General features: G+C 28.6%; 1 protein-coding gene across 2 annotated transcripts; it reads right to left on the bottom strand.

The window, feature by feature from the left end:
* Positions 1-10,167: 10,167 nt before the first annotated feature.
* LOC122534868 (putative fatty acyl-CoA reductase CG5065) lies at positions 10,168-57,833 on the bottom strand. 2 transcript variants are annotated; one of them, XM_043665890.1, is made up of 6 exons: positions 57,650-57,833; positions 13,924-14,698; positions 13,341-13,589; positions 12,237-12,586; positions 11,057-11,653; positions 10,168-10,539 (listed from the first exon to the last, which is right to left on the bottom strand). In XM_043665890.1, exons 2-6 carry the CDS (start codon positions 14,134-14,136, stop codon positions 10,398-10,400), a joined length of 1,551 nt encoding a protein of 516 aa, XP_043521825.1. In that variant the 5' UTR covers positions 14,137-14,698; positions 57,650-57,833; the 3' UTR covers positions 10,168-10,397. The 2 variants fall into 2 exon arrangements, with proteins under 2 accessions (XP_043521825.1, XP_043521827.1); XM_043665892.1 differs by lacking the exon at positions 57,650-57,833 and adding an exon at positions 36,796-36,936.
* Between the last annotated feature and the right edge of the window lie 8,783 nt (positions 57,834-66,616).

Below are 66,616 nucleotides of genomic sequence, written 5' to 3'. Positions count from 1 at the left end.
CAGAGCCGAATGTCAAACTGTCGAATTTAAAAAAAAAAAAAAAAAAAAAAAGTACTCAGAAATGTATTTATAAAGGAATCCTTTTTGAAGGATACGACTGAAAGATCCGAGGAGCTGTTTGCGCGAGACACTCGAGCCCATCTCTAGTCACTGTCGTGTCTAGTCTGCGAGTCGCGTTTCGCGTCACCCTAAATTAGAAACCGATTTATCGACCTTTTTACGTACTTTTCACATCACTTACAAGATTCCGCCGATACCGGCGGGGATACGCCGGTGTGTGTCTCCTATTGAGCCAGCTACCAATAATGTGGTAGTTGCAGCCACGGACCACCGTTCAGGGGGAATTGCTTCCAATAATGTCAGACACACCCGTCTAACTTCCCGATACGTTGAGCCTTGCCAAACCCTCGGGGATGTTTGCGGCCCGATACATTCGTTCTATCTGCACGATTAAAGAAATCGATTCCTCCTTACTCTTGGCACGATGCGAGGGCGTCGCCGTCCGCGGAATTTTCATCGACCGCGGCGGCTAGATTTTTTGATCAATTCCTTCCCCCGGACGGATTTTAATTCGATTGAAAGTTGAATGAAATTTTGGAGAACGTTTGAAGAAGCTGAACGTTTAGTTTAAAGTTTAGTTTGACATCGAGGAGAGTTGTCGGGCAAGAAATATCACGAGGCGCGTGCAATTTTCTAACTATTGATTATTTTTCATTATTATTTCCTGGCTATTGAGATAATTAAATTAAATACTGTGCGACATGTTGGCAAAGTTTTTGACTGTTATTCAAATTTACCGACACTAACTCGTTAAAGTAATATAATAGTATTGTAATACAATAATTCTTGATTCTATGTGTAATATTATAATTTATTTCGACCGAATAAAATCAGCATACCTCATGAATATAGGAATATATTTGTTCACAAGAAACTCACCGTCAAACGAATAAGAAAAATACGAGAGTATCGTGCGCATAAATCCTTGCAGGGCCTTAATTCTATCCTTGAACGTTGATTTGCGAGGGAACGTGTTAGATTCTAAATTCAAGGATTCGGCTAGACTACACACACCTCGCAGTGACAGTGGCAATTTTACAAACTGAGAATTAACGAGCGATCCGCATAGTTGCGCCGGTTGCCTGCGGTAATTACAGAAAGATATATGACGCAGCAAAGGAGTGAAACATCGATTAAAAAGGGAAGACAGAGAGATATAGTTTATATCGGTGGTGGTGCTGCGCACGATCTCTTAATTCACTGGTGAATATGTGCATTTAAAATTTTACAAATGTTATTTCCTATTTGCATATATTTTCCAATATGATCGATTTATTCTACTTGAGAAAGCAAGAAATATTTCCACATTTCTACAGTTAACTGTTCGATAATTTCAATCAAAATAAGCTTCGCCACGTGAACTGCTGAAGCTTTTAAAAAAATCGACTCGAGATATTCGTCCGACAATATTGAGTCCTTACTATCAGAAAAAAAGATTACCGGTTAATTACAACTGTCTGTTCGAATTTAAACTCTTGTTATCTTTGTACGTGAAATACAGTAGCGAAGCAAGAGGAATCAAATTTTCAAAATGTGAATATGAATCGATGCGACGTTAACGAGAACTGTTAAACAAGCCTCAAAGCTGGCCAGATTGCGCAAGAACAAACGATGTAAGACATTCCGAGCGATTGATATGCTTCGTTTCATTTCCTTCGAGCTCTGAAACTAATGCTTGACTTATTTTATCTGGGCTCGTTCGGGCGTGCATCACGCGAATGATAACTGGGACGCGAGTCGTTCCTCTCGTTTTCAGGTAGCACGAGCGATTCCCAAGCAATAGAAACGATAGTGGCGCGCAACACGCGCGCGCTCCTTGCTCGTGACGTATCGGGAAATTGATATATCTTAGAACAGTGAGTGAAACGCGATATTCAGTATTCTCAACGGAATGCCCGGACAAAAGCCATCAAACAGATTAAAATATACATCGTGACAATTAAGCTATTCCGTTGCAACCCGACCGTGTAATGAGCAGCCTCTCGTTGTCGATCGGTCTTCGTGGCGTTCTTCAAGTTCCCTCGCTTGTTCGCGTTCGTGAGAATACGCTGCTTGACAGTTGAATAAGGATTGATATTTAAATTCGTCTTCCATTGAGAAGAGAATTTGGGTTTGCTGCTGTCAATAAAAAGTTGTCAAAGTTGAATCAATTCAGATCAGATTTATTTCCAAGATGGATGAAACAGATGTTCTTTAAATAAAGGAATTATGTTCGAGATGGCTCACAAGATGGTTCTTGAATTTAATCTACTGTGTCAGCGCTGCAATAAAAAAATTTGAACGTTGGAGAAATAATTTCGTTGATGTAATTAATGTAACGAGCAATCGTAATCTTCGTTTGTCGAAGAGATGTAAATCGCAGATACGTACAGAGATGCTTCCGCGCGTTTAATGATTATTAAACAAGTAGGCAAAACACGTAAACGTTGCGATCTAATTATTCTACATTCTCACAAACGAACAGTGGTACAGTGGTGTTGCTCGGCCTGCATAAAGTCTACTTTTCACCGTTGAAGTTTACACTCTGCTGTTTGCTTCGTTAGTTGCATTTGCTCCTATCGTTTGGCTATAGAGACACACGAAATGCCAAGCATATCCATCATTATCCCCTTGCAAAGTTCTACTTCGCGGGATTGGCACTCGTGATCGAGATTCTCGTGTTGTTCTGATGATACATCAAGCTCATGCAAGATAAATCAATCGAGTTTCTATCCCTGCTCCGGTAGGATTATTCGTTGGAATAATTTCAAAGCAAATTGTAGACAGCGAGAAATTTTCAAGAAACTGAGAATCCAAAAGAAATCCAAAAGAAATTAGAGGAATAAAGAAATTAAGAAATTTAGAAATTAGAATCTCCGTTCGTTTCCGTCATTTCCGTAGAAATATGAATTTTGCAAGTGAAAAAATCGATTTTTTTATCGATATCGATATTTATATAGAATAATAGCGTTGAATTCAGTGCATTCCGAGAAATGAAACACGCGATACGAAAATAAACATATATTTTACAAACGTGAAAATTTCAAATCACAATGCCAAATTATTGTCATATTCGTCTTCAGTACACGTGTACTCGAGGATTTATACGAACGAAGTTCGCACTCGATGCAATTTCTAGCAACGATTTATCATTCGTTTTGCATATGAAAAAAAGTGGACGCGGTTATGGTTGACGGATGAGATACAGCGGAGTCACCGAAGTCGGTCAGGTGTCAACATTTACATGTTAGAGGGTCTAGGCGACTGAATTGACAGAAATCTGAAGTAGCGGCGAAGACCTGAGATACATCAGTCAGAAGTGCTCGGCTTTTGATTTAGTTTCTATCGAAAAACGATATTCCTATCGAGAAGTGCAGCGATGCACGTGCAAAATGGGCTGCTTGATGCTTTAATTCGAGACCACGTCGACTGTACACGCTGAACGTGTCGTTTAATGCGATTTTAAATGTGGTTGCGGCGTATCATGCACATTTTTTTTTTTTTTTTTTCATTTTTTATATCGCGTTTTCTCTGCAATGTACTTTTTCAACTCCGCTGTCCGCAGCTTTTAATATTTAAAATATTCCCTTTGTCGTTCTCTTAAACATCACGGTAGCTGAATTTTCTGCATGACAATAAAACAAAAAAAAAAAAAAAATTTAAAATAGAAATTTTGGAACGATGTAAAGTTTTCGAGAGAAATTATTTGAACTTGCAAACGTATTATTTAGTCAACTACTTAAATTCATATGTTATTAAAAATATGATATTTCTCGAATCTTGACGAATTCTTGGCGTCGATTTCGTCAGTATCCGAAAATATGATTGCATTATACACAATTGAAGATGAAAAGAAAGCATGCAGTGGAATCGTTCTCGAATCAATACAGCCTATGGCGCGCATAACGTATTTGCTGGATAGTCATATTGCAGAAATTACCGGCTGTAACGTGATTAATGCTCGCGCGTAATTTCATCCGCGTGTAGACACGTTGCACCCTCAGAGATTAAGATTGATACACGATAAGGAACAGTCGTGTATAAACGAGATACGATCAAGCGATTATGGCATTAAAGGCATGGCAATAAATGATTGCGTTCTCCACAGTCGTCGACTATTGTGGAGAAAACTTAATCGATGGTTCTCAAAGTTTCAAATTTTATCAATCATAGCAATTTCATATTAGAAATACAATCTACGAATTTACATACTTTTAAATTAGAACTCGGTGATATTTTTATAATATTTATTTTTATAATCGACACTCCGACTGAGATTAATAAAAAGTTTAGATAAAGATGCAAAGTAGATAAAGATAAAAAGTAGAAAAACTGCGAATCACTTGACAAATCAATTATTGCTCCGCTTCGAAAGCAAGGGAAATCTTAATGCTGCGTTTCACAAGTCATGCTCAACGTTTCACCCTCGCAGGGTGAATCTCGAATTCCTACAATCATCCACGTACACGTTTCACAACGTGTACGCGATTCAACTTTCGTCGGGAATTATGATTCACTAAATCGTTACTCGCCGATTTGTTCGCGTCGCTTTACCCTGTTAGCATAAATTTGCATTGCTGAAGAAGGCACGTAGAGTACGAGCAGCGACGAAAACTGTGGCCGATGAAAATTTTGTCGAACGTTGATTATCATCTCTCCGTGAGCGCGCAATGAAAATTCTCTGGAAAAATTCGCGTCGTATTTCTGGTAAACCGGGTAATTGAAATTAATTGGATTACATACATTATTCATTCTTATTTTAAAAAAAAGGTGCGACAATTTTTTAATTTGTTAATACACGTAAAAAATTATCTGTGCCTGAGAGATGAAACGAGTTGTACAAAATTCTATATTCTACAAAGATCGTATATTCGTCAAAAATACATTCATCTAACAAATTGGAATCCGAGAATAGACTATTTATAACCTGGCAAATGTTCTGTTAAAATTTCAATTAAAAAAATTGTAATTCTGGACGCTTTGAATTCTCCTACACAAAGAAATATTCACCTAGCCTTCGAAGTAAACCCACGTTTTTGTAGAATCTACAGAATTTTCTACTCTCGTAGCTCGGGTCGAGAAGATACGATAAGAAATTACGTACGTACATGTTAAAGAGGCCGATCGTGTTCAATGTTCCGCTCTCGGAGCGTTGCACGGTAGACGCAATTTTTTGACGAAAAAATGTAGGCGTGCCCGAAAATAGGTCGGGCACCCCGTGGCAAATTAACGAGGGTGAAGTTCATTCGAACTGATTTCTTTGGTCAGGCGGTCTGTTCGCTTTGCTGCCATTTTCCCACGTATTTCCTCCAGTTCTGCGTTTTCTTCTTCCCCGCTCCCCGCTCCCCGCTGCCGCGGCAGTTCGGTGAAATTTTTCGTCCAGCGCGAATCACACTGTGGCGCTGGCACGGTTTCCGGTTCCCCGGTCGGCCGGCCAATTTTTTTTTTCCCCTGGCCCACTTTGAAAACGCTCTTAACAGGTGCTGCGGCCAGACGATTCCCCCGGGAATTTAAGCGTAACGAATTTTCACGGCTGTTTTTGCGCGTTCTGCAACACCCAGGCGTAAACATTCGGCCCGGTATAATTTAAAACGAGCCCTCAACACTGAAAACTGGCGCACGAGACAGTTTGAACGAGTTTGGTACACGGCTCGGCTCGATGCGCTTGTTGTTTGTTATCGGGTATCGGTGGAAAAATTTCCGTGCCGGCGGGATGACAATTTTCTTTCCTCTTTTTTTCTTTTTCTGTTTCAGTTCAGCGATGGAGACACGTCAAGAACATTTATGCGAAATTTATACGAACGGACGTGGAATTTGGAAAAGGTTCGTGTACAGTACAATGAATTTCAAGTGACAAAGTCTTGTCCGTGTAATTTTGGAATTTGTGGAGCATTGTTGCTGGAAATGTCAATTATTCAAGTTGTGAATTTCAATTGATGGTCATGGTTAAGTAAGTCGACTGATCTTTTAACATTGCTATTTTCTCCAGTTGAGCAATACAAAAGTACATATAGTACATATTTCTGGTATTTGTACCTTTAATCACTTGCGCTGGCAACTAATTGCGGACCATAACGAGTGACCAAACCATATAGTACGTATTTTCAAACCACATATACAATAATTCGTCGCTTTCTTTTTGAACTCGTCGGTATATCACTGGATAGAAATTATTGAGAAGTAAAAAAATTTATTATTTGTTTTGCCTATTTTGTCTCACTTAAATATACTTAAAACTGAGAAACTATTACAAGGCACGTCATAATAAAAGGTTATAAAAGAGCCCGTGGTACAAATGTAAGGTTTTGCACGTATATGCATCGCTTTTTGAAAACTGACGGCTCACGTTATTCCGGCCAAAATTTGACTTGTACCTTTTCGCTCGCATTTTTCCATAGAGAAATTCACTTTCTTCTACTTTTATAGTAACACGTGTTCTCGTTTGGGAAGTTTCGTGTTTCCTTTCTGTTTTATTGCTGTCCCATGCGGCTCTTTGGGGCATCGTATTTTTTGTAAGGCGGGGAATATGAAACGACCATTCACCTTAGAAATGGTCCTGGGGATTTGGACCATTTGGATTTTGCCTTTCAGCTTTCCAATGGGTATACGAAACACGGTAAGTAGATATACGTAAACGATATACAAAGCCGGACATATAAATGCAACGCATAAATATTTAAACCCCCTTCAGCTACGATTTATTTGCAACGTATTGCTTCCTTAAGTAAAGCCTGGATTTCTCGAATAAAGAATTTTAAAGACGAAGATATATAAAATTTCTCGAAAGGTAAAGAAAGAAATTGTAAAAGATTCTAAAAATGAAACGTTCGAAAGAAAATTAGAGAGAGAAATTTGGTATGAGAATTTTCATTATTAAGTTATTTTTTCCCCGAATGTTTCTTAATTATTCTTATTTATTTTTTGAATTATTTAAAAGGAAATTCAAGAATTTCAATTTTTATTTTCTCTCAGAATTCTAATTATTTCAATCTCTCATTTATTATTTAGAAAGAGAAATTCTTCTCGATTCCAAACGATCAACTCCAAGTATCAGAGAAACTGAGCATATTTATAGAAAATGGAAAAATTCGTCGTCTCTGACAATATACATATACCGAGAGGAAAAACTGTGAATATTCGAAATGAGGAAAAAGGAGAAACGGCACGTCAGAAGTCACACGTGAGATTGATGAGACCGTTTTGCGGCTTTCCAACGTTCTCAAGTTCGTGTACACATGAGCCACTTCGCCTGGATAGATTTCGGGTTCGTTCAGGAAATATTTAACGCGCGATTGTATCTTCCATTCCTTTTAATCTTACCACCTAACGTCCTCGCTTATCCAATGAAGCTTGAAAAAAAAAAAATGGGAAAGACAAGGGAAGAGAGCGAAAGGTTGGAAAAAGATCATCTTACGAGATATAAAATCTCCTGAAAGAACCTACAAATGGACTGCTCTTCGTTTCTTTTAAATTCCCTCGTTAACTTTGTGAAAATAAACGTTCAGTCGAATACAATTTTAATTAACTGACGTTGCTTGATTTTAGTTTCTGTTCCACACCTCGGGTAATAAATATTCTTGTCGCGTAGAATAAAAGATGCAGATTAAAATAGTTTAGAATTAATCCCTCACGAATTTGTGAAATTTTAGGAAACAGACCGATTTATCGTAGACTGTTTAAAGATCGAACTCTACGCAGTACTTTACGTACGCGTAAAACGACGAAAGAAACGACGTGTGACATGATATGTTGAATTTAACCGCAAAACAGTAAACAAAAAATAAAAAACAAAAAGGCAAAGAAACGAAACAAAAAAAAAAAAAAAAGACCAGAAGAGACATGAAGTGTTCCATCGTTGAGTTCGTCAAACGAAATCAATTCGCCCTCCGTAGTCCATAAAACAAAAACATTTCTCCCCGATTGAATCCGTGTTCGAAGAATCGTCGTGGCGCAGCATCATGATTCACTATTTTACGAGGTGTCCACGAACGTGACAGGATTAAACCTGGCGCCCTCAGCCACGTCCGAATGCCAAACACTTGCACGCCAACCGTAACTCGCTCAAGCGTTCGATATCAATCTAATGAATCAAACGTAACCGTGGATCGTATATCGACGTGATAGCAACGAAGGGTTAAAGCGGGATTTCCTGTAAGCATCAGCGTGCTTCGGAGATTTCTCGATTGAAGGAAACATGTTTCTGTTCTTTATACGTGGACTAGTTTGATATTTATATTCTCACAATTTCTTTCTGGGATTTCCCTCATAATCGCTTCGAGTGTACACTCGTACAGTTTGATCTGACAGTTGACACAGACGACAGAGCTGAGAAACAGGCTTGATTCAAATCACTTCGAATTTGCAGTGTATATTTGACGACAAATTCGTACCTACATAATTCGAAGCTTAAAATCGTTTGAAAATCTTAAAACGGGTCTTTAATCTTCAAACTTTTGGCTGCCTTGCACGTGAAAATCTTCATCGTTTTGGACGCCGTTGTTATTGAGTAAAATGTTAACGAACAAAATATCAATATGTAAAATGTAATGGTTTGGACAGTTCGGGCTGTCATAAATATACTATACGATTTATGTTATTTTATTTTTATTATTATTATTTTTCTTTTACTTAAATACTGACATTCGTATTCCCGATGCAACGCTCACAGTTCAAATTCCACTCTTCGGCGAGGAAATGAAAACCGCGAGAGCAATAGGGAGACACAGAAGCAATGACGGAGGGAGAGAAACTGGTACACAGTGGAGGGTGAAATCGTGGATTCCTTTGATCCGTTGGTCGAATTTGCAGCGGGTGGATCCTCCCGACGTGGCCACGAATCGCGTCAGTCTTGCGCCGACGTGATTTACAGTCAGCGCGGTAAACGTCACCAACGGTTATCCAAAACCGATAAATCGAGCTTACCGGCGTTCCGCTACGCCGCTTGTTGACGATGCGATTTTCCGCCGTCCTCGAGGACGACGGCGGCGGCGACGACGACGACGATGACGACAACAACGACAACGAGGACGACTGGATTCCACCTACTTGAACCGCCACCCGATACCGGGATTAGATGCGCAAGTGCTTGCCAACTGCTTTGAATATTGGACACTCGATCGAATCATCTGTCCGCCAAGCAGCGCTCTTCCTATCGCTCGTCACGCCGTGTTTAGATTTCCAAGTATATTATGTATATACACATATATATTGAATCGTAGTTGGATCGATGGCGAACAAATTATACCGTTGGGGGAGGGTGTGGATTTGCTGGCGCGACGCTCGGAGGTGTTTTCAATTTTGAAACCGCCGTACCCGAGTGAAGATGATCGGATGTTGTAAATTCGATGTAATCTTGGGTTTGAAGTTTCGCCGCGGTCTCCGTGGCCATTGGAATTTTCATTCTTGAGGAAATAGAGTCTGGTACTTTTGTTTCCCTTAGTTTCTTTTTACGATTCCTCCATGGTGTTGGCGAACATCGTTGAACATCATTCTTTAGACACGATTTTATTGAAATTGTTTTATATGGAAATAATCTTTCTAGTTTTTTTTTTCTTCAAGTTTTTTTGGAGAGTTTATTGAGAAGTTTATTGATATTCTTCTCTCATTCTGATCAATGTGAATTAATCAATTTCATGTAGCTTTCTATAATACTGAGAAACATTAATGATTGTGATTAAAGATATTTATTTATATGATTCTGCAACATCGCATAGATTTAATTTCTTATATACGATAAAGATCTATTTGGGAAGAAGGTATAGAGATAGAATGAAATTGCCTTTTTCGTTGATGTTTGTAATTGTACTTTTACGACTCCCTAGCTACGTGTTTCACACGTTATACTCTCGTGTAATTTCTTTGCTTCATTCTCTTTTCGCTTCCTGTTATCTTCATTTGTTCCCCAAGCAATTACTTGCTATTCTCTTATTAAAGAAAATCTTTTCTCACTTTCTCGAATATTTTAACCATAAAATATATCATGAATAAAAATTCGTCCCTTTAATTCTTTTAGTCTTAAAATACACGAATAATTTGATAGAACTATATTTGAAATCGAACAAAAGTCTAAGAGTTCTAATTTTTTCTTTTTTTTTTTTTTTTTTTTTTTTTTTAACCAGTTTCGTAACTCTGACGCTCTCTGTGGAAATTGAATATCTCTAGCAAACGCTAATTTAGTTATGAACAAATAGAAACATCGAAAAGGCCAACCGATGGGATGTTTGAACATAGCAATTGCTCGTTGGAAACAACGAGCAACGAAGTCGGAGAACAACTCGCACCATTAGATTATGCTTCTTTACAATTAGCTGTTGTTTCTTATAACGCTTTTCGTCATCCTCAGCCAGCGTTCTGAGCCGTCAAACAATTATACGGCACATGCGTAACACCAAGGACACTAGTGAATAACATGCGTTTTGGGTCACGGTACTTCGCAACAATAGAAAACGCAGCAGTACTAATAGCACCCCGAATTGCACAGCTTTGTGAATCCAGTATAATCTGAAATACAATCAGATGAGTTAATATTATAATAATATATCATTTTTTGTTACAACAGGAGGATAATTTTCTAGGTATTTGCCAGACTAAATATGAACATTATAAGAGAAAAAACACAATAAATACAATTCTAATTTTAATGTAACATAGTTTAAAAGAGGAACAATCTATTTCGATCTAAAGATATACTGCCTTTTGGCAGTATTTAAAATATGATGATTTGTACTTTTGCAATTAGTTAATAAGGGTATTGGGTATTAAAATTATTCTTACATGAAAAACAAAACATGATATATGATATATTTCTATGGTTATCATATATTTATATTATATTGGATATTTTTGGATCATGATAATAATCAATTTCACAAAGAAAAAGTTTCTGATATTAAGATATTGGAAAAATTAAAGTACATTAAGCATATTTAAACATACGTATACAGTAAAATAGATTACACTGTATCCCTGTATTTTCTAGTTTTTACATTCTTACTTTTCTCATCAGAAGATTACTTACTTCCTAAGATGTACACGAGCAGCTGGCAGTGTGTCCGGGTTCTCCTTGAGAAGGAAATGTCGAATTCCTAAAATGTAGTGTTCCAAGTATAAACTCCAATCAATTTGTCTAACGTCGAATGCAAATATCTGTCGATCCTCGGGACTAAGCTGTTCGTTTAATTCTCGGACATTGTCATCTCTGAAACTCCATTGTTGCATAGTGAAGTATTCCAAGTATTTGGTAGCTTTTTCGAGCTTCGACTGTAATATCACCATATTGGCTGTTTTGCCCTTCAGTCGACGAGTGAAGTCTAAAATGTGCGCCGGTACAATGTGCTGGAGGAGCATGCATATTCTATTTATTATAGTGGAGGTATGGCAATTGCCACCCGGATACCAAATCACATCGTTGTATGGGTGCAATCGACTGTACTTGAACGTTAAATCTACGAACTTCTTCCAGGTTATCGGATTCTGTTGACCTGTGCAACAGTTGTATATGGGAATTGTCTTCGTGCGATTTGTTGCAGTTTTCCAGGCTGCAACTATCATCAAGTTGATCACTATATCGACTGGCACTAAGTCTGCTATCATATCATCACGACACAGCATAGATCTGCAATGGTAAATATTTATTTATTAACAACCAAATCAATCAATCAATCATTTAATTACCATAGTAACACAGGACAAGACGAATTAATTATAGCTTTATTTCATTAATACATTTCTTGTACATTAGATTGAATATACAAGACGTCACTTTCGAAAAAATCAAATTTGAAAATTTATTGAATACACTTGAATCTCGCTAATTCTAAATTGCACAGAAGTGATCAATCGATAAGAGATTATTCTACCTGCAAAAATAATAATGAAAAATGAATAAAATTTTCTAATCTCATTCAAGAAAACGGAATTTGAATATGTTTAGTTAAAAATTGGTTTAATAAACGTGTACTTGATAAATTTTTACATTGAATTCTACGTTTTTGACTTATTTTCATAGATGGAATAATTTCTGCTTATTTATTCCTGGTCAATACAGAATTAGCTAAATTCAAGTAGAGTTGATGAATTTTCAAACTTGATTTTCTCGAAAATGAAAATTTATGTTTGATTTACTTTTTTATGTAGTATCATATCTTCTTTGGTTATACCTCCCATACTTCTTTATATTGCCAACTAGGTAAGCTTACCTGAAGAAACCTTTGCCAGCAGCGGCAATGATTCCAGTCGGTCCATTCCAATTATCTAACCATCCTGCAACCGGTTCTTTATACGATGATAGAACTATAGTAGGTCTCACAATTGCTATTGGCAAATAGTCGGATTCTGTTTCCAACATCCTTTCTGCCAAGGCTTTAGTAAATGTATAAGTATTCGGTCGTTTGCCAATTAAAATTGGTGTTATATCATCAATCATCTTATCGTCCATCACCTTCGTCAAAGCGAAAATTTCCTCTGGTTCTGCTATGAGAGGATAGATTTGTTCAGCAATATCTGTACGGTCACAATTGCAGTATGCTGTTGATACATGGATCAATGCCTTTAAATAAAAATACAAAGATTAACCTCCCTTTTGCTGAAAAAGTGGCATGAATTTCTAATTGTTACATTTTCTAGATTAAACATTGTAGATTTAATACTTGACTTAATATTAACCCTCATTGGTCCTTTGTTTCTCTTATAAAATATTATATTTGTTTGCAGCAAGCAAATGTAGGTACAAAGATAGGATCTGTGACATCTGTTTTTCTAATATATAACACACAATTTTGACATTTTTGATAACATTTGCTTTCAAAGTACTTGTCAGTACAAATTATTATAGCATAATTATGCATTTAATGCATCATCTTTTCAAAAATGCATAGATGTAACAAATGGAAATTCAAAAACAGATGATCACAATATGGAAAATCACAATGTGGAGAAGATCACAATATGAAATTGAACATCTATATATAGAAATAAACAACTGAATAAAAATTTATATCTAATTAAGATTTAATAGAAACACAATTGAATAGAAATTCAATGTATTTATTGTTAATAAAAAAAATGTTAATTTTTATTAGTTTAGATTGTGCCAATTTGACACCAAGAGGTAAATTTAGTTGGAAAAGTGAAGAACGAATGAGAGCTAATCTATATGTATAAGGATATGAATAGATTAAAAAGAACTTGAGACATAGATTTTGTTACAGTTCTTCAAAAGACTTCAAGAAAAAAAGAAAAAAAAAACTTTGTTACACGACTGTTGCCTGCTACAATATATTACAGCGTACATCATTCTTTACCTCTAAATTTTGCATACGATGGCATAAGTTTAAGAGTTGTTTAGTACCGATCATGTTAATAGTGACCGAAATCTTGAGTGCTTCGTCAAACTTCACGGTGGCGGCGGAATGAAAGACGACCGACACGTTTCTTATTAGAATATTCTGATCGGATTCTGAAATACCCAGTTCGTGTTCTGTGATGTCTCCAGGCACGGCGATTACCTTCTGAAGTTCATTCGGTGCGTCCCGGCGTAACTTGTCAAACAGCTGAAAATATTTCAATAAATTAATGTTTTTGTTCATTGGAAAATAAATAAACTGAAACAGCGCATTGTTCGAGAAGTTCTTTGCATTTTTATTGAAACGAACAATGAAGTTCAAATAAACTCTTAATATTAATAATATTAAATTAATTATATATTTATAAATATATTTATGTAATATAATATAAATATGTTAAATTAATTATATATTTACAAATTAATTATTAAATTAATAATATTAAAGAAAAATTAGAAGAAATATTAAAGATAAAACTCCAGTTTTCTCTAGTTTCGAAATAATAAAAATAAACTTCAAGTAGAGAAAAAAATAAACACACCGGCCCATTCAACAGTGCTCGCAACCTTTGATGGGCGTCTTGGCCTTTTTTATTTCTTATAAGAACGTAAATGGTTTTCAACCCTGGACAAGATCTGAGCAACTTCTCGACGAGGACTTTACCCATAAATCCAGTAACACCGGTCACGAAAACGCATCTGTCCCTATAAAAATCCTTCACGGACGTATTCTGAGCGCTACTTATTGTACTCATTTTGATACGTTTTCTCCTTTTCTACTTTCTTCTTCTTTCGTTCGAAAAAATAAAAAATTAATTAAATCCCCGTTCGGATGAATTAAATTCAGAACGTTTTATATTATACGACACGCTTTACTCTGTCTTTTCAATGTTCCTTTCTCTTTTCTTTCTGGAAGCTTTTTACAAATGACGAAGAGCACCACTTCTTTGATTATTATCTTCTTTCTCTCTTTTTCTTTCCTCTCTTCGGTTTTTATCTTTGGTCTTGATACGATCCTTGCTATTTTTTTTTTTTTTCTTTTTCTTTCTTTAATGAGAAATAGATCTATATATACATGTATTTCTCTTTTTCTTTCAACGTTTCTTCCTTCTAACGATTCGTTCGTTTGCGACTATACAAGTTTATAGAAGAAGAAGCGCAGCAGTTCCCCCTTAAAAATGGGACAGAGATTGAGAAAGTTGAAACGATAGCTAGCACAAGTTTACACAGTCCCAGGATTTTCCAAGTGGGTTACAAATGAATTTAATTTCTGGTGAACTCATTTCGTGCCGCCTTACGTCCGCGGTATGTACTTGGCTGAAACAAAAATGAAGAATGCAATATTAGAATAGATGTGCCGGAGAATGTGGAGAAATATTTTAGTACGTTTGTATTATATTTTAGAATACTAGATGTTAATGTTTCTATGCACCTTAAATACATACATATGAATCCCTCAATTGACAGATGATATAAATCCAGAATTAAAAAAAGTAAGCTTATTATAGAAATGAGAAAGTACTAAAGATATTTGTTTCATTTTATTAATTCAATTCACGTGTATTTTAACATAAGAATAAGAGCTAATTTTTACATTGTGAAAATATGAATGACTAACTTGATAGGACAATATTGAATCAATGAGTTAGTAACAGTCCACATAAAAGTGAACTGTGAATAATTAATTATAAGGCCAAGATCCAGTAGTTGGTCATCTATGCTCCTTCCCCTTTCACTTGGAAACGATGATAATCAAATACATATAAGGACATGCTTAGTAGAAGCATAGAGCAATTCTATAAGAGCATTCTAAGTTATTCTATAACAGTATTCTATTCTTTACCTCAAAAGATCTCGTACACGACCACGATTGTAACAAGAAATAAACTCTTTAATATTATAAGCATGTTAATTCCATTACATGGAATCCAACAAATAATAGCACTCGATTTCTGTTAAGTTATGTCATAATTACTATTTTTTTATTTTATTTCCTTACAATGAAACTATATTTTGTTCTTAATCTGTTAAAAAACGTTACATTTCATAATCTTCACAACATTAGAAGAAAAAAAGGAGCTCAATACAATGGCAACATAGCATTCTATAATTCTACCGGTGTGATAGTTTATTTTTTAAAAAATGTTAAAATTATTTTTATATTAATAATTTATAATTTTGTACTCTTAGTAGATTTTATTTATATAACTTTTAGTACATTTATATGAATTTATAATATAATTCACATATTAGTAAGTTAATAAAATATATTTATACTTCAAAGTTTAGATATTATTCCAATATCTTTGTATACATATCTACATTTATTATATGCACATGAAATATCTTTTTTCCAAATAAAATTCCAACTAGCTGTAATTTCAAAAATGTAATAACATTACCATTTAGTTTTATTATTCTAGACTTATAAAAATGTTGAGTTATATTTAATTATGTTGTACAGTACAATACTCTACATATGCACCAATCTTCATTAAGAAGTTTAGAATTTTAGTTAATTCTATATATATATTTTAATGTTCCAACAACTAAATATAGAGTTTTTGGATTTTAATTCTTTAATACATTAGGACTTTAGTATTGTAGGTACAAAGTATACTCAACTATAATTTAATTTATTAAATCATATATTTAAAAATTGAAGGAGTCAAGATCAAGGAGGATCTTGTAAAGTATAATTCTGTAACAAAGAAAATTTTGCTACTAAATTTTACTTTTTTTTCTAATAAAATTACAAAAAGAGTAATTATTTTGGTAAATAGAATTATGTTATACCATATCTCTGTATTTTGTTACTCTATTCTTCTCAATGTGAAACCTTTCTGATTCTTTTCATAAATCTTTTTTATTCAATTATGAAAATACTTGATTAACATTTCATTAATATTTTATAATATATTCTGACTATTCTATATATTCTATAATATTCTAAATAATTAAATGTTGTAATTATTAAATAAATATTTCAAATTTCTGTCTGGCTAACTCATGTTATTTGGTTTTACTGATATACATTGCAACTATGAAAAAAAAAATATCAAGAATTTAGGAATTTGAAAAAATTGAAATGTTTCATATCATTTTATATATATCAATTTACAGTAAATTAAATGTATTAATAAATTATATATATCAATTTGCAGTAAATTAAATGTCACGATCAGCTATATAAAATATGATTGAGAAGCAAGTTATATATTTTGAAATCTATCTTGTAAAGTCCTATATTTCTTCCACTGACTAATATACACTACCATTAGTCATTTCTGCGTAATTGATAATGGATTTACAATCAGATAATTTCAGGATGAAATAAATTCCAAGAAAGTTATTTTTTCACGAATGTTTCGCTGAATTTAATCATAAACTTGGGAGCAAAAATGAGAAATACGAATAAAGCAATATCCTTGATTTGTTATTAGCTTATGAAGTATTTCCCATTCCATAATTTCTTCGAAAAAATTTGCACATTCATAAAAATTGTCGTCATAAAATTGATATAAAAAATTAAGTAATCTATAATTTTTATTGTACATAATTATAATTTCTTAAAATAGAATTTAATTATAATTTCTTACTAATTTTCATTATCATATCAAAAAATAATTGTAAATACAAATCATTTATTTCCAATATTTAATTTTATAGTTTTATGCTAGATTTGTGAAAGTACTTGAATAAATTTGTTTATTTTTCACAGTGAATTCACAACTTGGATATGATTGTATATCTTGTTTGAATATTCAATTTAAAATTCTTTATAACACTCAAGTTGAAATAACACTTGAGAAGAATCTTATTTATTCATTCGATTTCTTATCTTGTATGACATACTGTATAGATATAGTAGGAATTTTATATTTTCCAAAAGAAAAAATATTGAAAAATTCTACATTTCGAGTAATACTAAATCTATTTATAATTTATATATAACAACATTAATTATACTCCATCGAAAAAAATTAATGAATTAATTGAGGCAGAAGTTCTCAATCAGAAGGGAATCTGCGAAAAATTATCAAAAATAATTAGACTCTATTAAAATATATTTATAAATAAAAAAGTCATTTATAAATTTAAATTGAAACTGCAGTATTTAATCAGTATGTATTTAGAAAGATGAAGTTAAAGAAACTTCTTGCAATTTATAAAATTTTAGAGATGTAAATTTTTATGTGTATTTAAAATATAAAATTATATTATCTTCTTTCAATAGTTTCTGTCAAGAGAAAATCCAATAACAAAAGAAAATATCCAAAATCGTTCCTTTATTGTTATTTTTTATTCAAATGAAAATTAATATAAATTATTTTTATTCAAATAAATATATTTTATTGTCATTTCATTCTTCTTCAACAATAAACTTTACTCAACATTGTTTTGTAAAATATCAGTATTAAAGTTTATCTCAAAACACAAGTTTACCAGAAACGTTTTTATTTCTTATTGTTAGAATTCTTCCACTGTAAGTTATGTACATGATATTATAATGCAAAAGATTAATATGCTCAATGACACACTTTTCATTGAAATTTTTAGTATTATGTAATGATGATGTACAACGTATATTATCAATGGTGATTGGGTAATGATGATATTATTGATGATTGGACGACAACAGCTTGTTAGAATAACATAAATATGTATAATGATATTGAATGAACTTGTGTTTCAACTCTTCCTTTTCAATACCACAGTTGATCATTTCCTCGATAACGTTAATAAAAACATAAAACTTTTTGCACGTGTATTTACTAAAAATAAATTAATTTATTAAACAAAAAGTAGAATTTTTAAGTGTTTCGGTATTTGAAATTCACAATTATGTGCTGCATGAATTATATGCCTGTGCAATTTTATAAGTGAAACAAATACAAAAGTATTAGTTCTAAAAAATCTTACAAGTTAATTAAACTATCTCCTAAACCAACAATTTTTACATACATATAATTTTCAACATAGAGAATATTAAATATATATTAAAAAATATATGATTTCATTGTTTTAAAAATAATTAAATTATGTACTTCTTAAAATCATTTTAATTTTCGTTTCGAATATTTTAACTATCCATAGCAAGCAAATATCCGAATAAATCAATTTAAGTGAAACACTTTATAGTTACACTAATTGTAAGTACCAGTCACAGTTCCTAAAATTGCACATAAGGTACATAAGGTACATAGAAATATACGACACAATCCACCTACATAAAGTATTTATTATAAAATTGTACTATTAAAGATATGGGCAAATTTCTAACTGAAATTTATCATAAAATTGTACTTCAGGATTTATTTATTTATTTATTATTATAAAATTATATTATAAATTTATTTATTTATTATAAAATTGTATTATAAATTTATTTATTTATTATAAAACTGTACTTAACTTAAGTATTTATTATAAAATTGTACTATTAAAAATATGGACAAATTTCTAACTTAAGTATTTATCATAAAATTGTACTTAATTTAAGTATTTATTTATTTATTATTATAAAATTGTATTATAAATTTATTTATTTATTATAAAATTTATTTATTATAAAATTGTACTGAAAATATGAGCAAATTTGCAACTTAATTAGCTCTTTGCAATTCTGACTGTCTCGCTGCCAAGATTTTTTTTGAGAAGCTTCATTTCATTCTTAAAATGAAAATCGGAGGAAATCGAAAAAGTAGTACAGTACTGTTTCAAGGGAAATATTATGTTAAAAAAATTTCTTTCTTCGTGTCACGAAGATGTTGTACATTTCAAAAATATCTCATTGTGATAATTCATCAGATGAAATAGAATCAAACGCAACGTAATTTCAATCATATAGATTTTTGCATAAACATTCTGGTGTACTTGTCAAATAGCTGCGCTTATCGTTAACTTGTGAATATTTTTATCTGTAACTTTTTCGACCTTTTTCAATTAATCACTTCACTGATAAAATGAACTTCTTACTAAAGAAATAGCTAAAATTAAGAAATTAGAAATTTACTAAAATATGAATTTAAAGCATAAAAATCTGCAGTTTATTCACGAATCGATCCAACAAACAAATAATTCATTTATTCCACGACGAGTCCACGTGAATGAAATTCGACTGTTCGTATTTAGAAACACGAATTTATATCTTCTCACGAGAGATGCCGCAACAGAAGAAGAAGAAGAACAAGAAGAAGAGACTATTTAGGACTATTGTGTCAAGCGCAAGTTAGAAAATACTAGAAACGTAGATAAAAGCGATTTCGATAGGATTCTAGGTCAGCGTTCCGAGCTCGAAACGGTCACGAGAACCCGCTCGTTCTTTGGCCTCTACGGACGAAGAAACAAGGAAGAAAAGAGAGGAACGTCGCTCGACCCCGTTACATGAAAACCCGTTATGCGACGATCGACGACCGACTGACTGACAAAATCTTCGTTTCCTTTCTGTTTCTCCCCGTATTCACCTAATTGAGTCTGTTTCTCCCTTCTCGGGGGACCCTCTTGTCTCTCCTCCTCTCACCTTTGTTTCTTAAATTCCCTTCCAACTTTTCATTTGCAATACAATGCAAAGGTTGGATTCTGGAATCTATTTTAAATTTATTGATACTTAATTTCATTTTCAGTCTCATTTGGTCTTGTTTACGATACAATTACATTTTTAGTCATTACTTTTTTGAGTAATCTTTTTCAGTTGTATTTTTTTATTTATAATATTTTATATTATAAGTAATAATTACAATTTAGAATTTTTTAGTTATATTTTTTATTTATAATATTTTATATTATAAGTAATAATTATAATTTAATAATATTTTTTAGTTATATTTTTTATTTATAATATTTTGTATTATAAGTAATAATTATAATTTAATAATATTTTTTAGTTATATTTTTTATTTATAATATTTTATATTATAAGTAATAATTACAATTTAATAATATTTTATAGTTATATTTATTTATAATATTTTGTATTATAAGTAATAATTATAATTTATAATTATATATTTTTTATATAATATTTTAATATTATATAATATTATATAATTTTATTTTATATAATTTTATATTATATTTTTTATATAATATTTTAATATTACATTATTATATATTATATAATATTACATTAAAATATAAAATTTATATTATACAATATTATTTATTTTTTAGTTATATTTTTTATTTATAATATTTTATATTATAAGTAATAATTATATTTTAATAATTATATTTAGTAATATTTTTTTTGTAATTATTTTTTAGCTACTATTTTTTGAATAATGCACAGAGGATAAGCCTCGTAACACGAGAACTTTAAACAACTTGTAAGTTCTAAACAAAAATTGCACGGTTGACGGAGCGTGCGGTATTGTAATTGTTACTTTGCTCTTTTATCCAAACCAATCAAAAGCCGGTCAGTGCAAGTCCCTCCTCATTGAAAACAATTTATGTTTGAAGAGATCTTGCAAATATCTCTTTTCATTGTCAAGATCTTCAGTTGGTAGGATATAATCGTTACAATATTATCATTAAACTGTTTCACTGACTGAATATTTTGACGACGAAAGAATGTTTATACAGCACGAGTCATCATTTTTAATGGAAAATGATGCTCGCACTGATTGGCTTCCAAGCCCTACACATATGTAAGTCACCTACAATTTTTTTAAATTGAATGCCTGTTATTTCTTGTCGGATTGGAACAAACCGTCGAATTTTACGTAAGAAAGAGTCTAAAAATAGTAATTGCTCAGAGTCGTCAAAATACTTCGAGGGCCAAAAATATTCGTACACTTAATATTCGTAACAAAAATAAAAAAAATATATTTTTTATATTATGAAGTAAAATATATATATTTAAATATATTTATATAAAATATTTAATTTATATTTAATTTATATAATATATATATATTTGAATATACTTCATAATGTAAAAAATATTGTTTTATTTATTTTGAACCTATGCATGTATATAGGTGTGTATTAGTTTAACAGAAATCGAAAAAGTGAAGAAACTCTTAAATAGGCTCTGTTTGAAACATGGCTAGAATTTTTCCATGTTTGAAAATGTCCTGATGAGGACAGATAAATAAATATTTTAAAAAAATAAAAGTTTCAGACAAAATATAAGTCACAAAACATAAAAGTGAAAATTTTTCTGTCGAAAGAACAGATAATTTGTTTGTCAATTTATTATATTTATTTATTTATCAATTTATTATATTTATTTATTTATCAATTTATTAAAAAAAGTTTCCAATATTTGTAGCAAATTGGATACTATTCAATGAACAGTACTCGAATATAAAAATGGATTTTTAATTAAATGTTTTAAAATAACTTGTTTCTGTGGAACTTTTGTCACACAGAATCTTTTTTTATCTAATCCATGAGAATATTACTCAAAAATAGTGTTCCTAAATGTTCATAAATGTAACATTAGAAATAGATATTTTTTTATGCGAAAAAAAAAACTGCCCATTCCAATTCCTGATCAATACTGTATAATAAAACAAAGTTTTATTTCAAACAATATGATAAACTGTTGTTCGTTACAATATACAGGGTGTAACTACTAATCTAAAGCAGAGGATCACTGATTGAGCCATTGCCACCATTGATGAGGGTATGCTACAGCGAACATGGCAAGAAATGGAGTACCGTTTTGATGTGCTTCGTGCAACTCATGGAGCCCATACAGAGATGTATTAAATGAGGCGCAAAAAAAAAAAAAAACTTAAATATATACGTCTCATTTCGTAATAACTTATCTGTCTTTTCATTTGCCTAATAAATTTTTGAAATTGTAAAGAGACTTTATGGACACCCTGTACTTGCTTAATTGTATTAGAAGTGAATGATGAACTTTTTCTGTGATTATTATTGGCATATGCATTAGTATAATGATATACATACTACATTTTCGATCATAAACTTCATTTTTCAATATTTTCCAAAGAAAATAATCGAGCATAGATAGCATAAAAGAAATACTTAAAATATGATCAGGATACTTGTTTGAGATAATATTCTTATCGTATTATAAACAATTATTATATCATGTTTCTCATTATTCAAACATTATCATCGAACGTGACAAAATATCACTTTCACTTTGAACAACTGAGATGCATCATATTTCATGTTGATGATATTTCTAATAATATTTGTAATAAATAACAAACATAATCGTCATATAAATATATTTCTCTAAAACAAGATGATTAATTTGAAAGTATCTCAGTAATTATCAATAAAAGGATTTCATGTTGATGATATTTCTAATAATATTTGTAATAAATAACAAACATATACAATAACATCGTCATATAAATATATTTCTCTAAAACAAGATGATTAATTTGAAAATATCTCAGTAATTATCAATAAAAGGAGATATGAGCGATATTTCCATGTTTGTATTGTCCTTGTCTTTCATGCAATAAGCTTTACAAAATTAAAGTGAAAATATCTCCTAAACCGATGGTTTCTTGACATAAATAGGTTAATACTTTCTTTTATAAAGAGTACTCGGATCACTGCATTCAAAGTTATACGATTCCATTTAAAAAAAAGAAAAAAAAAAGAAAAGAACTGTGGATTCCTTTTATAGGAAGGATTTTTTTTTATAACTTCAATGCTTTACCAGATATTTCCATTTTGTTTCATCCACGAGATGAGTGAAACAAATTTCTATTCAATTAAAATATGAATCTACATAAACATTGCATGATGCAAGTTCTATAAATTCCCAAAGTTTCCAAATCTTTTTCTTTTTTTTTAACACTCTGTAATTATGAAATTACTTTAAATGACTTCTGACCTAAATTCTGTAAGTCATTTATAATTAAATAGTAGTGATTAAGTAATTCAGTAAATTATTCAGTTATTACCAATTACTATTAAATTTTATTTTTTTATATAATATATTATATAATATAAATTATATTACTATTAATTACTATTAAATTATTTAAAGTTCAAGCAAAGTCAGAAATCTAAGCAGAGCAACAATGAAGGATCTCTTCGGGAAAAAGGCTACATTTACTAATATTTTACTACCAATCTACTTTCTCCGGATATCGTATTTTGTTATAATCTACAAACCTCATTGTACGTGTCTCGCATTTTATAAAATTCATTAAAAATTCAAAATTTAGAATTATTTAGAGCGTAACGAGTATCTTTTATTAAAAATGAAATAATCCTTTTTTTCGGTGTCATTTTATTTCATGTTAAAAACGTATCAGTGCTATAAACAAAAGAAAGTTTCAATTTTGAATCTCTGGAAACACGATTCCGGCAGATACACCCTCAAATAATATAACTGCCCAATTATAGCAATAAATAATGCTACAAGTAAGAATAACGTCATTATAGGTGTCTGTATGTTTTATGCATAGTGATTTAATACGACATGCAGTACGAGGACGAAAAGAGTACGCAATAAAATGATATTGAATACAGCGTGAGGTGATTGCGCAATCGAGGAGCAATTATTGAAAAATATAACTGGGAAAAGTGAAAGTGACTTAAACACTCCAAACAAACGAGGACATCAATGAAAAAAACGTTTGAATGAACGGCCCATTCTAATCTCTTTGACATCATAAATTGTGTGAGAAACAGCCATAAACAGAAAATAGTTCATACACTCAATATTTGTAGATATATTAAACTGTTACAATTTCTTGAGAGAGAAAAAAATCGTACGACAATGATATCATTTTGAGTTGACATCATTTTAAACTTTCTACTATGATTGTGCTAACAATAAGTTCGTTTTTACAGTACGTAACAAAATGCGAATTGTAAATCGCTTGAATGTGATCTTTTGTTTAAGTTTAACCTCTTGCGCTGGAATGACGTGCCACTCACGTCAAGAATTTTTTGTTCCAAAATTGTAATATTTTCTCAATTTTAAATATATTTAAGTAAAACAAAATAGGCAAAACAAATAATAAATTTATTACTTCTCAATAATTTCTATCCAGTGATATCATATCGACGAGTTCAAAAAGAAAGCGACGAATTGTTGTATACGGTTTGGTCACTCGTTATGGTCCGCAATCAGTTGTCAGCGCAAGTGGCTTAGTTAACCTCTTGGAATAACGTGCCACGCACGTCGAGAATTTTTTGTCCCAAAATTGTAATATTTTCTCAGTTTTAAGTATATTTAAGTGAAACAAATAATAAATTTATTACTTCTTAATAATTTCTAACCAATGATATACCGACGAGTTCAAAAAGAAAGCGACGAATTATTGTATACGGTTTAGTCACTCGTTATGGTTCGCAATCAATTGCCAACGCAAGTGGTTAAATTTTAGCCTGAGAATGTAATGATTCTTGAAATACATATCACATTTATAAAATTTTGTAGATATTACCTTAAAATACACATTACATTTTGATACAATGTAAATTCTAATTTATGTGAAGTATAACTGAACATTAATGGAAGAATAAAGTTTAACGACAATTCATGTATGTATATAGAATATAGTTTGAAATACGTTCATTATAACAATCGTTACAATTATGCAAAGTGTGACTGACTATTCACAGATTCACTGATTTCTATTTCCATAATACATATTATAACTTGTTGATAATTGTTTATTAACATAATTTATTGAACTTCAATGATTATATAAAATATTATATAAAATATTGTATATCAATGTTTATATCAATTTTCGTTAAAAATGTTCACTCTTTTTTAATTTAGTTTATCGTGGAATAATTCTCTGATTATTTTAAAAAATATTTGAAATCTCAAATGTTTTTAATCACAGTAGTTTGATTTTTATACTAATATATTTTAAATGCATAACGTTTATGATCATCAATAAAAGCTGTTACATAATGCAAAAGGCCTTTTCAAACCTTGAACGACAAAGACTTGTAGGTACCTAATCTTTATTACATAATGATCAATACTTAAAATCTAATTACTCTGATTCTCACTTACCGATTCATATTCTATATTTAAAAATTGCTAGTATTTTATTACACTTGTCGCTGCACACATTATTTTAACTAGTTGAAGATTGTTCACAGAATGTGTAAATATAAATGTTATGAATTGTTTAAATATTATATTTTCAAACACTTTTACTGCTTGTTAACGCCAGTTGGTACATATTTAAGTAACACAGAAATATATTTAAGTAATATTTACAATTGGAATATATTATTTATTATTTGAATCTTTTAGTATTATATTATTATTACATTTAACCTTTTTAGTCCCAAAAAAGACACATACGTTCCAAAAAAATTATGAAGCATTCTATTGAAATATAAATAATTAAATTCTGTTCAGCTACAGTTTCAGTGGTGTATTGTGCTACTTTTGTCAACAAAAAGTGTATCAACCACATAATTTTGCTTCCTACAATTAACTTTTTCAATCCCAATAGAACACATATGTATATCTTAGACAAAAAAAGGAAAAAAAACAACTTAGAGCTACTTTAGTCATTTATACACATTATTACAGACACGTTTATGATCTCTTGTAGCCAATGTTAAACTTTTTTATCGAATAACATTCACTTCAGCTTTTAAAATATTTTTTGCTATTCTTCTCTCCTTCAAGTGTTTTTTTTTTTTATTCTTTCTTAAAAGTTAACCCTTTGAAAACTTCCATGTTGTGAGTGGATAGTATACAAAAAAGTATACAAAGAAATATTATACAAAATTAAAATTTAATTTGTAAATTTGAAACAATCTTTCCAACTCAAAGAAAATTCATGAAAGCTTAAACTAAAGCAAGACAATTTTTCATAATTTTTTCTTGCTTGTACTTGACAAAGGATGAAATGAAACAGTAGCTATAAAGTTAAAGAAACAGTTATGAGAACGATTGAAGGTTGCCCAATGTAACAGTATAATACGACGATCATTGAAATTCCAAACCATGATTCATTTGAATCATATCAAAGACATATTCTTCCTGCAGATCATTCTCGCATTACAAGTCAAAAGTCAATGACTTGGCGACACACTTCTCATGACTGATTTACACTGGACAAAATATTGATTTATAACAATTTCATTTAAGATAAAAAATAACAATTTGAAACAACAAATCGTTTCCACTAATTTATTACTAATTTATTACTTTTGAAAAATAACTTAGAAAAATATCTAGGAAATGCAACTTTATCTTGGATATAAAGTAAATTTGCAAATTTGGACCTATCGCTGAATTATTGAGGATGAAGAAGATTTATGTAACAAAGTGAGAAATTAGTTGAGAAATTATTTGTAGGAACAAATACAAAATACGAAATGAAGTAAAAAATTATTTACAACGGCATAATTTTTGCTTGTTCAAATAAACTAACGTAGGATTCATTTATTATTAACAAAAAAATTCGCAAATTTAACTATCATTTTATTTCACCATTGTATCAATTTGGTACCCAGACATGCCACTTTTGGAAATTGGAAATTAAGTTGGAAAAATGTGGAACGGATGAATTAAAATAAAAAAAATATAAATATATATATATATATATATCAATGAATTATTACAAATGATACACGTTTAGTGAGTGGGATGATATAACGTAGTCATTACATCTTTCATTTTCAAACAGAATCTTTTTACAAGAATGCGCGCAAAAAGGAACGGAAAAAGGAAATGAGCACATCACATTTTTGTCATATTGAACACAACTTTCGCTTAAATCAAGTCATTAACGCCATTAAGTAGCACAAAAATGATTTATCTACATATAAGAAACTGAAGATTCCAATGTGTGAGGAATTTCGGATGTATATGAACTCGATATGCCTGATTGTTAAATACTGAAAGTCTTCTTTCTAAAATCATTTGTCAGACCACTTTTTGATATGTATATTTTCACTAATATTGTTGGTATTATAGTCAACATATTGCATCTGCAAAAATTGTAATTGGCTTATAATATTATAATATTCTGTATTTTATAATATTATAATACTCTGTATTTTATAATATTATAATACTCTGTATTTTATAATATTATAATACTCTGTATTTTATAATATTATAACACTCTGTATTTTATAATATTATAATACTCGGTATTTTATAATATTATAATATTCTGTATTTTATACTATTATCATATTCTGTATTTTATATTATAATACTCTGTATTTTATAATATTACAATACCCTATTTTATAATATTATAACACCTTGTATTTTATAATATTATAACACCCTGTATTTTATAATATTATCATATTCTGTATTTTAATACTCTGTATTTTAATATTATAACACACTGTATTTTATAATATTATAATACTCTGTATTTTATAATATTATAACACTCTGTATTTTATAATAAAACATAAACAAATCAAGAAATACCAAATCTCATATTCCTCAATATGGAAGATCGGAAAAATATATCCGGAATAAAACGGAAAGAAAGAGAGAGTGTAGAGAAGTAGCTAAAATTGGAAAAAGCTGGTAGAAATTTACCATGTAAACTCCTGTTCAAATGTTTGGACTTTTACTATTTCGAACGAAACAAACGTTCTTCGTGTGTTTTTCCAAGAAATGAGAATATTATAATTAAGGTTTCGATCTTTAAAAAACAATATAAAATATAAATGAAATATTTATTTATAACAAAAGGAATCGTTATTTTATTTCTTAGTATGCTCCAAATTTTTCACGAAAGTATTTGAACACTTGTTACAGAAAGCTTTTAATATACCATGTGTGCGTTGTGAACATATCAAATTATGCTTTATGCAAAATTGCGAAATGTCATTATAACGAGGCACGACGATCATGATATTAGTAAAATTCGAAATTGATCTAAAAATATACGTAAAAGTATAGTTCCTTAGCCAAATTTCACTTTTTATTAATTTTTTACATAAGTGCATGATTAATATTTACTTTTCATAATTAATCATCGTTCATCAATTTCATTTCGCTTATCGCAAAAAAGTAACATAAATGACAGTATCTAAATACTAAATAATAGGTCAAATACTAAATACTAGATTTCTAAATGCTAGATCACAAAATTACTTAGAGCTTTTTTAAAGTTCTTTATAGAATTTTTACTAAATGTATCAAGTAAATATCTTGTAATTTTCAAATTATACTACTTGTGTCTCATTGTAATGCTAATGAAATTTCAAAATGCTTAATTTACTATTAATATTTATATAATTGTTAATATTATTATTATAGCCAAAAAACCAAAAAAAAGTTTTGAAAGTTTCACCAATAGCTTCTAAAAAATTTATCCATCGTGATAATGAAAAAGAAACACGTATTATTAAACTTTTCCACGAGGACTCAGGAAAAAAAAAGGAAAAAAATTTGTTTTCACGATCATAGATTAATGTTTATTCGAAAGACTTTACACAAGGAATCTTCTGGGAAATAGAGACATAATGTTCCGCAAACAGATGAAAAAAAACCAAGTTGAATAATTACAGTATGTTTTCCTCTTGTTATGTTAATATTTCCAATAATTTTTATTTCACACAGTTCGTTTAATGATTTAATGGTTTTGTTTAATGGTTTTTCCAAGTTCATTGACACTTCACTTTTATTTGCCTATCATCACAGTCGACAATTATATTCATATTTCTTTGACGTTTGTGTTCATATTTCTTCGTATTACTTCATTTATAATTATATTTCCTTTAAATCAAGTCTTACCAAGAACTTTCTTTACGTTTTATCGTCAATTTGCACTTTGTCAATGTGCTAATAGGCTTGTTTGACCAGATTATTTTTCCAACTTAAGTTATCCTTTGGTATCAAATTGGCACAATGGTGAAATATTAGTATTTATAGCAAAAAGACAAAAAGTTAAACTTATAAATCCTTTTATAAACAGTGTAACTTCACACATAATTAAATAGAAATCTTAGGTAAAGATGTCTAATTTTATATTGTGATGTTACACTGTGAACATTTTATAAGAAAAATATGACAAATTAAGTTCTCCTTTGGTATCAAATTGACAATGGCAAAATATTAATATTTATAGCAAAATGTCAGACAGTTAAACATATAAATCCTTTTACAAACAGTGTAACTTTACACATAATTAAATAGAAATCTTAGGTAAAGATGTTTGATTTTATATTGTGATATTACACTGTGAACATTTTATAAGAAAAATATGTCAAATTGGCACAAAAAAAATATAAAACTTCTCTGTGGTAAACGTTCAAATACTTTCACGAGTTAATGTATCAAGTGGGCATCGTTGAAAATTCTACTTCTAAAAATTAATTTAAATAAGTAAATTCTTAGTAAAATTATGTAAATAATATTATTTAATATCGTAGTAAAATTATGTAAATAATATTATTGTTTATAACATAATATATATTATAATATATATATAATATATATAATATTGTTTAATATTATTCTAAATGATTCAAACATTACGATAGTATAGACATATGTACAACACACGTGTATCATATAAACGTATATATTATGAAAGAAATCCATCAAACTTGATAACATTTATCGTGTTACACAATTAAACAGTCAATTTACAGTGTCGAGACTCGAGTTCGATTAGATAAGGCTGATATAATTAATTTAACCGTGATTCATTCAGCGATTCTTCCACGACGGCTACACCACATCGCTCCGATTCTAGTTTAGAGCAGGAATGGTATCAATGTCGTGGCCAATGACCCTCGCGAAAGAGGGAGTAAAAGAGAGAGGCCGGTGGCCAGACGTGGAGCTTCCTCGGCGCGCGGCGCGATGAAATTTCCTCTTTAACCAGCGATTAAACGATTCCAACCTCCGGTTACGGGTTTAATTCGAGCGGATTCTTCTTACTCGGCCGAGTGTATCGAGCTTTGTCTGTTTTAGACCACGATCGCGCGAACATTAAAACGAGAAATGTTGGCACTTGCGCTGACAACTGATTGCGGACTATAACGAGTGACCAAATCGTATGCAATAATTCGTCGCTTTCTTTTTGAACTCGTCGGTGATATCACTGGATAGACATTATTGAGAAGTAACAAATTTATTATTTATTTCACTTAAATATACTTAAAACTGAGAAAATATTACAATTTTGAGACAAAATATTCTCGACGTGCGTGGCACGTCATTTCAAGAGGTTAACTAAGGCACTTGCGCTGGCAACTGATTGCGGACCATAACGAGTGACCAAACCGTATACAATGATTCGTCGCTTTCTTTTTGAACTCGTCGGTGATATCACTGGATAGAAATTATTGAGAAGTAATAAATTTATTATTTGTTTTATTTAAATATAGTTAAAACTGAGAAAATTACAATTTTGGGACAAAAAAATTTTCGACGTGCGTGGCACGTCATTCCAGCACAAGAGGTTAAATGCCTTTGTCAAATACTTTTCGCTAAATAATAAATGGCTCGTAGTTTCTATTTCATTTCTATTTAATATATTTCAATTCGTCCTTTACCTTGATCTGACACATTTTTCTCATAAAATATTTGAACATCTATCTGAGAGTATGTTATAGATACGCAATTGAATAAAAATTTAGCCTACCGTTACTAAAAGAATTAAATTTTGTGAAATTTAACTGCTTAGCTTTTTCTTACTACGTGTCAATTTTAATAATTACGTCGAAGAGGAATCTTGTCTAATTAAATTAAATTAAAATAGAATAATTTTTATTTAACAACAAGACAAGATATAATTTTGCTTCTAATTACTAGAATGCGTTATTGTATAAAACATTAAACAATTTGATACAAGTTGTTTCTTTATGGATCTCAATTTTTTATACATGATCTCAATTTTTACTTATGAATATTCTCTACAAGAATTAAATATATTAATAGATATGTCTTTATAATTAAATTAATCTACTTAAATTATTCTACTTCAAGTTGCTTAAATCAAGCAATTTGACCAAAAGTTCATGCAAATAAAATTGACTCAACATTTATCTAATTTTAAATGGACTTTAGTAAAGTAAGCTTAAACTAAAATTTAAGAAATTAATATCAATTATATTATAGTACTTAAGAATCTTAAACAATGTTAGATAATTATATCACTTGTTCCAAGTTGGTTGCATGATTTAAAAATATCAACAATTGTTTTTTCTTTTTTTTATTAATAACTCAAAAATTGCAAATTTTGAATTACGTTATCATTACAGCAAATGAATATGATACATGGAATTTTTCAATCCATGGAACGATTTGCATTATAATAATTATATTATACCGATCATATTATAATGACTAAACTTTTTCGTCAACTGATAATTTTAACACTAAAATGATATCTGTATAGCATAAATTGTTTCTGATGAGAGGCATGTATATGTGTATAAAGACTGTTTCGGACTTTTATTTCAAGTTGTAACTATTCTCAGAACCTTCGAATTGACGTCATTGTACAGGTTTTGATCCTTATTAATTGGCACTTGTTAGTCAGTTTCTTTTCCTTTCTCTCTCTCTCCCCTCACCCTCTCTCATTCACTCACCAACGAAACACACGCACGTATGTACATCTACTTGGTGTCACGGTTTTTACAACGAAATCAGTGACGAAAAAGATAGTCACTCTGCAATGTACAACATAAAAGTAAAAGTATTAAAGCATTCGCTTATTACATTCACTAGAAAATTTAATAAATTTCTACTTGACTTGTATTATAACATATTTTAAAACGTGTTAAATGTTTGCAAACATTTTCAAAGTATAATTTTGTTTATGTATTTCTACTCTTAAAAGTCATACTTGTTCAATTTCATAGCAGAAGTTTTATAAACTTCATTCTTTTATTTTGTTCTTAATCAAGACACATTTCCATAAATTAAAAAAAAAAAGAATAGATTCAATTTTCTGTAATAATAAATAAAAGATTTTATATTATATCATTTATATTATGTTATATTATATATATTATTTTATTTTATTAAAATGTAACTACAAACTGCTGTTTAGAAATTGCATTCAGTAACCCCATAAACTGAAAGTGATGATATTAGGAATACTTATGTCAGTCACAGTGGCAGTCGTTGTGTATTAAAAAGTTGTTTTTAACAAAACAAAAATTTACTCAAAGACACATAACTTTCCAGCATCATTTACATTTAATGGAGAACATTTGATCATTGTTTCTTAGTTATATACAGCTCTTGTTTACTTTTCGTGCTGAAATCCATGCTGTTGACATTTTTTGCAAATAACAGATAGTACAAGACTGATCGCTCTATCGGTCTGTCGCTTTAAATTGAAATTTTAAGAATTTCTGGCCTTGACAACAAAGGACGATGAGTTTAACGATTTTGACGAACGAATGGATACTTTTTTTTTCAAAATAATGACAGACATACTTAAATATCTCAACTAAGCTTTGACATCTAATGACACACAATCTATTATTAATTTCTTAGGTAAACGCATATATTCTGTATAAGTGAATAAATGAATTGAAATAAATAAAACTGTAAGTACTTTGTAAAATTATTCACTCTGATGTACATGCGTTATTATAGAAATATATGTGTATTATAAAATGGAAACATTCCTTCTCCAAACTGAGCATAAGCCAACTCAAATCTAATTTATCCAAAAATGCGTTTGGTTTCGATCAGATAGGGTGATAATGCAGAGGTGGAATCTCTTTTTCGCTCACGTTTCTACTTTATAACACATAAGGGAGAGTCATCAAAATTAGTTCTAACTTTTCCTACGAGATTTTAGCACTTTATTTGACAAAAACAAATAAATGTAACAATTTTATGTTGTATATTCCAGAGCTAAATATAACTATATATATATAATTTATTTATTTATTTATTATTATTATATAGCTTATATTTATATATTATAACAATAGTTTATTCCATTGTTTTCGCTGTTCTCACAAGTGTTAAAAGTTATCTCCCAAAGCTCATATTTTACTTCCATACAGAATAATTCTATTCTGTTATATACACCATATTTAGTTTATCAAGAATGACAAACAGTCCCAGTTTTGCAACTTTTTTTGTATATTATATCATTATTATCTAAAATGTTTCTATCTCACGTTTGTCACCTAGTATCAACTAATCAGCTGATAAGCTAAAAACCAGTTAAGAAGAAATTTAAAAAAAAATGTATCAAATCAAAAGTTAGAATTTAACAAAGAAGTCACCCATTGTATCATTTGTAAAGACTATTGAATGTAGTAATCAAATATGAAGACGTGGAGATTTAAAAAACATCATTTTATTGTGAATAATTATTTTATATAGAAATGAAATTTCAATAAAAGCGTGTATTCTTGTAGGTTGTTTTTAACACTGTTAATCATTTTCACGATTTAAAAGTTTACTAATTTAACAACTGCTCGGCATTGGGCAACAATTCCTGAATTCGCTACGAATCGCGAGTTATCGATTTTTATTATTAAATTTCACAAACAATTATTTCCCTCCGTTCATTAAGTTTCATTTAAACTGCAAACTCCTTTTTTTCGAAATTTTATCAATTCTGAATAGAAATATGATGAAAAAAACTTGGAATAGTTGGCACCGAACGATTTTCATATCTCCATAATGTAACAAGTATTATAACATTGTTCAGAAAATGACGTATCTTTGAGTAAACTTTACGAGCCATCTAAAACCTTCGCTACTCAGGATAATGACCTTGGCAACATATTACAAAACCATCGAAGTAGAAAGTAGTTCCCTTTTCGTAAACAATTACCGTGAAAATCAATAATTATCTTTATACGCGTATGTCAAGAAATATATGGTAAGAAGTTATCCGAATTTAAATAATGAATAAATATTTAAATAAATGTTTAAAGAAATATTTCATGCATTTTTCATTGTGCAATTAACGTGATTTAAATATCATTATTTACACTTGGCAAGCCAAATATAAAACGGAGTTTCACAGAACAAAGAGACTAAAATGAATAAACGAAGTTTCACAGAACAAAGGAACGAAAATGATTAAACGCGATATTTAAATAGCTAAGTATGTATGTATACTAAGTAGCTCGAAGCTCGTCGAATTCTTGCTTAAAATGCTTTAAGAACATCTAAATAGTCGCTTTTCACACAGAAAGATGGAATTTTTCGTGAAGCAATCTTTCTACCGAAATGAAAACTATTCTAAACATAATAAATATTTTAAAGTGTCTAAAAGATTATTTAAAAAACTGATTAAACAAAAATATCTGAAATAAATAAAATTTGATGGAATCTTTGCTTTATTCGTTTCGTGTTGGAAAACTCATTAATGGAAAACGCAACAAAAAAGATCAAATTCATAACGTTTAAACTAAATAAAATAAAACAAGTAAAATTTGTTCATTTGTACATAACAATTCCATTATATATTGTCTTGACAAATGTCGGTAATTTTGTTTAAATTTTTCTGAATAAATAAAATAAAATAAAATATAATGTAATAAAATATTTAAAACAAATAAAATTCGTATTATTGTCTTGACAAATGTTGGTAATTTTTTTTAAATTTTTAAATTGTCTGAATGAAGGAAAGTATACTAATGAATGCAGTGGAACTTCATTTATTCGGACACGCTGAAGAACCAAGAAGGTCGAATAATGAAGGGTCTTTTTTCATATCCCCTCATTTGTTTGGATAATGAGAGATAGTAGACAGGGAAACCTAAACCAGAAATTTATCAATCACGAATTTATATATCTGAGATTCAATTTTAACTTATTGTCCACATGAGCGAAATCCGGACTAGAATTAGACATTAAAACTGAAACTCAGAATTTGTCAGATTATAAATTATAAAAATGGTTCTACTAAGCAACGTTACATTTACTATCATACATTGATTCTTATAATATTGAACAAAACACTGCGTACTTGGTATAAATAATATTTTAAAATCATTTTATTATAGTGTATAATACAAATTTACATTATACATATTATAGCATATAATATATATAATAATATAATAATACTATAATAATATAATGATATAATTATACTATATACATATAACATATATAATAATATATTATATAACATATAACATATAATAATATAATTATACTGTATAATTATATTATATTATAGTATAATTATACTATAAGTTATACAGTATTATATACTATACATAATATTATATACGATATATTATATGTTATATATAGTATTATATACTATGCACTGTATAACTATATACATTATACAATATATATAGTATTATACTATGCACTATATAACTATATACATTATAAAATACGAATACGAATTATTCATTATTTAAAATTAAGACTCGAGCAATCGAATAATTTATCTTGAGGTTACAATGATTTCAAGTTTCATAGAATCTAAATGAAATAATGACAAAAAATGATGCTCACTATTTTAATTCTCTCATTTAGCAAATGTTTCTTTCTAAAAACAAATTATTCTACAAGAATAAATAAAAGACAACTAAACCAGATACGAATGTAATAAAGATAATAAATTTTTTTATGGTAATAGCTTTTCTATTAAGATTTTTAGATTTACTCTTTTACTACGATGGTTTTCTTTGCCACAGTTTTTTCCTTCTATATTCCAAAAGCAATGATCAAAAGAACTTTTACTAATATTGAAAATTACAAAAATAAAAACACCATGTACAAACTATATAATTAAAGTTAAATATAATTATACAACTATATAACTATTATAACTATATAATTAACTTAAAATTCTTGAAAATGTTATTACTTAAATTAATTACAAACTGAAAAACTTTTCTGAAAACTTACTACTATGTAAGTCATTCATATAAATTGTGGATGTGGGAGATTTAAATATGCAAAAGTATACAAAACGCAGGTAATATACAAAATATCCAGAACGGTATTCTAAAAAAAAAAATTTTGGGAGCACTGTAATATTTAAAAAAGTGAAAAACAAGTATATACTTAACACTTGAACTACCGAGTGGTTAAAATGACTAATTCATAATTTTTTTTTTTTGAGATATATTACAGATACAAAATAGTGTATTTTTAGAGGCTTAAATGATTTTTTATAAAATATATGAATAAAAGTTTGTGTATTCTATTGTGTTTCTATTTTTTTCACTTTAATATCACTGATCAAAATTCTATGCTTTAGTCCTTGGTAGTTCTAGTGTTAAATTATACATATTTAAGTCACTCAATTCTAAACGCAAATTTACATGGTTAATACACGAGATTTTAAAAGTGGTCAAATGGTTTAAATTGATCACAAGTTATATTTAAAAAATTTAAATTTAAGCTTCTCGCAAGTTATACGTTATTATATATTATTCCAGGCTAAAGAATCAAATCTCAAGTAATTAAAATGACAAAGACTAGACACAGTAACTCACGCTGTGAGTCTGCAATCTCACACTAAATTCCATAAAATACCATGTTGAAAACTCACCCGGATGATTTGGAAAATGAAGAAATTTGGAAAGAAGGAACGACAAACAGAATGTTGACTTGCGCACGATCGAACACGTATCTTTGTAATCCCTTATGGTGTTCAGTGGTCGATGCGAACGGCAACGCGTGTCGTGGATTACTAAGGCATCGAAATGTGGGCCAGCTACTTTAAAGACGAGTCAACTAACGAAAGGTGAACTGAGCTTACCTGGGACCAATCGGTGTAGCTTATACGTACTTGATTCTGCCTGACAATCCCTCCCCACTTATCTAGCTTCTTTTGACACATTTACACGCGTATAAATTACGAATGGGGATTACTGAAACCAGAAACTATTCTTTTTTTAAGAGATCGTTGCTCGATGTCAAGGTTACAAGTTCATATCAATTGGAACAAGAAAACATCAGAGAATTCGAAGAATTATGTAATTTTGTGGATAAATAGGACGTACATGTATTACATAAATTTTTTTTTTTCCTCGAAATTCGGCAAATTTTCGATTTTGATAACTCATAGATTATAACTCGACGGGGACTATAAGAGATAGAAAAAAAGTTTTATGATAAGAGTTATCTCTCTTAATTAGAACTTAATTAAAAATCTTCTGGCAAAAGGTTTTTCAATCGTTTATATAAATGAAAAAAAATTAGAAATGAAAATATCAATAACTTTTCATGAAATTTATTTTTTTGCGCGAGACTTTAAATAACTATAGCATAATACTTTATTATAATTTTAATTATCTCGAAAGTAAACGATCTAAATATATATATAATTTTTTTTGTAAAACAAAAAAAATAAATATATATTTAGAAATTAAATGTTTGTCGTATTTATTAATATCTAGTTTTTTTTAAACAAATTTAATTTATAACTAACACTTATTACCTAATATATATACTGCCAGCTAGTTATAATATCAACTATTAGTTAATATTATTAATATTAACTAATAGCTATATAATATTATAACTAACTAGCATAATGTTTATTTTTTATAATATTTATAAAATTTTATAATATTTTAATATAATAATATAAAATTTTATAAAATTTTAATATTATAATATTAACTAATAGTTAATATTATAACTAACTAGCATAATACTTATTTTTTATATGCACACTTTGATATATTGATGAATTGCACGCTTCAAAAATCGAAGTACTTATTGTATGTATGTACGTGTACGTGTGTGAACTTTTAAGTTCACGCTGTTTATTTCATTTCTCCCGCAATAATTCTTGTTAGGAAAATTCATTAGAATTTTATTAGAATGATGTTTTAATCGTATCGTTCCTTAATTAGAAATTTTCAACAGTTATAAAATGGCGCTAAAAACAAAATAATTTCAGCTAGATTCGTTTCCAACAAATTATATAAAATTATATAAAAAGATGTGGTAGATATGAAATAGAGAAATCATTCTACGAATGAGAAATTAATACACTTTCCCTGCAAATTAACTCCTTTTACGATTTTTATTGATAATGCTCAAAGACTGCTGACGTAAGATGCGTCACGTTTTCTACTTTTTGACAAGGAAGCAATTTTAAAACTCTACACATTGTAAGTTGTAAATAAACTTTGGCATGTGGCTAAAATTGTCTTTCAGTTGATTTGATTTTACGTTTTCTCCTTTCTTTCTCCCAAATTTTAGAAATATCTGTGAATTGAGTATTTTTTATTTTCAACCTCTTGCGCTGGAATGACGTGCCACGCACGTCGAGAATTTTTTGTCCCAAATTGCAACATTTTCTCAGTTTTAAGTACATTTAAATATAACCCAGGCCAAACAAATGATAAGCTTATTACTTCTCAATAATTTCTACCCAGTGATATCATATCGACGAGTTCAAAAAGAAAGCAACGAATTAATGTATACGGTTTGGCCACTCGTTATGGTCCGCAATCAGTTGCCAGCGCAAGTGACTTAGATAATCTCGTGGAATGACGTGCCACGCACGTCGAGAATTTTTTGTCTCAAAATTGTAATTTCTCAGTTTTAAGTATATTTAAGTGAAACAAATAATAAATTTACTATTTCTCAATAATTTCTACCCAGTGATATCACCGACGAGTTCAAAAAGAAAGCGATGAATTATTGTATACGGTTTGGTCCGCATTAGTTGCCAGCGCAAGTGGCTTGGTTAACCTCTTGGAATGACGTGCCACGTATGTCGAAAATTTTTTGTCCCAAAATTGTAATATTTTCTCAGTTTTAAGTATATTTAAGTGAAACAAATAATAAATTTATTACCTCTCAATAATTTCTGTCCAGTGATATCACTGACGAGTTAAAAAAAAAAAGCGACGAATTATTGTATACGATTTGATCACTCGTTATGGTCCGCAATTATTTGCCAGCGCAAGAGGTTAACTCTTATATTATATCGAATTTTCCCTGTTTACATGTAAAGTGACGTTAAAGTTACAGAGTCAATAAAAATATACGTTTTCGTACGAGAAGATTGGTTTAAATTAGAACGACTCTTGGAAAATACTTGGAAGGAAGAAAACCGAAGATTCAAAAGGCAAAGGCAAGCGTTAAATATAAATCCAAATCTTTATCAGATCGTTGTTGCTGTGCAACATGGGAAATGAGAAAAGGAAAAAGAAATATATGTTTGTCATTTCTGAAGTTTTAGCAAATGATCGATATTAAAATTGAAAGGAAAAGTTCAATGGAAAAAATAACTCGAGAATCGACTACTCTTTGCCAAGGGAAATGATCAAATAGCTTCAGGGACAAGAAACAAGCGAATTCTATGATATATGGTTGAAGTTGATGTAATTTGGTATTAGTAGGATGCTAATTTGAATATGGAAATACTCAAATTACGATGGTCGGGCAATGGATGGCAAAATGCTCAACGGAATGTATGGAAAGTGCTCGGAAATAACGTATGAATGGCGACAATGTTATGTATGGAATAACACTATAGGTTCAAAGGAAAACACATGGATGGTATGAGGATAGAAGAGAGAGTAATGTTTGAAAGGTAAATCGCGAATTATACAGAATAGAGGATATTATAGTGCCAATTATAGGCAAAGTTGGGCGTTAATTAAAATTTTTATTTTGATAAAACTAACAAAATTAATGAAACAAATAATATTAAAGTTAATAGAATGAAACTAATGAAATTAATAGAATTAATAAATGAATAAGATTAATCGTTGAAAAATCGGCGATTGACTTAATCGATTAATAATATTTAATTAATTTAATATTTCTTAAAAAATTATTTTTTTCGATATTTAACAAGAAATTAAATGAAAAAAAATACGCTTCTATGACACTTTTTTGTTCAATTTTTTATTTATTCTATCTAATTGTTGCGATATGAGATTGTTAATTTATTAATATATGAAGTCAAATCCATAGATTCCTTCAGTTGGTGTTTTATTGGCAGAATTGGGCAAAATATTAATCAACAATAAACAATTAAATTTTTCTAACAATCGCAATTAATGATTACACTCTAACTTTAGTTGTTAAATAGCGATTAAATTTCTATTTTAATCGTTAATTTCGATGAACGATTAAATACCTTTTAAATACGTTAATTGCGATTAAGCATTTAATTTCTTACTTTAAGCTACTTTAATTGCTATCAGTTTTAATCGTCAGTTGGATACCTTTTCAACGGTTAACTGTTGAATTAGAAATTCTCTCTGTAGTAAAATTAGCATTTTCTGTCATTCCTAAGTCATTGCAAATATAAATTCCACAGTAAAAAAGAAAAAAAATAAATCTTAATTTAAAATTCAGCAAATTGTATTGTGTTTACAATACAAATTGTATGTAAATTTATGTAAAATAATATGATAAAGTTTACGAATTTTGTTTTTGGCAACAAACAAATCTTGTCTTCCACTGAACTTAAAATAGCCAAGGTGAAAGACATCTAAAATCTTTTAGGACATACAGATTAAAAAATGCAGTGAACCTACGAGAAATTATTGAAAATAATTAGAGTTTGTTAAAAAATACAAATTTAAATAACTATTAAAAAAATTTATTTGCGAATTTAAGTTGCAATATTTAGTTGATATGTATTTTTGTAAATATAAATATTTTTGTAAAACAAAAAAATTTCTTACAATTTTTTATGACAGTATGCAAGTTTTTATATCTAAAAAATAAATATAACATGTATAAATATTTTTAAATATTTTTTCTCAAAAAAAAAAAAAAAAAAAAAACCGACAAATAGAGAAGAGTAATTTTTTTGAAAAATAATTATTGCCATTACAATTATATTAATGATATAAAACTTTCAAATACAATTTTATTAAAAATACCTTTATTCCTTGGAACTCTTCAATCGTGATCTGTGTGAATACTTAGTTCAGTTCTGTGTGTGGGTGTGTGTGTGTCTAAGACTGTGTGGTCATATCTGCAGACAGGACAGAAACTCTTGGTATCAAAGTCGACTTGGTTGCTTTACTCAATATTTATAGCGAGACTAATTTTTTTTAATAAGGTAAGAACAAAAATGCTTACCGAGAGAGCGCGAATCAGGTCAGAATTGGACGTGTTAGCGACGATGCGATTTCGAAATTGTTCACAAAAGCAGTTTTACATCATTGGCTCGAGTTTCCAATAAACCTGGGAAATTTCCAATTAAATCTGTTTAGACAAACGATTGCAGGCAAGCATTGCTTTGTCTTCTAAAATGTTGTAATAAGAGCAATAACAACGAGAAAAGTGATAATCTCACTAAGAGTTTATTTCCTGAAGAAATTCTAATGTGTTAAAGAAGATTAAATTCAAATACTGATGAATAAAAATATATAGAACAACATCGAATGTCGCAATATAAAGCTAACGAATTTTCATTTACATTTCTTATTATATATAATTATTATTAGGAATGTAATATATTTGGAATTATAACGATATATGAACATAATTATTACATGCTATATAATTTTTTTTTTTAGGAAATATCAAGATGGATTTGCATTAAAAATTATGTGAAAATTATGTAAAAAATTATGTAAAAATTATGTTAAAAGTAATAATTTTGTGTATTACATAATTTATGTAATTTTATTTTAAATATGTAAATTTATGTAAAAAATTACGTAAAAATTATGTTACTAAAAAAAAAATAATTCATATCTTCCCTACGCGTTCCTAATCTATCGGAAAGATATGAACATAATTATTATATAATAGATTATGCGTGGTTCGATTGGGAGTATGTTTAGTCTGATACATTTTTCTCTATTACCTATTATTATTTAAACATTCTCCATATATAACATATATCGTGCATAATATAAATGACTGAAACTATTTGTTTCTTTTGCATCGCGACATTAGACTATATCTAAAATTTTTATATATATATATCATAATACTTGAATTTAATCCTCGTGAATTGTGAAAAAAATATTCGTTTCCCTTTGCTATAAGGATCACCAACAGTACAAAAGAAACTGCGTATACTTCGTATTCAGATAAAGTTTGCATTCTTACAAAATTGTGCAATCGATACATATAAGACAGTCTGCATGTTGAAATTGTTTTGTAATGTCTGCCATTGTGCTTGATACCTTGATCTCTTTATGCCCTGGCCATAATACACTGAAAGTTGATCGTGAGTGAAAATATGATTAATTGAAGCAATTTATTTATTGTACATTTGTCACAAATTTATTTATTTATTATTATCATTCGTATCAGTGCAATTAATAAGCTTTGGAATTAAATATTTGACTTCGTATCAAAGAACGAATATATTGTTTCAATGAAGTAACAATTTAATTTTCTGATCGCTACTTTTTTAACAATGAAACTTGATACATTTTTCCTTTCTTTATATTACACGAATTACAGAAAATTATTTGTTTCAGTAATAAACAACTATCCACGAGATGTTTACAATGATTTGATCAGATATGTACATATATAGATATGATATATGAATATTATATATATAATATATAATATGTATAATATATATTATACATATATAGATATGATATATGAATATTATATATAGATATATCAGGTATGTATAATATGTATTATATATTATATACAATTATATTCGCTAAATATAATATAAATAACATAAATAAATATAATATTCACTAAATACATAAACTGTTATTATTTCAGTAAAGTATCGTTAAGACAATAAATTTGAGCTCATTTTATAGTTTGAAGCCCCTGTTGCATCGTTCATTTTAAAATATTTTAAAATATTTTTAAATCACGTAGCGGATAGAAAAGCTAAGACACTTTTCTTCTCGAAAATACTAGAAATTGTCATAGTGCGTAAAAGTGCTGAAAAATTTTCTTCGTGAAGACTGAAACCTGCGTTTTTTACTTGGCAATTTTATCAAGCTTTGAATTTTATCAGGCTTTTTTATTTTTATTTTTTATTTTTGCTTTGAATATCTTTGTTGTTTTTTTGGAAAATATGAAGAAACTTTGTTATTGGGTATCATAAGCCATAGTATGGCAATAATTAATTGAAAATTGTAAATGAAGACGTTTCAGAAATTTTAAGATCCAAATCTCCAGTTTGGAGAGCAATGGAATTTTTTGATCCATCAATCAGTGCAACACACTGTCTTTATAAAAAAAAAAACTACTAATTTATGTATGTCGAAAAATTATCAATTTAGTATAATTGAAGTTAAAATATCTTCTAAACTAATAATTTCTTGACGTACGTAAAATAATATTTTCTTCTTATTAATATTAATTTCGTAAAAATGTAAACATGTGAAAAAACTTTTTTTTTTAAATGTTTCCCCCTTTTTTAATATTTTCTTTTTTCCAGTCTTTTTGCACTATTCTTCTTCTTATCAATGAAATTCCGTTCTGACGTCTCTAAACTTCCTCTTTTACTATTGTAGTAAATATTTATTCTAATAACTTCGGATTTACAATTAACATTATAAAATTTCGTGAACTTATTGTCCAAAAATATCCTCATCTTCAATTCAAGTCAAGCTGATTGTTTCGAATAAAACTCAACTATACAGGTTTTGCCTTTTAGTGAAAAAGAAATTTTCAATAAAAAAGCAGCTTTTCGCTTCTTACAAAAATAAAATAACTTTCTCTGTTTAGTTGAATATGTTCACATGTCCATACGTTTTTTTAAAATGTCAAACGTTTACTGTTGTATAAAATAAAAGGTATTCTCGCATTTGATAAAAAATTATTGACTAACTCTAAACTGTTGTAACTTGTTAACAAAAAAATCGTAGATACTGCGATTTTGTCAATCTTGCGCTCATTTTATGGCACAAAGTTTCTACTTTCATCAGAACTGTGTTTGTTTCCTTCTCAAAGACGTTTTTAACAACATTTTAAAAAAGATTAAGTTTCCTCTCAAACACTTTACAAACTCAAACATCTTCATCGACATTAAAGAAATTAAAAAACTAAATCCACCATTGATTGAAGTCTCTCCCTTAAAATTTTGTTGTACGATTTTCTTTTTTTCTTCACGAAGTTAATAAAAGTTTAAAATGTCGATAACTTTTCATTATGTGCGCAGAAACTTTATTAAACTAGAGTGATTGTACATTAGATTTCAAATTTTATTCAATACCCATCGAAGATCATAGAATATTATATATAATCTATCTATCTATCTATCTATCTATTTATATATATATGCATAGATATATGTCATGTATCTATTAGATATAAACAGATTCTACAATAATTTCGGAAATTCACAGAATTAAAAGTTGATAGAGATAAATCAATTTCAATCAAATAGATTTTAATTGCATATATTATTTTATACCTTAGGAAAATTTCTAAAATGCGGAAAGAGAATAAAAGAATTATCATAGTGGTTATACATAGTCATACATTTCAATTTTATATATAAAGATACTATCAGTAAATATTATAAATGCAATGTATTTATGAATAAATTAAATAAAGTATCCACCAATATGTTGGAGTGTATGCAGTACTTTTTAAACGAGAGACATTGTACCTAAACGATACAGATTTTGCAGGATATTATGAAAGGGCAATTAACATTCCCCGTAACGAGTTTGCAATTCCCACAAGTGTGTATATCCGAGAATATTTAAATATGCTGATTACCTTCAAATAGTTTCTTTCCTGTTTTTCAATTTATTTTTTGCCGATATTCAGTTTAAAAAAAACAAGGTTGTTTGTTGTATAACAAAATGACAATCACGTGTGATCAACGAGTCCAAGTCTCAATTTACATTATAGATTTTTGATGCATATATTTTTGTTTGCTCTCAACTCGTCATCATTGGATACTGGAAGCTACAAAAATTAGAAGCTATATCAACTTAATGTTATTACTAATTCTTCCACTCAGAGAAAATATAAAATACAAGATCTTTAATATAAAAAAATATAATATTTTAATATTTAAATATTATGAGATCATATTATATCATATATTGCATCTTTGCAAAGAAACCAACACACTCAAAAAAAGCAATTTTTGTGCCATCATTTAACCAAAGATAAAAGATTTAACCAATTATAAAAATCTTATTCGCTGACTTTCATAATTGGATGGAAAGGATTATGAAAAAGATTGGTGATTCATGAGACAAATATCCGTGAGATAAATATCCCTGATATTATTACATATGAATCTTAATGAGTCTTGACTATAATCATGGACACATACTGAGAAGTACTTTAAATTGCATTGATTTTTTCAATTAACAGTAGTAAAAAGAATTCTAATTCTTTACAAAACCAGTTTTCCGCTATCCATAGAAAACATACTTTTTATCACTTTTTTTCGTAATGGTCAGCTATATATAAAACATAACCCAAGCGAATATCTTTAATTTAATTGCAACACAATTAATAGAATAGCTAATACCAATTGATATAGATGAAAGAAAAAGTAATAGCAGAAGATGACTGAAGATTTTGCAAAGACATTTTTAGCTGAGTGATTTTAAGCACATGTTTGTCTAATATTACAAAGCAGGTGTTATGTTATATTATATATTGAAATAGCAGGTGTTTTCAGTCGTATACGAAAAATGCATATAAATTTGTTCAAGTATTAGTTACTTATTAGAAGTAAATATAAAACTTGAGAAAACTTGAATTTCTTGTCTCAAAGCATTTGATCTCTCAGTTATAACAAGATGGAAAGAATGAAGGATAGAAAAATGTTCGTCGATTATAACTACAGAATGCCCAATTAACCATTCATATACTATTATATATATATATATATATATATATATGTTTTCTATGAAAGCATATTTTATATACTTTCAGATACATCTATATATTTTGTTTTTGTTAATAAATTGCATTTTTATTATGCATTCTTCATGATTATTTTTAAAATTTATTTTCTTTGTTTTGCCTAATATGTCAATAATATGTCCTCAATATGTCAAATAATCGGAATTCTACTATACCAATCTTTTATTGAAAATGCTACTAGATATCCAATTATTTATCCACAATAATATATATACATCACAGTGTATTAAGAACAGAGATTCTTAATACATAAATATTTCCTACATTTTAAATATATTCTTTATACATATCTCTATTATATACAATTTGCTGTCATCAATATCATTTTGCTGTCTTGCTAGTGTAATTTATGAAAAAATAAAATAAAATAAAATAAAATAAAACTAAAATGTCATGTAACAAAGTGTATCTATAAATGTTTTATTAATACAACACATTTCCCCACATCTATATTTATTATGAATATTTGATTTATTTTCCACATTCTAACTATTATAAATGCACAAGTATAAATCTGATCTATTTCGATTATTGAATCATGTCAATCTTTTTTTCTGTAAAGATTACAGATGTGTATTCTAATTCTAATGTCAAACAAAATTTGTATTCGATTTGCAACGACTTGCTGTGACTGTGAAATTTTTATTTCTCAAATATTCGTTCTAATTTTCAATAAATCTTACTCTCAACAAATGAAAAAAGTATGGTATGCTTCAAGAAAATATTTAATGTGAAATGAAATGAACAATTACGCGTATCAATGTAAATTTTATTGCACGAGTATTTTGCTTTAAACTTGAAATACTCTTTTAATATTAGAAAAGTTTAATTTATCGAAAATGTTTGATAGAATGCGATTAAATACCTCGGTGATTTCTCATAGAAATTTTACAAATTTACGATGATACATTTTTTTAGAATTTGCATGATATTTTTGATTATCTTATACAGTCATGTATAAGCTTCCAGCTGGATAGATTTTTTACTTCATATTCTAAACGAATTTGAATTACGTATTATGTATAAAAACATTGTAAGAAAAAAAAAAATATAAATGAAACATAACATACAAACAGGAAGCAAAACAAACAAATTGTGACAAACTGAAATTATTAAATTCATTGGAGAAACATTTTGTAGCCAGAGAAATTAAAGAAATATCAAAATACTAGTTTTGCCAAAGAAATAATTTTTATAAAGTGTATGAATAATTCTGTAATAAGTGCTGAACCGTGAAATTGTGAAACAACATCTGTTACTTCAGAATCTAAACTAACCATGCATCTCCAGATAAAAGAATGTTGAAAAGTAAACTTATTGGCTCATTATTTATCTACAAATTTACATTGGATATGAAGCAATTTAGACGCGGTAACCGAGCTAAACCCAAAGCCCCAATGTCCACTAGTCGTCACATATGCGACAAAATGATAATTGCTACAGTGTCGCAACCAATGTAAAACAATAGACCATCTTCTACGAGACGTCAACGTCATACTATCGTCGCGACGTACACTCGTCAGTATACGTTGCCAGCGCTGTCTGTACACGTGTTATAGACGTGATTCTGTTATACGTGTCAGAAACGTGATCTCGTGCTAATTCTTTTGCACTAACGAAAATTCTTCATGATCAATATTTTTTTTTACGAGAGGATATATTCAGAATTTTCTGTCTTTCTTCTTCTGCTTTGAACATTATTATATACATAATTAGCATGTCCTTATTGTCACTCAATGTATGAAATGAAAACTTGTTATACGCTCAGTATTTCATACTATGCATACGTGACGCAACACATAGTGTGCAGAAAACGAAATTTCCGTACGCTTACGCGACATATAGAGTCTGAAAGAAATGCACTGTTTGATTGTTGGCCGAATGTGTATTGCTTTATATACAATAGCGATTCAAACCAGTTCGCGGCAAATTGGACGCGTAAACTCGCACGTGTTTTTACGGCAAATCACTCGTGTACATCGAACTTAACCTCTTGTATTGGAATGACGTGCCACGCACGTCGAAAATTTTTTGTCTCAAATTGCAACATTTTCTCAGTTTTAAGTATATTTAAGTAAAACAAAATAGGCAAACCAAATAACAAATTTATTACTTCTCAATAATTTCTATCGAGTGATATCATACCGACGAGTTCAAAAAGAAAGCGACGAATTATTGTATACGGTTTGGCCACTCGTTATGGTCCGCAATCAGTGCCAGCACAAGTTGTTAAGATGAAAGCCCCGAGGAGGAAAAAACTGAGAGCAAACGTCAATATTCAAGATCAAGTCGTAGCAGTCAAATCAAAATTAGGTACAGTCGTTAGCTATCGACTGAATTAAGCTACTGACACATTCTCATACCAGTAAATGGTTCTTTCAGCGGTTGAAGTATCAGATGCAAAAAGCACGCGTTTTGATCAATATTTTTTACAAAAAATACGATTATGAATGTATTTGTAAAAGCAATCTTATGTTTCTCCTTAAACATTTATTTCTAATTTCAATCAGCAAAAAGATATTGCTTGTTTGTTAGTGTTTGTGCAAATTATATTGCATAAAAATGTGATAAATATATGTGAGATAATTTTAATGAAATTCATTTTTGTAGGTACGTTCGTTGATTATTCAATTTTTGTTCTCTTATTTGTTATAAGAATACAGATTTTTACGTTTCGTAAATTATAAACGCAAAATTAGAGTCTAAATAGAAATCTGTTTCATTTACAATTATAATAGTAAAATTGTACTTCAGATATTTCATAGATTCTCATTACTCTCGTCATCAGATTCTAGATACTTCGTATAATTTTGTATATTTTGTATGATGCATTCTTTGCAAACTTAAATTTCGCATAACTTGCGCAAAGATTCCATTATTCCATGAAAAAAAACTTTATACGTATTTGCTTTTCGCATATTTCCGACGAACGGACTTCGGAATTAGTAATAAAAGTAGCACTTGAGAAATTTAAATGACAGCACGCGGCGTTCATTTAAACAAGACTTTTATGAATTTTCATAGATAAATCAACATCACTCGTCGTCTCTCTTTTTTTCTCTTTTTCTCAAAAAATGAATGAAATAATGTTACTCTTGCCTCAAAGTCTCTCGTCATCGAGGCTACGAGATGGAATTTGAAAATTTTTCAAATACGATTAATGTTTGACTAAACGTTAGTTCAAAAATGAAATTTCATTACTGTTATCCCTTTTTTTTTTAAATATATTTTTTTATAGTATATAGTTTCAATTTAAATACTTTTTATAACATATATTTTTAATTTATAACTTATTTATTTAAAATACATTTTTTTGTAATAACATTTTTGAAAATATTCCATGAAACTATGAGATGGAATTTGAAAATCTTTCAAATACGATGATTAATTTTTAACTAAAGTTCGTTAGTTCAAAATGAAATTTCACAGTTGTTGTCTTCGTTTTATTTTTCTTTTTCTTAAATATATTTTTTTATAATGTATATTTTTAATTTACAATATATATATATATATATTTATTTAAATTTATAAATTTAAATTATAATATACATATTTATCTAAATTACAAAATATAAAATATAATAAAATATATAAATATAAATAATTTATAAAATATAATATATATATATATTTATTTATTTAAAATATATTTTTTTTATAATAATATTTTTGAAAATATTCAATTATCGCACGATCTACTGCTCTACGAGTAGCACACTCTATATACAGATCAGCGCGGGTGACGTTTCCATAGACGGTTCATTGATCACTGAAAAGTGCTCCGAAGCAGCTCGTGCACATATTGGTTTACTAGAGCGTGATTGAATACAGGGGCGGATTCTAGGCATAGGAGAATAATCGCACCAACTACTTACTTCCACCCCATTTTATACTTTTCGTCGTAATAATTCATTTTGAATACGATATACATTTAACGTACTGATTCATGAAAATATTGCAATACTTAATACACAAAGCTTCTACATCTATAGGATGCGTCGGAATAACTTGTGCAAACGGATAGGAGATGATTCTCTGCAAAGAAACAAGAAAAAAATAAAAATAAAGTAATATTTCACGATCCGAGGCTGCGTTTTTGAAAAAAATTGCGTTTGAAGATTTATCAAGTATACTTGAATTTAACGAATTTTAGATGCGATGTAAAAGAACAATTAACAGAGAGTTAGTCCTAGATGTGAAAATAGGTAAAACAAAATTGTTTCTCATTTAGAGCTTCATTTTCAAGAAAATAGACATTGAATATGTTTGATTAAAAATTGCCTCGGTATACAATACACTTGATGAATTCTCTCGGGAACAAAGATCTTGCAGAAAAATTTTACTCTACATTTTTCACTTATTTTCGCACGCAAAATAACCTTTTGTTAATTATTCCATTCTGTAGAGTGTCTAGAATTTTAATTAAACTTCAAGTCTGCTCGATTTCCTCGAAAATCAAGTTTCAAATCAAAAAACTTTACCCTATAATCCACTAATGTATCTAATAATCGACTGGGAGATGATTTTATTCATAAAAATGAGAGATTCAAACAGAAAGAATACGATTTTTCCGTCAAGGCCTTTGTTTTTCGAGAAAATCGAGTTTGAAAATTTGTTAAATACACTCGAACTAATTTCGTATTCAGACAGGAATGAATAATCGACACGAGGATAGCCCATGTGCAAAAATAAGTAAAAAATATAGAATAAAATCTTTTAATGCTTCGTTTCTAAGAAGACAGATTTTTAAATATGTTAGATGTTACGTTGGTACACGTGTACATGGTAAATTTTGAAGTTTCATTTTCTCGGAAACGAAACGTTTCATAAAAAAAAAAAAAGTGTATTTTAAAGTGTATTCTTCATTTATTTTCACCACGTCAAGAATTTTTTTTTTTTTTTTTTTTTTTTTTTTTTTTTTTTTTTTTTCTGTCCAGAAATTAATTTAATTCAAGTATAATATTTAAGAAATACTCAAAGTTTTGCGGAAAAAAGAAAATTCTTTTGTTTCTTCTCGACTGACTCTTTTTACACGTGGAATTATTTTGGATTTCCCAGTTCGATTTGTCAGGATATCCTGTATAATCGTTCATTATAACTAGACTGCAGATGCAAATTCATATTTTTATAAGTACAACGAAAAAAGTAAAACGTAAGCAGAATTTTATTTCAGCCATTAATTCTTTATAGAGCAATTAAAGGGAAATTAAAATGTAGAAAATCTATTTCCTTTGAATTCGAGTGTGACGACTTTTCAAAAATTTTGTCATGTTTTTTTTGATTACATGTCTGTTAAGGAGGTATTTCTGGTAATCCGGCTTAAAAAAATCAACTTTTTTCACTTACATTTTCTCAAAGTATATGCTTACGAAAATGTCTATGTAAAAGGATTTGTTTGAATTCGTAAAAATTGGCAATGTTATAGATGTTTAAAGGAAACGGTGTACCGCTCGCAACGTAAGTATGAATATTTTTGTACAACGGGTAACAAAAACTTCAAATGTGTTTTTTTTCTCAAAAAAATATTTTATTTTATAATATTATTATTTATATTATTATTTATTTTTATATTATTATTTTATAATATTTTATTTTTTGTACTGCTCGATTGACTGTAAGTATGAATATTTTTGTACAACGAGTAACAAGAACTTCAAATCGTGTTTTTCTCAAATCCATATTTTTTAAACTGGCTGACGAGATATCTCACGTTTTAGTTGACCGAATTGACTTGAAATTTGGAGAAGATCTTCACCGGATGTACCTTTATCGCATGAACCACGGAAAATCTGATATTTTTTTTCTATTTTTCTAAGCACAAGGAAAATCGATATTTTAACTTCAAAATGCTACCGTTTTTTTAATTTTCGAAATTTCGCGGTTTCCGTGGTTCATGCGATAGCCATATTTATACCAATTCAGATGCATTTTGGTTTTTTAGTTTCAAATAACCAAGTGGACCGGAATCACGTCAGCCATTCGACCCCATTTTTAAAAACATGCTTTACCCAAGGCTATATAATTTCCACAACTTTCATTAATTTCGTTAAAAAAAAAAAAAAAAATTGTAAATACTCTTTAAGTGTGAACTTAAAAAATCTGTTCGTGCAAAAGCTGCATGCCAAAATGTATCATGGTTTCCTTAGAAAAGATCCCCAAAAAGTCGATTTTTTCAAGTCGGATTACCAGAATAACCTCCTTAAGACACAGAAATCATTTGCTGAATTTCAATACCTACAGTTTTTGATAAAAATGAATACCACATTGTATATAAGTAAAAATAATAAAAACAATCACAATGAAAAATAAAATAATATATTTTATGTGTTACGAGTCAGATTCCCAAGAGTTTCAGGACCTCTCGAAAACTTTGAGAATTTTTAATACATACATATATATATATATATATATATATATATATATATATATATAATATTACTATTAATATTAATAAAATATAATTTAAAGTTAAAATTATAATTTATTGTAATTTATATAATTTAATGTAAATTCCAAATTTAAAACACTAACAAGTTAAATTAAAATTATTAACTCTGATCAAAAATTTATAAAATGACAAAAAAAATGTAATTGGAATAAATTTTATAATAGTCGCTAAAAAAAAAATTTGTTGTCATGATGATTTTTCATAACGATAAATTATATATACATGTATGTATATGTATATAATTTTATATAATATAAAAATTATATTTCAACCATTTTGTCAGAAATCATCCTGTGTCCGCTTGTGCATAGCTTTTATTTATAATATTCATATATACGTATAATTAATCATTTAATATCGCGTGAAACGGGCGTGTCACTACTCCGAAGTCGATATCCTTTAAATTATACGTAAGAATGTTATTTTGAAAGTACTTCGTTCACGGATAAGTACTTTGCATAATCAACGACACTATTAGAAAGGAAAAGTCTTGTGAAGTATTTTACTAGCTTGCGATATGTACCTACTTGTACTCATTTTCCTTGAAGCCATCGTGATGATCTAAATTCCTAATTAAAGCTGTGTTCGCATAATGTTATTTCACAATGTAACGAGACAAATGGGTAAAAAAATTATATACTAATATAAAATATAAACATATCAATAGATTTTTTAGTATACTAATGCTGTCCTTGTTTGTCCATACGGCAAATTGTACAAAATTGAAGTTAAAATATCTCCTAAATTAATAGCGTTTTAAGCATATATATATATATATACCTTTCTTTGAAATTTAATAAAAATTTTTTAAATTAAGTGATTTCGAAATTTTCGATTTACTTAAAAAAAAAACTATTATATGTTATATACATTTATATATAATTATATTATAAACCATTATATATTATAGCCTTTGTACTAAAAATAATTTACATTAACAAATTTCTTCGTATCTCCAAAAACAAGAGAAATATTCAAGACAAATATAGGCAAAGTTGATAGATAATAGATAAGACTGATAGATAATAAGCGATTATAAATTCGAAGAAATTAAAAGTAATCAAGGTATGTTGAAGTTTTATCGGTATCTCTCGTCTAAGTTAAACGCAAATCAAACAATCCACACAGGTAAAGTTTTCATTCAACCTCGTCTCACGCATTGGATGCTCAGATAACCGATAACATTTGCATATCTTCGAGTTCCTTTCTCAATATCGATTCTTCGGTAGCAAAACACCATGACGTGTGAAGAAGATCGTGGAAGATTTGAAAATGATGGAAATTTTTTACAATTTTGAAATTATTTTCGCAACTGAAAATATATATATATATATATATATATATATATATATATATATATATAAGCTATAAATGAATGTAGATGTTTGAATCAGAGAACAAATTGACAGAATTAAAATTAAAAAAAAAAAAAATATCGTTGATTGTTAATAAATAAAAAGAAAAGAAGAAAGTGAATACGACACGAGCAAGAGAAAAATGTAAATAAATTTTTTAATTTTTAAAACAGTCAATTTGTCAACATATATTTACGATAATATTTCACTGAAGATTTCAAGCAATTTTTTAAATAGAAAAATTACAGCTGCAAGAATACAAAGATTTTTTTCAATGTTAATACAAAAAATGTATCTACAGACTACGAATATTGCTGGAATATGGAACAAAAAATGAAAAAGATTCTTTTCTGGAGTATACAATGAATAGCTGTCGCGAACATCATACGTGATGTAGACAAACGGGAAAGCAACGCACCTTTTATTGATCATGTTCGATGGATTTACCGACGCCGGGTAACTAAGGCAGAAAATAAAAATCACTCTGATTTCTCTCTCTTCAGATTTTCTTTTTTTTTTGTTTTATTTTTTTACACAACCAGTGCAACAAAATAATCACATAACTGTAATTTAAATTTAAATTATCACGTTTATGATACATGTATGTATTATAAAAAAATTAATATGTTAAATATTAATCTCAAGGTATTACAAAATTCAAATAGAGATCTCAATTTTTATCATTAATTTTAAAAATACGACTAATTTTATTATACCATATAAACTGACTAATTTAAAATATTTCACAGTTGAATAATTTATAAGACCAATTTTTTGTTTGTGATTAGAAATAAAGTGAAATAAAAAATTAACGTTCATTTAAATAGCGATTGTTAAATTTCTGTATTTGGCATTACAGTTGCAATACATTTGAATCTACAAGTTTTTTCGAACCTCTTGAAAGTAAACAGATCTAAGACTGATAATTATTGTATATAGATTAGGTAACCTCGCCGATTTTTACGACTTTAAAATATGTTGTCACAGACATAATTCTAAGAAATTGTTGTCAGAGACATAATTCTTTTCCCTGTACATGTTACTGAAGTTCGACCTTAGTTCTCAAGATATTTGTAAAAATATTTTTGTCATTCTGTTGGGATTAGGTTTGGCAGATTTTTGGGAAGGAGATGCCAAGCTCCACCCTCGCCTTTATTAATATTATATTATAATAATATAACAATAATTATATAATTATATATATTATATTATTATATCACAATAACACAATAACATAACAATCACGTCTGTAAGCAATCGTTATTTCACGAGATTGATCTGCATTTACCTACAGTTACATTCTGGTTGTCATCGTGGCTATGTAGCTATTATTATTATAAAGCATTACATACTTTTATAACATTATAAAAAAATAAAATGAAATTATATGAATTTTTAGACATTTGTAACAGTTACTGTAAACTGTGAAGTTGTATTAACCACAGCAAGAAATTTAAAAAATATTTTTAGCATTTTTAACATGCACAAGGAAAAATTGTTTAGAATATCTGATCTATATATAATTACTTTGAAATTTGCTTTAAAAAAAAAGGCAAAAAGAAATATTCTTTTATTAAAATAAAACATTTATTTAAATGTTCCTACAAAAATATCCAACAGATTTTAGATTTCAATGAACCTCATTTGATTTATCTATCGCCGGAAATTCAATTTAGATATGATTCAAACATTAATTGAAAATATTAAAAGTAGGTTGGTAATAATATCGAAAGAATTAATTGTAGAACCTAATCGATCATTCATAATTCACATTAAAGATTTAAAGAAAAAGATTTACAATAACAATATAATTGGCATATTTATAATTAGCACGTCAGACGACAAAAGAAAAAAATTTGAGAATTATGCCGACAAATTACTCCGATATTTGCCTCAATAAAGAATTTGTCATGAATAGTAATCAATTATTGTCAAGTCACGTAATTTTCACTACACGCGATCAACTAGCCGACGATATAGTGACATCTATATGTCTCTAATTTATTACTTTCAATGTTAGAGACGCGCATAATCTACCTTAAAAATCATGAGAAAGTGTCTTCTATACAAGATTATAAATTAATATAGAAATTTACATTAAAAAGAATTTATTAGAATTTATATTAAAAATATGTCATGATTTTAATTGATAATATCGCAAGATTTTGATAGGTTATTATTTACATGACGTTGATTTTAGTTGTTAAAAGAGCAACTGAAAAAAATTAGATTCTTAAAATGTCATTTTAAAAAAGAATAATAAACAACAAATTTAAAAATAATATTACAATTTAAAATACGGTTGTTTCAACCTTTTTCTTTTACTGTAAGCAACATGCATAAACAATCGTTTATATTTATGAGAAACTGACAAAATAGAAATAAAGAAAAATAATTATTATCAAACGACTGAATAAATATAATTTTATTTGGTCGTCGCATCATAAATTTGTCTTATACAATGTAGTATACATATGTAATATAGATATATAAAACCAATAGTGATGTACATATGAAAAAGAAAAATGTAGTTAACAATTCATTCATAACATTCGAACATAGTTAACAATTTTTTAAACACGATATTATTTAATTCGTGTATTTTAAATATTATTTAATAAGTATATTACGTACAATAAAAATGATTGAAACAACATTTGTGTATATTGAATTATAAAATTATTTTTAAATAAACAATCCTTATTACATCTGTATAATAATCATTAATACAACCACAATTATGATATGATAGATTGATAATTTTTACTCACTTCCCCAACGAACTGGCTACATGTAGTCAAATACTTACATTCGTGTTCGACCCGGCTCTTGTATAAGTACACGCATATACATATAGCTGCCAAATCAGATACTATCGCCGGTATAAAAATTCAGCAACGTTTTTTCATGTTTGTACATCAAGTATACTAGATCCAAGTGTCATAGTGCCAGGTAAATCCAAAGCAATCATTCTCGCATCAACATCTATAGAAGTGACAGCTAACTACAGGAGAAATTATGGGGAATTGTTTTACGCGATAAAGTAGCATGCGGGTTGCGTTGCGCACGCCAAGAAATGCGCGCATATAGCTACATCAAGTTATGCATTCACACATACACACACGAACACACGGAAGAAACTAACACCGATCAAGACGATGCGTCAAAGCAGAGGCGGTAATCATTCGTCATTAATGTAAAATCAAAAACTACCAAGTATATTGTCTACAAGATAATAAAACAATATATATAAATATATATAACGTAATGTAATATATATAAGAAATTGTATGAAAGTTCTCACGATTCAAGAATGGATTCACCAAGAATACGATGGAATTGCATTCACATGCGATGAATTTCTCACAATATCTTTCACGGATACGGCGGGAAAATCATTCGGTCAATATCTCGTAAAGTCGTAAAATTACACTAAGAGAAGTTTGATCATGGTTTCTGTTATCAAACAGAAAACTATCAAGAATTTATAGTAGGAAATCTGAACAAAGTATTCGGCCGTGGCACTTGACTGTTCGATTTTTGCATATCCAACTTCGATGTCTCTTTATCACGAAGTTGTACAGCACAATAACGAACTTTATTGTCACAAAGAGTATTCTTAACAATCCTAACGTCGACGTGAATACGTAGCTGGGCATTTACGAATTTATAAAACAATGTTGTTAGATGTGTATCCACCACAATATCGAGATGCACGATAGTAGGCGCGGCTTTTTACCCCGTGCAGAAAGACGATTTCGTGTGAGTGATTTGCCACGTACCTATATAATCCGAGCGTGTACTCTTCGTCAACGATGCTCGTGCTATCCACAAGTGAAACTCGCGGTACCGATTTAACACAGAATCGCGAACGAATCGTGTTCTCGGCACTTTTCAACTCGTGCTTGTCGCACGCCAACCGAGTCCGCCATCTTGGGGCAACCGCCAAACCCCCCCAGGCAAGACAATACTTCCCTATAAAAAGTTACTAGGAAGCTCTGTATCTTTTCCATCTCTCTCTTGCTCCTTTTCTCTTAACCCTTAGAACGTTGCCGACTATATTTTAAATCGTTCTGCTCTTTTTCAATCACACTTAACTTTAAACATTAACTATCCTTATCGTGACTATTATTAGCGTATTTATCTACACTCGTATTTTTATGAAACAGATGAGAAAAGTGGAACCTAAATAGAAAATTGTACTATATATTTTGAATATTTTATATTCTATATATAATCTATATATACATATATGCATTTTTCCACCTATAAATTCCATTTCCACCCATAAATCTAGTAATTATGCTTAAACCTACATATATTAAGCTTAATTTCGATATCAATAGTAATTTAAAATTTCGTGTTTTCATTTAATGTAATTTAAGAATAATGTAATTACATTTATGTTAATCATCTATATTTGATGTCGTCAATATGTTATTCATTTTCCCGATTATTAGTTTTCTTAGTGGCGAAATAACGTGTAGCTTGAATGTATCCTTGGAAATGTTTATTTTTTGATAAATTCACTAGACTACACCAACAAACTTAAAAGATATCTCTTACTACATTATCGGTCATACGTTTTGATTTAAATAATTCTAATTAGTATAAATAATAGTTTATTAGATATTGATTACCTGTTATTAATTATAACTGACTATATTTAATTCTGTAATTGAAAGTTGATATTTTTTATGATTAAAGCATTTATGATTAGAATTATAAGTTTATACTTAATTTATAATTTATATTTATATATAAAAAAAAATTTTATTAACTTTACATAATATACTAAATATTACTATACTTTATTAATTTATATTACTGAGAGAATACAATCAATTAGCTATATGTTATAAAATCTGTTATATGTTCCTCTAAATTGTTTATGAATAATTTATTAATAATAATAATGAATATACGTTTGTTTAGAGAAAATTTACTATCTAGTTTTTATTTCTTACTTCATATAATGACAGTTAATATTAACTTAATCTCATTTTCATTCACAGATTTCTAATTACTTAATGATGAGCAATTTACAATTCGATTATCTCATTTAGACAGTAATTAGAACATAAACAGACAAATGCATTTATATGTAACTATTTTTAAATTTTTACATGAAAACTAACATTATTGAAATTTCACAGAAACGAGGCCTTTTTAGTTAATCACGATAAACAGAAGAAATATATCAATTTAAAAATCAAACATTGCAGAATCAATCAACACACGAGCTGTATACAATATCAATTGCAAGGGGCTTTCGAGAAAATTGAAGATTAGTTAAAATGCATTACTAATTAAGTCATGTTTTTATGATAATTTTTCTAATGTCAACTTGGAAAGCTACTAAATTCCTAACCTGAATGAAACATCCTAATTTAATAACAACAGAGTGATGTAAACATTATTTTCCTTAATATGTAGTATAAAATGAAATCTAGTCTGACATCTAGCGGTTTAAATTTGAACAATGAAACTTGCGATAGCTTGTATGATAAGTGAATTGCAGATTTATTGATTATTGATAATATCGTGATATTACAATTGAGAAAAGATGGGATAAACTGGACATTAAATAGAACTTGATGTCTCAGAGTCTGAAAATATCTTCCAGCAGCAAAATCACTGGCACTGACTAGCTAGGATAGATCGAAAATCCAATGCTTTCGTCAGACGAGATATATGATACCTCGTCTGTGCTTTCATGTTTTGCTTCTTTTTAGAAGTCGTCTTACCATTTTCGTAATATCACATTCTGCCATATCGACATAACGGAGCTCTTTCGGCGATAGCACAGACGAGGTATATGAATGATATACTTCGTCTGTGATAGAAATTAAGATTAAAAAATAAGGACAGTGCTGCCGAATCCGCACCAATGGATATTGGCCATTTAAAACTACGTGTGAAATATTTTTTGTGTCCTTGTAATAAAAAAAGATGTTTGAGACCATATTTAAATGAGATGCTTTGTACATGGACAGGATTCAATGTATAGATTTTTGCAAACATCTCGGGAACTGAGAGAATCCGACATTTTCGTCAGAGGAAAAAATTGTTTAAAATGTCGTTTTCTATATTTAAAAATCATCAAAATCAAGTGCACTAAATTTGGAAAGGGTAGAAGGAATAAAGCTTGTGCCTTGTTATCTTTGGAGACACTTTTTGATTTGTTTTCGCTTATTGGTAACATTGGACATCCAACACGCATATACATTCAGTTGTTTAATTTTGTTCTACTCAGAACCGAAAAGAATGTTACAATTTAATAAATATTATTAAAATATACATAAGATTTAAACTGGTTGGTTTTAGTATTCAATTAATAGTTACTATAGTCTTATGATTTAGTAATAATAGTAATTACGTCTGGTCCGAGTCAGATACTATGTGATTCGACAATAATTTGATTTATAGTGTATGAAAAAGTTTACTACTCAACCAAAGATAGCTTTTGAGTAGAGGATCATCTCTTATAAAACGAAGTTCGCTAGCGATAAATGCCAAACAATCTCAACACAAACCAAACATAAAACATATACATGTTACAAACGTCAAGTTCCCTAAGAAAGACCAAACAATTGTAATAGCTTCATTAGAAAGCACATCAATTAAGAATTACGCAAATGCTCTTGCAATTGTACAACAAAATCCCGTTGCCTTAATCTGACTTATTTATCGAGTCAGTAATAATAGAGTACATATCTATTTCAACGATTAAATGAAGTGATTTAGATAAACTAACAAAATTTTTTATAATTACTGGAGAGAATTTATTCGAGATTTATTCGTGAGAAAACGATTCAAAAGGAAATATAATAGAGAAGATGATACTAAATTACAGTTTAATAATCGTAGTCTTAAACGACCATGATCCTATAGGTCAGGCACTTTGCGAGAGTCTGACTCTCGATGAGCCGATTCTACTGCCTTTTTTTCATTTTAGGTGGTTTTTTAGACAAATTCCTTAACCTTGCCTACTACGTGTAGGCTAACTGCTGCATGTATAATCGTTGAAATCAACATGTATAATATCACTTTAAGAGCGACGCACGGCGATCAAATTGAAGTATGACAGCGAGGCTCCTCTGATGGGATGGGGCTCATATGACGGTAAAGTATAAACTGTGTTGGTGAGGCTCATGTGACATACTAATAGGACTCGTGCGTTATCCAAAAGGAAATTCCCTAGAAATAAAAGTTCCTAAAGAAGAGGCTGTTTCTCCCCGCAAACCATCAGTTCGACAGGCTTGCATTAATCGATTCAGCTTGTCATTTCCTATAAAAAAAAAAGAATATTAAACTATTTATACCAAAAAAAACCTTTAATTCGTAATAAAAGATATTTTAATTGGAATAAATTAATTAAATTGCAGTATGTTACTTGTTCAAAGTCAAATTTCTTTGCTCAATTTCGTTAAATTGTTTTTGTGGCCAATTCTAAAAAACAATCTGTAATAATATGCTGTAAAATTTTTTATATGTTCTTCCAGTCGAAAAAGCTAGTGCTTGAGATTTCACACTTCATTTTTAATAGGATTTTTAACAATATATTAGATATAAAATGATTTCTAATATATAACGTGGCACAGATATAAATCATAATGATTGCACAATGATTTCACGTGACACGATGTAATGTGTTTTTACTTTATGTACAGTGTAACGTGATTATAATTCATATTCAATATATTTAAAAAAATGGAAATATGTCGACTCATGCTATTCGAGTGTGTCATATGTCATGAAATAGAACGTGAACTGTATATACAAAGTTATAAAAAATATTTGTAATTCAAGTAACAAATGAGGTGCGAACTCGCCAAGACACTTGTATAAAATAATTATTTTTTTTGAACGAATTCAATAAATAGTATCATTTTTAACGAACATCAATTATAAACGAGGTTTTCAGAAGTCTATTTAAATTTGTAAGATATGATGCAAAGATAAAGAGAGCAAAAATTGTTGAAGATATTGACGGGATCAAAGTCTTGAATGAGAATGAAAATAAAGTTACCAATCCATAAAAATTATGGAAAATTTAAAATATTATTAACAAATTAGTCTGTATATTACCATTAAAAATATTGCAAGACGACATAACTAACAAATATAAAGTTATTTTTGTTTTTTTTTTACATTGAAATCTTTGAATTAATAAATAATAATAAAATTATTTCAATTTGAGATTATTAGTCTTTTGTGGCCAACTTGGTCAAGTAATTAAATCAATTACTAATAATACGACACCAGTTTCCATCTGAAAATTTATATTGCCTTCATATTCGCCGTGCTATCCAAATCTTTTTAATTCAATCCAATACCTTTATTCATAGATACGATAATTATTTATCGTATTAGGCCATTATCATAGACAAGATATACTGATCTAATATACAATACATTTTTTTGTAATACGCTCGTAAGGACTCCATTATTATTTTCTTGTCACATCCTGCCATACCGATTTAGGCGAATTTTGCACCGCAACGATATCAGTGGTAGGAATTAAAATCGAAAAATATGAAGTGTTGCCATATCTGCACCGAAAATTATTTATTGAATATACATAATGATTTAGAGTAACAGTTGATGAAAATTTAGATGAAAAATTTATTATATATTTAATTATTTACATCTATTAATTACGTATTTAAAGGTATTAGAAAAATTTGATCGAAATATGATATTTTCACGAATAATATAATTAAATGTATTAATTTATTTATTAATTTATTTTTTATATATATAATTTATTTATATAATTTAATAATTTATTTATTAATTTATTTATATATATATAATTTATTTATTAATTTATTTTTTATATATATAATTAAATGTATTAATTTATTTATTTTAATGTGTGTGTTTATTAAATTTGTAGCCTTAACGAAGCACTTTGTAAATATGGAATTTTCTTTATCCCGTAACTTCGATTTTGTCCACTTTACATTTTCATTTGAATTGGAAACTAAATTGCTGAAATTTGCTTCAATATTTTCTTTTGCGTGCACAAGAAAGGAATGATTCAATCATTCTTAATTTAGTACTAATTTGGTTTCTAAAACCATTATGTTAAGTGTTATCAAGTATTTAAGCAATTAGAGCTCGTCATGAGTTAAAAATGCTAACGTAAAAATTTGATATTCAAATTCTTTCAATATATGTATTCATTAACAGCTTTTATTTCGATTTAGTATTTTTTATAAAAAAAATCGTTCTAGAATTTTTGCTCCATTTAACCATCGTACTTTATTACATAATAATATAAACTCATGTGATTGATGTGGTGGGGAAAAAGGACAAGTTATAAAGAATTGGATTCATCAAAAAAATGTTTTTACAAATATTATTTGGTATAAAGAAACATAAATGTAAAGCAATGTAAATTTTTTCGCGAGTTTTATAAATTGTCTTGTGGCGGAATAAAAAAATTTATTTCTTTAAATGACACCAAGAACATATTTTCTTTTCTATTTAGTTTAATTGAAATGAATTCATAAAAAACGAACTTCTTATTTCTCCTCATGTCTCTTACGTCAGAGAAATGTAATAGTCACCTCAAATCTCAGTAACTTAGAGTTAACAAAAATGATACAAATAAATGATTTTATAAAAATTTACTGATACATTAGCATGTTTCATTGAGATTTTTTTCTAATTTAAGATATTATTTCCATTTTTCTTTACTTAACCTTCGATTGCTCATCAATGTGCGAATAATAAATGAAAGGTGAGAAGCGAAAAGCGAGTTGCATAAATATAGCTTTAGAATTACCTGGCGAAAGCATAGTTGCCAAAACGTATCCCAAAAGTTTGACATGGTTGCCATATTTCTCTTACTATTCTGCCATGCATGCCGGTGAAAATAAAAACTCAATGAGATGATCACATAAATGAGTTGCACGATCATTCGTGTATCAGATTTTCACCGCAACTAAAATTATTCGTCCCGTTTCCGTTTCGCATTTGAGCAATTTAGGCGAACTTTCATTTAAATAATAAATAATAAGCAATAATTAAAGATATAAATGACAAAGTTTTTATTAAAATAAAAGTTATTTGAGTAATATAAAAATTTAATTTATTTCATATTTTTTGATTTTCAAGAAAAAGCATATTTGAATTAGATCAAATAATTTTTAATTTTCTAATATCTATTATATTTTATACAATGAAAAAATCGCGCGAATAATGTGTAATTTTTTTGTAAATGTAATTTGTTGACTGTTAATTTTCTTCTCGACAAACCTAGAGAATAAAAATATAAAAACTAATAAAAAATAAATATTTGTTTTAAACTAAAAATATTACATCTTTTATACCTTTTTTTTTTTTATTTCAATTGTCGAGTTAAAATACATAAAATAGAAATAAGTAAAATAATTTAATGCACGATAGGAATTTTTATACCACTCCTTTATTCCAAACAAACTATATCGTCAAACGAAACTAAATTTTTTTTTTCGTTGAGTAGAACAATAGTAGAAATATGAGAACCGACAATATTCTCCTAGAATGCACTTTAATATGTCTTGAATAAAAAAATCTGAAATTTGCGTGCCTTTAAATTCATTCTCGTTTGTCATTTCCTGTGGATAACATTAGTGGTTCCTATTTCACATATGAATCTCAAATTTACAAATTATTGATCTGAATTTACTATACGTTGCATCTGAATTTACTACACGTCGTTGTAAATATTATAGTCATCAACCACGATTCAGATTTATTTAAACCTTTTCAAAACGGATTTTTTTCTTTTACAATTAATCCAATTGTATAATTCTTACTATAACATATTAACCTGTAAAAAAGAATTAGATTTACTTTACTTATACTTTTACTAAATTACTTTTTACTATTAATTTACCTAAACTTGATACTTTACTTAATACTTTTGAAAATAGGATACCTTGTCTCTTATACTGAGATCATTTATAGTTATATGAGTACGAAACAAATTTATTTCTACATTCTAGGTATTTATATTACATGCTCGTTTATGTCATTATTATGTTGGTAACATTACATGTAACATGAAAATAAAAAGGAAGTCCAGATGATCCTTAAAATGTTAAACACAAGAAAATGTTGTGTATAAAATTTATGTTGTCTTTAGTTAATTACATCATATACGTTAAAGAAACTACATATATAAAATATGAAAAATACAATGTACAAATAAATAATAAGCCAAGCTAAGAGAGAGTACAAATGTCAGAACATTCGCATTCTAAGAATAAACATAGGAAAATGGCAACATTGTGAAATCAAAGTCATTATTCTGAACTAACTTAAAACTTAATTGTAACTTAAGTTTTTTATCGCATGTAACATACGATGTCTGCATGCATAATTAATATGCATAAATCTGAAATATGAAGTCAAAGCTTCATAAAATAAATAAAATTATTAAAATTATTAAATAAATAATTTTATCTTATAATTGTTGAATAAATTATAAAATAAAATTATCAAATTAAATAATAAATTATAAAATTAACAAATTTAATAATTATTTTATTAAATATATAACTCCTACATTAAAATTGTTTTTAAATTTGCAAATGTAATATAAATGAGATGGAAATAAACGACGAATACGCAAGAAGTATATATCAAATTTAAATTACACCGTTATTAAGGAGAAAGCGACTCTAATTTGATGCTAGAAAATTAGTTTGTTTCTTAATCCTCATCTAATAACAGTGTAAACATGAGTACCAGATTTTTCGTGTCATTTAAACCTGTTACTTTTTATAGAACAATAATAAATTATAATTATCTAAGAAACAGGAGTCTGTCTATCAGTGTCAATAAATTTGAAATATGTTTTCAAAGTCATCATTCTGAACAATTTCTCCTTGTACCGCCTGTTCAAAAACTGCGGTGAAAAACATGTTATTCTAGATTTCGCTGTAATTTTAAAGAGAGTTTCATTCTACATACAAATAATGTATTTTTGAAAATTTTGAAAATTTCAAAAGCTTGGATCAAAATTATATAAAAGACCTGTATAAAAGTTTAAGAAGAATCATTGAAGTGGTGCAACGTGAAGGACAGACCACACATTATTAAAACTAGGAAAATTATGCAATTTTACTTAATTTTCATATTTTTGTTATTTTATATTAAAAATGCCTTATCATTTTGTCTACACTAAATTTCATTTTTTTTTCTTTTTTTTTTTTGTATAAATAACGAATAGATTGAAGGATTTATTTAATTTTTTTATATATTATGTCAAAGTTAGTATTTTATTTTCTTGTGTATTTATTTTCCGCGTATATGTACAAATAAATGTTCATTTAAAAAAATCTTGAGGTGCCTTATCATTTTGTCCATCAGTGTAAGTAAACAACTTTTTTTATAACATGCATAAAACATTATGTTCGTTTCTAGAAATTGAACATACTAATTATTACAAACTTAATAATAAAAAAAAAACGAATGTACTTAACATCTTAAATATTCAAAAATTCATTTCATCATGTAAAAATAATATTTATCAACGATTTCTTGTCTTTTTCGCTAATGAAAATTATCGAATTTTTTCCATTTTTTATTTTTTATTAATGATGAAGATTTTGTTAAACATTTAAACTAATTTCCTAATCGACGACTGATAATTTTATATTAATCAATGTTGTATGAAGATTTTTTTAAACATTTAAAATAATTTTATATTGACGATTGATAATTTTATATTAATCAATTAATGTTACATG

The sequence above is a fragment of the Frieseomelitta varia genome, unplaced genomic scaffold, assembly GCF_011392965.1.
Source record: "Frieseomelitta varia isolate USP_RPSP 00005682 unplaced genomic scaffold, Fvar_1.2 scaffold_646, whole genome shotgun sequence".
Classification (NCBI taxonomy): Eukaryota; Metazoa; Arthropoda; class Insecta; order Hymenoptera; family Apidae; genus Frieseomelitta; species Frieseomelitta varia.
Note: the sequence above shows the minus strand (reverse complement) of the source record. Positions and strands in the feature narration are given on the sequence as shown.

Excerpts from the sequence above, each read along its gene's own strand:
- LOC122534868 (XM_043665890.1), bottom strand. The coding sequence starts at position 14,136 with ATGAGTACAATAAGTAGCGCTCAGAATACGTCCGTGAAGGATTTTTAT. Across the intron at positions 11,654-12,236 it reads GCTGGCAAAGGTTTCTTCAG|ATCTATGCTGTGTCGTGATG; the intron begins GTAAGCTTACCT and ends TTACCATTGCAG. Across the intron at positions 10,540-11,056 it reads GCTCGTGTACATCTTAGGAA|ATTATACTGGATTCACAAAG; the intron begins GTAAGTAATCTT and ends ATTGTATTTCAG.